The 72,089-nt window shown below is 38.0% G+C and overlaps 1 protein-coding gene across 1 annotated transcript; it reads left to right on the top strand.

Annotated features, from left to right (window-relative positions):
* Window positions 1-12,739: 12,739 nt before the first annotated feature.
* CUL3 (cullin 3) lies at window positions 12,740-67,931 on the top strand. The gene is made up of 16 exons (XM_060767881.2): window positions 12,740-13,279; window positions 35,861-36,058; window positions 43,781-43,894; window positions 47,884-48,044; window positions 49,514-49,628; window positions 50,061-50,289; window positions 51,156-51,301; window positions 52,815-52,991; window positions 55,291-55,461; window positions 56,517-56,624; window positions 61,931-62,055; window positions 62,178-62,274; window positions 63,285-63,419; window positions 65,074-65,260; window positions 67,029-67,174; window positions 67,455-67,931. The coding sequence occupies exons 1-16, from the start codon at window positions 13,214-13,216 to the stop codon at window positions 67,584-67,586; spliced, it is 2,307 nt and encodes a 768-aa protein (XP_060623864.1). The 5' UTR covers window positions 12,740-13,213; the 3' UTR covers window positions 67,587-67,931.
* The last annotated feature ends 4,158 nt before the right edge of the window (window positions 67,932-72,089 follow it).

The raw sequence follows: 72,089 nt of genomic DNA, 5'->3' as shown, positions 1-72,089 counted from the left end.
CAGTACATAAACGGCAAATGAATATAAAAATGTACCTAATAACTTTATTGTACAAAGTTGCTCTCCCATAGCATTTAACGGATTCACTGATCACTGCAACTGTATTTCACAGGAAGGAACTGACAAAAGCACCTCTGAGTATTCCTTGCCTAAGAAAATCCTGTGAAATTTCTGGAGTAACCAGAAGTTGATAGGCACCTTGAAGGTTCATACAAAAATAATGGCTGTAGTTTGCTATTGCAATAATTCTATAACATACTGAAAATGTGGCCAAGCAATTCATGTTTCAGGAAACTTTAGTGTAAGTACCATTATATGTAGATATTCAGCATTATCCTTTATCCATTACACATATGGGCGCTCACACGCACACACACACACAATCTTAGGAGAAATCCAGTGGCATGAAAATGGATTTCTGCTCCCACAACGGGACGTTCTCATTCTTTTTTCCCTTCTGCCTCTGCCCGCTCTAAGTAAACCTTAGAATATTCGCCAGCTCTCAGATACATTTTTCATTGCCTTACCTTTTAACACCCGTACAGGCTGAGGAGTTCTGCAAATTGCAGTTGTAACTCTTTAATATCTCATTTTGAGATGAGAGGAGTTCTCCCTTCCTGGTTATGTCAATGGAAAGCAAATGCTGGCTTGATCAGCAGATTATTCTGTTGCCATATTTTATCTTGCTCTCTATTTTATGGTTTGCTTCATTACTAAATTGTGTACATGTTTCTGTAACATAAATCACCTAAACAATTTTCTTTTATAGTGCAACATGTAACTGCCATCAAATTAATAAACAAACAAATAAATGGGGTTGAGTCTGAATTGAATAAACCCTGATGCTTACCAGCTCTGCGATAAGATTTTTGTGATAAGCAAACAGCACTCTTGTTAAGAGCTTAGAGAAGTTATTTTTTAAAATTACAACTTTAGTGGCAGCAGGTGCTTTTCATATATATATATATATATACACACACACACACACACACACACCAACCAGTTGTAGTCTGAATGAAATTCTCAAAAGTGCTGAATCTATTTTTGGGAGGAGAAAAAGTGTAACACCAGATGAAAATCTAGAAAATATTCACCATATCACTGAAATGGGAGCTACAGCCACCTCTGTACATCTTCCAGAATTCTATGCTCCCCAAAATTTTCTTTCCAAGCTCTGTCTTTTTTGGTGTCAAGATCTTCTCTTGGCCAGTCACAATTCATGGTCAAGACTTCCAATACTACCACTTGCTTTTTAGTCATCTATTTTGAAGACATTTAATGCTTATTGAAGACATGCTTAATGCATGTTTAATGTTTATTATTATTTTTATTTACAAATTAATAAATAATTCAGAACAAGTCTCTAATTATGATCTTTAGGTACTGTGGGGCCTCGATATCCATGAGGGTTTGGTTCCAGGTCCCTTTGTGGATAACCAGAATCTGAGGATGCTCAGATCCCATTATATTCAATGGCATATAAGAATGGAGTTTCTTATACAGAACAGTGCAGGGTGAACACAAAGGCTTGATTTAAATTGAAAGCAGAAAGCCATAGGATTCATTTGCACCATTATGGGATATGGAGCTATGAAGCAAGCATCCAGCTTCTGCCAATGATCTTTTTTTTTTATGTCAGGAGTGACTTGAGAAACTTCAAGTTGCTTCTGGTGTGAGAGAATTGGCCGTCTGCAAGGATGTTGCACAGGGGATGCCCAGATGTTTGATGTTTTACTATCCTTGTGGGAGGCTTCTCTCATGTCCCCGCATGCGGAGCTGGAGCTGACAGAGCTCAACCTGTTCTCCCCGGATTCGAAATGCTGCCTTGTTGGTCAGCAGTCCTGCCAGCACAAGGGTTTAACCCATTGTGCCATGGGGGGCTCCTGCCAAATATGATGATGTGGAAGATGATGAATGGAGAACTAGATCTGATCCCCTACTTTAAGAGGGAGCAGCCAAAATTATCTTTTAGCATCTGCAAAGCTCTTATTCTCTTGTTTGGCCAAGTCCAATGGCTTACTCAAAAGTGACTGTGTGATTTGTAACTTCCAGACAAATGTTTAATGTCTGCCTTGTAGTTTAGTGACTGTCCGCCTTGTAGGCACTGATAACAGAAGGAGATGGTGGTGAGACACAGTTGGAGACATGCATGGATGGAAATCAACATTGGTTAAAAAGGGAGATCTGTGGAGGTGTAGAGGGAGTTGTAGGAAAACTCTGCTAGTGAAAGCAGCTCAGCCTAATTGTCATGTTGTTACTTGTTGTAATAGTGGAGATATTGTTGATCCACTCAGTCTAACCATTTGATGGTAAACTGGGGAGAAATGAAGCATAATATTAAGCTGCTGGAACAGATTCTGCCAGAACCATGCTGTAAACTGGAGGCCCCAATCAAATATGATAGCCACATATATGATCCCCATAAAGGCAAAAGATGTGTCACACAAAGAGATATATTGTTTCCTTAGCAGAGGATACTCCAGAGCAGGGAATAAATGGTCTGAGAACAAATCCACCACAATCAGAATGTTAGTGTGACCAGCCGTCAACAGCATAAATCTATCCATAGACCCCATCCTCCAGGGTTCAGAAAATATAGGCAGTGTTTGCAATTTTTTGGTGGAATTTTTTGATTGGAAGTCCTACTTCCTCCCAGACTTGAGGCCAGCAAAATCCCCTAGTAAAGATGTGAAGAATACTGTAAAACCCAAAGTGTCCTGCAGGCCAATTATCATGACACAAATGAGTGATCTCTTCCTGACAGGAGCCTGCGGTTACACATAGGCAGCCAAAAGGTTCACGAACCTATCCTGGAAGGAATAGAAGATTGCATTTCAGTGTATGAAAGAAAAACTCTTGTTTTGTTTAGAGACAATGGACTGAAGATCAGAATGTTCAGTGGGAACTTGGACAATATAGGAGCATACATTGGGATGTTAGAGCTGTCAGCTTCACTGATGTTCAATGTGAATAATTGTAAATAAATGCAAATAAAATGAATCATTATTAAGCATATTAAGTACCCAGTGACCTCCTCCCAAAGGAAATTTAATCTTGAAGGCACCACACCCCTGTAATTTTCAACACCCAGAGAATTAGAGTGCACATAACAATATGTTAATTTTGCCCTGGATATAAGTGAATCGATCAAAGAGAGATTACTCCCAAACTATTTTGTGGATAACAAAAAAAAACAAAAAACCCCAAGTTCAAATAAACACAGGATTTATTTTCTTGTTCATTTCTCTGGTTAAAATAATAGGAGAAAGGGACACATCAGTTCATGAGATCCAGTTCTGATCTCTCTTGAGGTGAAATTACAGAGGAGTAAAATCTAAACAGCCTTCAGTCTTACAAAGAAGGGAAAACATTATAATAGGTGGAGTTTCACAGAGATGGCAAAGGTCTGCATAGATTTCAGGCACAACCTTAAGTCACAAATTATCTTTCTGGTATACAAACAAAGTATAAGCTGGTCGCCTATACTTTCTATAGTGTTATCACGGGAAGAAGCTGCAGAGGCATAACGGTTTGCCATTACCATCACATACTTCTTTTCCTTTATGTAATTAAAATTTCTGGCAAAATGAAATGAAAACAGACACAGTATTTTGAAATAACATTGTCCTAATAAGGATTTCACAAGGTAGCTGCTACTACCAAGCCATCTTTGCCATCCATTGATAAAGTATAGATCACAAAGGAAATCAAGACTTCATGGGAAACCATCAGTCTGGGTTGCCAGACTGAAAAGTGGATATAGCTCCTACACCTTTAATCAGGCTTACAATCCAATGAAGACATGATACATAAAAAGGGAGATGACAGTGTGGGAGTGGATTAAGTCAGGCAGTGAGAAATTACTTCTTTTCTCCATCTGAGGTCAGGGCAGTGGCAGTTGGAATGGATACCTTTTGTCTGCTTCTGGGCATAAGCATGTGAGATCTGTGTCTGCTTCCTCTTCTCTCTTTCCAAGGCGAGGACAGTGCTAGTTTGGATGGAGGAAGGAGTGGCTTTTATCTTCTTCTGAGTCTTGGCATGATGGAGCTGTGCCTGTCTCTTTACCTCTCCTCTGAGACAAGGGCAGTTGGAATGGAGGACCTTCCTTAAATTCTTAAACAAACTATATATCCAGTACAAACCTTATATTTTACCCCATGAGGAATGCTCAAGAGGGAGGATACTGTTGTGCTCATATGCTGCTTGTAGGTTTCTTTAAGGCAGCCGGTTGGTCACTATGTCAACAGAATGTTAAAATGAGATGGGCCTTAGGTTGGATATATCATGACAAACTCTTAAAGGTAAGGTAAAGGTTTCCCCTTGACATTAAGTCCAGTCATGTCCTACTCTGGGGTGTGGTGCTCATCTCAATTTCTAAGCCGAAGAGCTGGCGTTGTCCATAGACACCTCCAAGGTCATGTGACTGACTCTAAAAACTCTATACTGGAATAATCTCTCTTACTTCACAATAACACTTCTCTGAAGTGAGAAGTGTGCTGACTGTTGCCTTTTAAGATGAATTTTGGTACTGCACTTAAGAAATATGCAGTAGAAGCTCTAAATAGTTGCTCTACTTGAATGTGGGCTGCAAACTTCCTGTGTCATTTAGGTAAATCTTTGACAGGAACCTACACCTAATGAACAGTCACACCTACCAGCAGCATGGAAAACTTACTCTTCACAAAACATCTGTATTATAATTATGGTCCTATTTGTATGACCTGTATTTATACTTTCACAGTGAAGGAATTGCCCCAAGCAGTGTCATTTCTCAACCATGTTTTGGCAATTGGTTAAAAAACTTGGAACTTGACTATTACAAGAAGGGCTGGCATATGATTCCAAAACTTTCACAGGTTTTTGATTCAATGTTCCAAAATTGGTGTTTTAGAAAGTTTTTGCTGTTCAAAATGCAGTTCAATTTTACTTCTTCTTACTCTATCCCCCTTCTATCATAACCATGTTGAAGAGTAGCTAGCTACAACACCAGAGGCAACCCCTCTCTGAATAAATCTTGCCAATAAAACCTTGTGATAGGTTCACCATAGGGTTGTCATTAGTCGGAAATGACTTGAAGGCATACAACAGCAGCAGATTGAACCAATGACACACTGACATGCTGCTAGTGTTTACCTGCTTTGCTGGCATGTTTATATGACATACCACTCCTTATTTCTTTAGCTTTATTTATGCCACAGCATTTTTATTGACATAAGTCCAAGTCAAGTTATATTGTTAGCAATGCTATAAAGCAATGCAGAACAAACAAATCAGCATCTGTGTGCATCTGCCCACAATGCCCTGCCTCATGCAGAGGAAGAAGTGTTTAAAGCTACAGACAATGTGGTTGCTGTTGCCTGTTTTTGGTCTAAAATTATTTAGACACGTGTGTTCTCCCTATTTCATCAGTTTTATACTAATTTTATTTATGCAGTGCTTTCGATACAAAATAAATAAAGTTAGCAATGCTAGAATCAGAAAGGAATTTGTGTATGAGGGAAACACTTTCAGCATTATTTTACTAATCTCATTTAGTGATAAACATCAACAGTTTGAAAAAATAAAGGCCAAGATAAAAAAAATGGCGAAACTACTCAAGTGGGATGGGCAACATGTAATAAAATCAACATTGCTAGACACCTGTTCGGGGAAAATTGTGACTTGGTACAGCTGCACTATGGTCAACACTGGATTTGGGCTTAGAAGCTTGCGGTCGTATCTCTGAACACAAAGCATTCATAATTTGTAAGCTTGTTACATGGCTAAATCTGAGATATATAAATGTGATGAATAATAGACCATACATATATGTTTCAGAGTCGACACAGAATTTATCCCTTGGCATGTGTTCACCACTGATTTGGAACTCTGGAACTCCCTTCCTAAGGAGTTGTAGATGGCCCCCCTCCCTCCCTGCTTTCAAGAAACAGCTGAAGACGTACCTCTACTCAGTGGCTTATGAGTAGTAGTAGTAGTAGTAGGTAATACTACCATTATGCCTCCATGTAATAGTTACCGTGTTCGTGCTCTGCTCGCCCTGCCAGGTCAATAGCTATTTTGAGCATAATCAATTTATTTGCCCCAAGGAACTGGGAAATTGTTGTTTCTATTTGATGTTTGATGTTTTGTCTTATGTCTGTTATAACAGGCTGTGCTTTATATTTAATTTTAGTTGTTAAGCCATAATTTGTGTTTATATGTTAGGTTGTTTAAATTTTGTTAATATGGATGTATTGTTGTTGTATTCTGGCATTGAATGTTTGGCTTTTATGTTTGGAATCCACCCTAAGTCCCTCCGGGGAGATAGAGAAGAATATAAATAAAGTTGTTGTTGTTGTTGTTGTTGTTATTACTATTTCATCCATGCATATTATATACAGTATTTTTCTTTACATTTCAACTAGTTACTTTTTCAATCAAAACACAAAAACAACACCAATTAGGTTTGTTCGTTTATTGCACTATTTATCCCATGATATCAGGATAGTAAACAAAAAAAAGTCAGCTTAAACAAAGTGAAACTATTTAAAAATGTACAGAGATTGGTCTATGGGTGTCATAAACAATTTAACTATTAAAAGGATGTTTAAAGAGCATAAAACTAAGAGTTATCCAAACTTTTTTATGTTGGTGACACACTTTTTAGACATGCATCCTTTTGTGACATGGTAAGTCAGTTTTACTAGCAAACTGAAGGGCAAACTGATGCCTTCTAAGAGATATGGGCACACACATAAATTGTAATAGTGAAATGTATGGGGCCACAGCATATCTCTCAAAAACCTTCCATTTATATTTACTTTAAAATGTATGATCTGTTGCTTATTTTACACTGTTGCTTATTTTACACAGAGTTTTTGCCTTATGTTCGCATGGCACACCTACACACTGCTGACACACTAATGTTAAGTGTCTCAACACACAGTTTGGAAAGCTCTGATATAAGATGTCTTCATCTGCAATCTGGCCACTCAGTGTTGCTTGAGCTGCAGTTCTGAATCAAATTCAAGGGCAGCCCCAGATCAGGAATGAACCAGTGCATGAGCTACTATGGCAAAGTTATTTCTGTCTGAGAAAAAGATGCATGTAGAAGTGGTCCCACGCTAGGCCTTTAGTTTCTCAGTGGGAGCACAACCCCTTCCAAAGCAGCCTGTTCCTACTTCTAGTCTAGTAGCTCACATCCAGTGCATTACAACATCTAGGCTGTAATTGGCTCCTATATAGACCTAGAGCCCTTCCACACAACCATATAACTCAGATTATCAAGGCAGAATAGCCCACAATATCTGCTTTGAACTGGAATATCTGAGTCCACACTGCCATATATCCCAGTTCAAAGCAGATAATGTGGAATTGTATTAGGCTGTGTAGAAGGGGCCCTAGATGGCTCCAGAAAGAGGAAATAGAGTGTCATCACAATGTTGAAGCACTTAGCCCACTCCCCTAACTCCCAATGACTTCTCCAAAGTCGTCTCCTGTGCAGACATATATCAAATGCTGCTTAATGTGGATGGTTGACATATATCGGTATGTCAATCATCCACAGGAACTGGAGTTGTAGACACAGATCCTCTGTGAACATGAAAAACCACACATTTAAACAATGCTGCCCCCTCCCCCCAATGCCCAATACAAACTAGGCTTAGACATTCAGGGTTCATCTACACTGTAGAGTTAATGCAGTTTGACACCACTTTGCCATTTCCTAATGCTATGGATGGGAAATTATGGGAGTTGTCTTTTTAAAGTCTGTAGCCTTCTCTGCCAAACTCCAGATCCCAGGATTCCATAGCACTGAGCCAAGACTGTTCCAAGTGGGGTCAAGCTGCACTAATTCTACAGTGTAGATGCAGCCTCAGAAAGAGGGACGTTTCAAGATATCCAGCCTGTATCTCTGAGGGTGCAACTACATTGTAGAATTAGTGCCACTTGACACCACTTGAACTGCCACCACTCAATACTATAGAAACCCTAGGAGTTGCAGTTTTTTCAGGTTTTTAGCTATTTCTAATAGTTCCAGGTTTTATTCTATTTTAGTGTTTATATGCAGTGGGTTTTATTTATTTTTTGCATAGTTAATACAATTGTTTGCATAGCTGGCCCCCTGGTGGCACAGTGGGTTAAACTGATGAGCTGCTGAACTTGCTGACAGAAAGGTCAGCGGTTCGAATCCGGGTAGGGGGAGACCCCACTGTTAGGCACAGCTTCTGCCAACCTAGCAGTTCAAAAACATGCAATAGGTACTGTTTCTGTGGGAAGGTAATGGCACTCCACGCAGTCATGCTGGCCACATGATCTTGGAGGCGTCTACAGACAATGCCAGCTCAGAAACTGAGATGAGCACCACCGCCCAGAGTTGGACATGGGGGAGACCCCGCTGTTAGGCCCAGTTTCTGCCAACCTAGAAGTTTGAAAACATGCAAATGTAAACAGATCAATAGATACTGTTTCTGAGGGAAGGTAATGGCACTCTACGCAGTCATGCTGGCCACATGACCTTGGAGGCATCTACGGAGAGAAATTGAGATGAGCACCACCCCCCAGAGTTGGACATGACTAGACTTAATGTAAGGGGAACCCTTTACCTTTACCTTGCATAGCTAGCTGTTTGGAGAGAGGCAAGTGAAATATATAAAATATAATAACAATAGTTTCACAGTGCTCGTGGCTCACCGAACTACAACTCCCAGGATCCCATACCACTGAGCGTTTCATCAGGGACTGCCCTTTGACCAAAGAGACCTGGCAAAAGGTGGCTGTTGTCTTTGACTGGCCAGACTTGGTGATCCAACCTTGGGAGGCAGTGGCCTCAGGAATGGAGCCGGAAACCGGTATTTGGGGGCCACGTCGACACCAAGGAAGGAAGAAGAGGGGACAGCAGGGGGACACCCAGGAGGCTTTTTGGGATATTCCTTGGTCAACGACAAGGTTGATCAACTTGTAAGTTCTCCTGGTTTTGCATAGCTGGCCCTGGTTTTCCAGAAATAACTCAAAGAGAAATAAATCAAAACCCAGCAAATGTTACCTCTACTGTGAATTGGGTAGTAGAGAAAATAGGAGCCCTGAGTAAAACAGAATGAGGCAGGATGCCCTCTAACCAATAGAAAATGTTCTGGCCCTGGCTGGCAGGGACCACACAAGGGATCACCTGAAGAGTTGTAGGTTTTATATAGATATTAGTACAAAAGAAAAAATTGAAAAGTTTGATATATATTAACTGAAAGATATATGTGTGTGTGAATTTGCAATTGTGTTTGTAACTATAACTGTATTTGTAATTGAAACCAAAGAATGATTTAGAAAATGTAAATGTTACAAGAACTGTAAATATTACAAAACTAAGTACGTCTCATTTGATTGTGATTATCAGCAAATGTGTTTGTATAACATATTTATTATAATAAAAAGTACTTATAACCCCCCTGCTCCCCCAAATTACTTATATGTTCTCCTGAGCTATGGAAGTTTAAAAGCGGTGTCGAACTGCACTAATTCTAGATCAGACATGGACATACTTGGGTTAGAAATTGTGTGAGATGAAGTCCAAAACACCTGGAGGGCCCAGGTTTGCCCAGGCCTGATTTACACTATAGAAGCAATGCAGGTTAACATACTTTAATTACCTCGGCCCAATGCTATGTGCTCATGGGATTTGTTGTTCGATGGGGCACCCAGCCCTCTTGGGCAGAGAAGCCCAAACTCTGTTCATGCCTGTGCTAGATGCACCCTATAAACATCTATGTATGTATGTGTTGTAAGCGAATGACAATTAAAATCCTGTATTGTCGAAGGCTTTCATGGCTGGAATCACTGAGTTGTTGTAGGTTTTTCGGGCTGTATGGCCATGTGCTAGAAGCATTATCTCCTGATGTTTTGCCTGCATCTATGGCAAGCATCTTCAGAAGTTGTGAGGTCTGTTGGAAACTAGGAAAATTGGGTTTATATATCTGTGGAATAATGTCCAGTGTGGGAGAAAGAACTCATGTCTGTTGGAGCAAGTTATGTTTCAATTGGCCACCAGATTAGCATTTGATGGCCTTTTAGGTGTGGCTTGTTACTGCCTGGGGGAATCCTTCATTGAGAGGTGATTATTGTTGTTTATTTGTTCAGTCGCTTACGACTCTTCATGAACTCATGGACCAGCCCATGCCAGAGTTCCCTGTCGACCGTCACCACCCCCAGCTCCTTCAAGGTCAAGTCAGTCACTTCAAGGTTAACATCCATCCATCTTGTCCTTGGCCGGCCCCTCTTCTTTTTTTGCTTCCATTTTTCTCAGCATCATTGTTTTCTCTAAGCTTTCATGTCTTCTCATTATGTGGCCAAAGTACTTCATCTTTGCCTATAATATCCTTTCCTCCAATGAGCAGTCGGGCTTTATTTCCTGAAGTATGGACTGGTTGGATCTTCTTGCAGTTCAAGGCACACTCAGAATTTTCAGTAATAGTATGATAGCTGGTATGGAAGCTCCGAGCATTACGCACATTCCGCTACGACGATTGTGAATAAGAGAAGGGACCACGTAGTTCAGAGAGGGGGCGGAGTGAGAGCGGCACAGTGAGGTCAGGAATATACTTTGTAGTTGCATTTGGTGGAAGGATAGAAAGGAGGGGAGGGTTAGGATATGGTCTAGAGTAAGGTTTAGGGTTAGGATTAGGGGTTAGTCTTAGGGTAAGGTTTACGGTAGTAGGGTAAGGTTTAGGGTTAGGATTAGGGGTTAAGCTTAGGGTTAAGGTAAGTTTTAGGGTTAGGGTAAGGTAGGGTAAGGTTTAGGGTTAGGTTTAGGATTAGGGTAAGGTTTAGAATTAGGGGTTAGGATTGAAGGGTTAGGTTTAGGGTTAGGATTGGGGGTTAGGTTTAGGTAGGGTAAGGTTTAAGGTTAGGATTAGGGGTTAGGCTTAGGGTAAAGTTTAAGGTCAGGGTTTGGGTTAGGATTAGGGGTTCGTCTTAGGGTAAGGTTTAGGATAAGGTAGGGTAAGGTTTAGGGTTGGGTTAGGGGTTCGGCTTAGGGTAAGGTTTAGGGTCAGGGTTTGGGTTAGGATTAGGGGTTAGGTTTAGGGTTTGGGGTTAGGCTTAGGGTAAGGTTTAGGGGTTACGTTTAGGGTAAGGATTAGGGTGAGGTAGGGTAATGTTTAGGGTTAGGCTTAAGGATTAGGCTTAGGGTAAGATTTAGGGTTAGGGTTTAGTTTAGGCTTAGGGGTTAGGCTTAGGGTAAAGTAGGGTTAGGGGTTAGGCTTAGGGTTTTACCATTCAAGAACTCTTACATTCCTTCTATAATATGTGTCCGGCCTGGCTTATAGTATCTCAGTCTCTCACTCTGCCGCCCGTCTCGGTCATGTGTTCTGTTCTGCGTTGCGCAAACAGCGCTCCCAAAGGAGTGAAACGGACCCAGCTATCACTATCACCGAATTTTCCTCCAACACCACAGTTTATTTATTTATTTACTTATATACCGCTGTTCTCAGCCCGGAGGCGACTCACAGCGGTTCACAACAAATAAGAACAGCAAAAATTCAATGCAACAGTGTAAAAACAGTTAACAACCTACATATTACACAATTAATAAACAATTACTACAATAACCATTCACTGTCATCTCATCATCAGAAACATGATCCAGATTCGTCATCCATTGTTCCATTCCTATGTTCATTAACCAATGTTAATGTTCACTCCCTCTTGGTTCCGGCCCAAGATACCTAACTGACCGCCTCTTGGCCTATGAGCCCACAAGGACTTTGAGATCTTCCGGGGAGGCCCTGCTCTCGATCCCGCCTGCGTCACGGGCGCGGCTGGCGGGGACGAGAGATAGGGCCTTCTCGGTGGTGGCTCCTCGGCTATGGAACACCTTTCCCGTGGACATCAGGTTAGCTCCCTCCCTGTTGATATTCCGCAGGAAGTTAAAGACCTGGCTATTTAAGAAGGCATTTGATCAAGAAGTGCAATGACTGGTAATTTGACCATAGGAATGGAACAACGGAAATGATATCGGATTGTGGGTTTGACGATGAGACGACTTGGAATGGCTTTGTAGCAATGTTGATGTTTTGATGAGATGTTTTCTGATAATGTTGAATTGTGGATTATTTTCTTCATGTTGTACACCGCAATGAGTCGCCCTTGGGCTGAGAATTGCGGTATATAAGCGCAGTAAATAAATAAATAATCATTGCACTAATTACTCAAACACCTGCTCAAACAGCCAGGTCTTCACTTTTTTTGCGGAAAGTTCAAAAGCATCTATCTTCTTTCACTCAGCTTTCCTTAAGGGCCTGGTCTCACATGGTGATTAGCTGCCCCTGATTGTTTCTTGTCTGGAGTTCCCCTGTGTTTGAGTGTTGTTCTTCATTTCCTGTTATAATTTCAAGAGCTTCATTTTGAAGTACTCAACCCCTCCCCAACAGGGCCTGTGTTGGAACACCTGTCGCCCCAGAGCGGCCTTCGATGGAACAAACGTGCCAGAACTCCCTCCTCCCGCGAGCACTCTGGCCACGTGACCACAACCTCCCTCTCCACCCTCTCTCTCTCCTCCCCCCTCCCTTCCCGTGTCAGCAGCACCCGCCGCCGCGCGCCATCTTCCTCCAATCCCCGCCCACTCCGTCCTCCCACTTTCCTTCTGGGAGGAAGGAAGGAAGGAAGGAAGGGAGAGAAAGAAACCCCTCCCCCTCCTCCTCCTCCTTCTCAATCCTCCTCTTGGCCCCTCCCTTCCCCTCTGGTGGGAGTTTTCTCGAGAGAGAGAGAGAGAGAGAGAGAGAGAGAGAGAGAGGGAGTTCTCGCGAGAGCGGCCTTCTCCTCCTCCTCCTCCTCTCGCTGGCTCTTGCGCCGCCGCCACCGCCGCCGCCGGATCTGCTTGTGTTTCTGTCTGAGGGAGGAAGAGGAGGAGGAGGAAGGCGAGGAGGAGGAGGAGGGGAAAGGGAAGGGAGGGGAGGGGGGCGCCGCTCGGCCCTGCGCACTGAGCGATGTTTGGCCGCCATCGCGGCGGCGGAGGAGGAGAAGAAGCAGGAGCAGCGGGCAGCAGCAGCGGCGGAGGCGGCGAAGGGGGCTGAGGGGCCCGCCACTACTCCCACGCAGGAGCCACTTGGGCCTACCTCCCGCCTCGCCCTCGGAGTGAAGGTCGCCGCCGTGTGAGGAGGAGGGGAGGCCTTCCTTCTCCTCCTCCTTCGTCCCCCTTTCCCTCTCCCCTTCCTTCCTTCCTTCCCCTCAGGAAGGCCCGAAGATGTCGAACCTGAGCAAAGGCACGGGCAGCCGGAAGGATACCAAGATGCGGATCCGAGCCTTCCCGGTGAGTGAGTGAGGGAGGGAGGGAAAGAAGGAAAGAGTGAGGAGGCTCTCTCTCTTCAGGGGAGGGAGTTGGGAGAGTTGACGACGACGCGGCGGCGTTGGGCCTGGAGCCCCACAGCCGGCCTGGGCCTCGCCTAGGAGTTCCCTAGAGCCAGGCCCGGGCGCCAGAGGCTGTCAGCGCCGAGCCCACAGGAAGCGGAGGAAGAGGCCAGGCCGGGCCCACCATCGGCCCCTCGCTTCCCCGCCGAAGACATCCTCACCCCGGCCTCTCTTTCGAACGGTTTAAAAGAAAACAACAGCTACACCCGCCTCCACACAAACACACGCGAGTCTGTTACAGGCCTCGGCGTCAAACAGGACGGGCCCAAAAGTCACCTGATGTTTCTCATAACTCCCTCAAAAGAAAACAATTGGGAAAAGATTTCACACATAGGGTTTGTCCTGGGATACAAGGCCTGTCTGGAAGTGCCCATAAGCAGGAAGTTCTTCCTCCAAATGTTTTAAGTGGATTCCCTTTCCTTGCAGTTTGAATCCATGGCTCCTCTTTAGCCTTTTGATTTTAATTTCACATTATCATAACATCCTATAAGAAATAAATAAATTTACTGTATATACTCAAGTATATACTCTTGTTTTAGGCTGAAAAATGTCCCCCTCAGCTTATACTCGAGTCAAGGATATTTATTATTTTACTCTGTCATTATTATTATTATTATTATTATTGCATTTATTATTTTACTCTATTTATTATTATAGTTATTTTACTTTATTATTATTACAAAGTCCCCCTCGGCTTATACTCAAGTCAAGGTTATTTATTATTTTACTCTGTCATTATTATTATTGTTGTTGCATTTATTATTTTACTCTATTTATTATTATAGTTATTTTACTTTATTATTATTACAAAGTCCCTCTCGGCTTATACTCGAGTCAAGGTTATTTATTATTTTACTCTGTTATTGTTATTATTGCATTTATTATTTTACTCTATTATTATAGTTATTTTACCTTATTATTATTACAAAGTCCCCCTCGGCTTATACTCGAGTCAAGGTTATTTATTATTTTACTCTGTCATTATTATTATTATTGCATTTCTTATTTTACTCTATTATGACTATAGTTATCATTTTATTTTATTATTTTATTTTATAAGTGTTATAATTAAATGTAGTATTTTACTCTATGATTGTTATTATTCCATTTATTATTTCACTCTATAGTATTATTCCATTTATTATTTTACTGTCTTTATTATTATTATTATAAGGATACGTAAGCACATTTATATTGAAGGTTAGGGCAGTCTTATCTTAAATTACAATTTTATATAAATATTCAAAAACATTTAATCTACTGATGCCTCAATTAATGTAATTTTATTGGTATATTTTCATTTTGAAATGCACCAGTAGCTTCTGAATTTCTCACCCTCGGCTTATACTTGAGTCAATCAGTTTTCCCAGTTTTTGTGGTAAAATTAAGTGACTTGGCTTATATTTGGGTCAGCTTATACTCGAATATATACGGTATTTATTTACTTATATTACTTATACCCTGCTTTTCTCTACCCCAAGGGAGACTCAAGGCGGCTTACATATGGCAGTTATTCTATGTCTTAACACATACAGAAATTGAGCTAAAATAATTTGAATTGATAATACCCGAAGGGACTCAGACGTCCTACATGGGGCCAGGCCCAATGGTACACTTAAAACATAACACATTAAAATCACATCAACAAAATAATAACAGAAACTATATAGCAAAATAAATAACCAATAATGTTAGGCAATATAAAACAAAAGGTCAGGGCCAACAACCAACTGTAAGATTCAGTGTCTCATCGTGGGTGGGCGGACTGGTGCCACAACCATAGAGGACAGAGCTAGTGAGTAAGTCTATCATATAGCAGCATTAAGGGTAGAAAAAAAATATCAGCTAGGGTTGAGGTATATAAGGACAGGTTTTTGTATGTATGTCCTGACTAGGACCAGCTATCCAAGGAATTGCCTAGTCAAAGACGGAGAACATCATCCAGGTCTTTTGAGTCCTTGCGGAAAGTGGACAGAGAGGGTGCGAGCCAGATCTTACTAGAGAGGGAATTCCAGAGCTGGGGGGGGGGGGGGCACGACTGAAAACGCCCTTTCCCCACCATCTGCACCTGAGATGGAGATGGCAGCGAGAGAAGAACCTCACCAGAAGATCTTAAATATCGTGTGGGTTCGCAGAGGAAGATGCAGTCACAAAGATAGGCAGGCCCTGAACCGTTTAGGTGATGACCTGCACCTTGAATTGGGACCAAAAACGTATCGGCAGCCAGTGGAGCTGTTTAGGCGGCGGTGGGGGGGGGGGGGGTGTTACAATTAATAAATATTAAATATATTTTTAAATGACATTCAATGTTAAAATCATGCCATCCAGAAATTATAGTATAAGATCACTGCACATATTCCAATTAAATTATTACACTGCGCTATTCTTTGAAAGCCTGAGCCAAGAGCCAGGTTTTTACTCCCCTTCTGAAGGCTTGGAGGGAGAGGGCTGATCTAATGTTGATATAGAGGAAGTTCCACAACCGAGGGGCCACCACTGAGAAGGTCCTGTCTCTTGTCCCCACCAGTCGTGCTTGCGAAGAAGGTGGGACCGAGACCAGGCCTCCCCAGACTATCTTAATCTCTGAGATGGTTCATAGGGGAAGATATGTTTGGACAAGTAAACTGGGCCGGAACCATTTAGGGCTTTATGGGCTAAAGGCAGCACTTTGAATTGTGCTGGGTAGCAGACTGGCAGCCAGTGGAACTGACGTAACAGGGATTGTATGCTTCCTTTGCGCCAGTCCCATGAGCAACCTGACTGCCGGCCATTGGACCAAAGGAAGCTTCCGAACAGTCTTCAAAGGCAACCCCGCATAGAATGTGTTGCATTAATCTATACAGGATGTAACCTTGGCATGTATATAATGTGTTGTCGAAGGCTTTCATGGCTGAAATCACTGGGTTGCTTTGGCTTTTCTGGATTGTATGGCTATGTTCCAGAAGCATTCTCTCCTGATATTTCACCCACATTGATGGCAGGCATCCTCAGAGGTTGAGGGGTGTGTTGGAAACTAGGTAAGTTTCCCCCAAACATAGCGTTTCCCAAACATGAATCGAGGAACATGAAAGGAACTGCAGACTAATTCGGCCATAGCAGGGTACCTGATGAACCAGTCTGGACACAGCATATTATTTGAGAACACAGAAATGCTGGACCACTCTTAACAACCACCATGTCAGACTACACAGAGAAGCCATTGAAATACACAAGCTTGTGTACAATTTCAACAGAAAGGAAGAAACGATGAAAATGAACAAAATCTGGCTGCCAGTATTTTAAAAAACTCTAAAATCAGGACAGTAAATAAAGAACAATTCCAGACAGGTAATTCCAGACAGGAAACAATCAGGGCCAGCTAACATCTCCTTACAAATAATTCTCTCAGGCAGTAACCAGACAGGCTTTGAAGTGCAAGGCCATTAAATGGCCATTTGCAACATTCACACTTGCCTCAGCAGACACTAGTTCTTTCTTCCTCCCTGGACATTCCACAAATGTATAAATCCCACTTGCCTAGTTTTCCAACAGACCCTTCAACCTCTTGAGTATTCCTGCCATAGATGTGGGAGAAACGTCAGTAGATGTTTCTGGAACATGGCCATGCAGCCCAGAAAACTCACAGCAACCCAGTGATTCCGGCCATTAAAGCCTTTGACGTTTTACACACAATGCCATGTAATTTTATTTCCTATAGGATGCTAAGGTAATGTGAAATTAAAAACAAAAAGCTGAAGGAACCATGGGATATAGGGCCTGTCAGGAAGGGCCCTATGCTGCTGCCAAGTGTAGCAAAGTCTCCTCTAGAGGCTTTTAAGTAGAGGCTGGATGGCCATCTGCCAGGAGTGCTTTGATTGTGTTTTCCTCCTTTTAGTAGAGGGTGGACTGGATGGCCCTTGTGGTGTCTTCCAATTTGGTGAATACATATCAGAATCAGTTTGTGACTTGTTCCACAACAGCCATCAGCTTGGGTGTTTCAGTTGCCTCTTACTCAGTTTGCAAAGTTTTCAAAACAAAAAAAAAAGTAGAGAATTGTAGAGAATGAGAGCAGAGAGTAAAAACAACACACACTCAGGAGTCACAGCAATATTCTTTCCCATCTCTCCCTTCTTCCTTTCAGGCTGTGTTTTTAATCTGTCTGCCTGGGGTTAGTTGTCACTGGGGAGGCATTTTTGTGATGATTTATAGATTAAATTACCGTGTACCTTTCCTGGCTGACAGTGGTGCCAGCTGAAGGTTAGAAACAAACAGGCCAATAAGCGATATTAACTTGGTTGTATTTCTAATATAAGTTCAGTTCAGTTTTTTTTAAAAAAATTATGTATTTCTAATATGTAAATGGTTTTTAAAAAAAGCTGTTTGAATTTGATTAGCCAAATGTTAGACAATTTATATGGACCTGTATACATTCATTCAAAAAGACGCGATTGGTTGTACTTGAGGACTTTTTGTAGGCCAGAACTTTTTACTGTGTTTGATTCAGGAAACTAGTGGCAAATAATTGTCAGCTTTGCATAGAAACTAGCTATACCTGTTTACATAAATCGTCCATCATGCCAGCATTTTATCAAGCTGTAGTCAGTCAGTCACATTCCTAAAATGAAGCTTTTTCTTTAAAACTTCATGGAATAAAGTTGTTATTGCCCAATCCTATTTATTTAGCTCAATTGAAACCAATGAGGTTTGTTTTCAAGTAAGTATAATGAAGCTTTAGTAACTCGGGTCAGCTTAAAATCAAACAAAACCTATTTATTATGTTTGTTCTTTGCTTTTCAGCCAACATTTATTCTTAAAATGGTGCTTTAAAGTACTTTGCAATAGCCTTTGTTTTTCAGTAAAGGAGCCTTTTGGACATATATAATGTTTTGATCATCCTAGTTTGGTTAACACTGAAATGTCTTTCAGTCTTAAATGTTGATTTCCTAAACAATAGCTGACATGAAAATCATTATTGTCACATTTCTTAACATTTTTTCACTCTAGATTTTTATGGTAGCCTACATTTTGTAAGTGGGATCAAACACTTCATTGTAATGTAAGGATTAAACTGAATGAAACATAGTTAATAGTAAAGATAAACGTTTTCGTTCTGCTTTCTTGCAGATGAATCTCTGAAATGTTAGTGAGTGAAGAATGTTCTCACAGTTTTTTCCACATAAAAGTATTACTGTTTTTTCATGGAACTGATCCTTATTAGTTGTCATAATGTTTTTCTCTTTTGTATTACAGTACTTAGAAATAACTGAATGAGAATTTTTTCACAGACGTACTTAATAAGAAAGATACCACATAAACTGATTTTTATTACAGTGTGCTAAGTTATTAAGTTTGTTTGTTTTGTTTTTCTACCTGCACTCTCCACAAAGTTTTTTGGATCTGACTTCTGTACGCATTCCATCCATCATTGTGACAATCACAAGACAAGCTTTCCCTGTGTAATATGATGGGTATCTCATCCTTTGGCCTGAGTGGAAAGGTCTCTTTCTAGTTTGTATAACTGTTCAGAATATTATGATAGGTGGGTGGGGGGGATTGGTTCTAAGTGTCTTTGCTGGCAAGGTCTGTTCACTTTTGCAATATTTCTTCCAACAGATAACAGTATGTATGTGATCAAGTGAGACATTTGCACCAAGATTGGTAATAGTTACTCAGCCACAGAATTAACAATGTCGCAGTGACAGATACTTTCTAGATCAGGAATAGGAAGCATGAGGCCTTCCAGATACTGTTGTCCTGTAATTTCCAAATCTTCAAGATAGCATAACCGGTACTAAATGCTGGGTGCGGCAGACTTAACATCTGGAGGGCCCTGTGATTTCTATCAGTTCTAAATGTTAATTGGTTCAGTAATGAACTGAATGATTAACCAGTGGTGTACACTGATTTCTACATAAAATATATACATCACCAACAGAAAGTCACATTTATTATTCACATATAATCTGTGCTTTGTTCATGTACAATAGTGTCTTATAAGATAATATGAAACTCATAAAAAGTGAGTCTTAACATCAGTCTACTGATTTTAGAAGTGCGTTTTGAAGTCAGGTTTCTAGTATGGCATTATGCTAGTTTGAAAATCATTGCACACTTAGTTGGGCTTTCTCAGTGACTTTGTATGTTTAGATGCTAGTGCCGCACTGTAGTTCACAATCACATATAACCCTATCTCATTCTTTTTCTTTAGTGGGCGGGGAGCAAATCAATAGTTGTGTAATGAGGTTAGGGCAGATATGCATAGTTTAGGGCCATGTCACTTCTTGCAAAATCAGTTGCACAGGCAGTTGGTAGGTATTTGTGCTATGCTGAAGGTTTGGGGATCTGGCCAGTTATAATTCATAATTATTAGGACCATAGCTTTGGGCAACTTGAACTAAGGGTTTCCCAACCCAAGTTCAATGAGGTAGTAAAATTTAAAACAACTTAGAATGGCATTTTCTATATAATTTATTTTTAAAATGTTTGAAAAGGTTCCAAATGTTTATCTTGAGTGGAGCAATATTGAAATGTTACATCCAGCTGTTTGACCGTGAATCAATTGTGGATAACATTGAGTAACAAAATCAGGTACAAATAAAGTGTTGTTGTTGTTGTTGTTGTTATATATACTAGTCTGTGAGTAGAATTAACCCATCATATTAGCTCACTGGCCATCATTACTGCATTTCAAATATTGGAGGGACCCCTTAACATGTTTCGATAAGGTGAAACATATGCTGTTTCAGCAGTCAGATGAACAGACTAAAGATTCCCCCTTGCCCAAATATCAAATCCAGGAATACCTTCAAAGGGGCTCTAATGTTATCATATAAATGATTTTGCTAACACCAAGAGTGATGTAGTGCACCACCTTTGGTTTAAACTATCTCCCTTAGCCTGCTTTTTAATTTGTCTAAATTTAGAAAGAAGGCAAGCTAATTCCACACAAACTGTTTAGTGTCTTTTGTGGACTGATCTTTCTTTGATTTCCCCCGATCAGTGATGGCATTCTCTAAGGTAGCCTTTCACTGTAGGAAGTGGCCAAGACAGGAAACTGTGAGGGGAAATGTTGATTTCATTAGCCTTGTAAATGTTGTAGTGTATGTACCAGGAGCATGCAGGGAAGCACAACGGTGCCAGTATAGAAACTATTGGCTCTGTGATTCCTAGATTAAGATATACAACTTTCTTGAAGAGCAAGACTTAATTTATTCATTTGAATCACTCCCTCTTGCACTGAAAAAAAACTTTCAATATAAGATATTTTGAGTGAGCACAGAGGGCAGATGATTGGCAAGAATGCATTTTCTTAATATAGAAAATGTTCATTGTGGACTGTTTGAAAATTGCAATCACAAAAAGTTATTGTGTTTTGTGCTGACTGGGAATTCCTGTTCTTGGCATTCTGCATATTATAAATGTTTTGCTTATGAATAGACTTCACCCAGTGCAACATTCTATTACTCTTTAGTTAGACCTGTCTGTTTTATTTAAATCTTCATAAACAGCAGTAACAGTGTTTCATACATTGGCATAAATATATTTACACAGGGGTGCTGCTAATAGGTAACAGTCTGTTGCATGCTACCCACTGGAACTCAATGTAAAATCCTTATCAGCCTTTTATTTGGTGTGGTCTCTAGCCTTTTGATGTAGGTGTTCTCAGGTATCCTTGATTGTCTTCTGAGCATTTTCAGTTTGACTAACTGAAAGAGAAAAAGACCTGCACATATTAGTGTCAATATTTAAATAGAATTCCAATACAATTTTGTGAGTTTCCAACAGTCCAACTCATGTTTACTCAAAATGTTTATATTGAACTACAGGCTTTCACAGAAATTAATCACCAAGTCATATCTGTCAGTTGCATGGTGTGGCAAGGAGGGAGCAAGACCACAATGTTTAGTAGAAAGGCCCGATGCTGTCTAAAGTCTATTTTTGTTCCAGTGTTTTCATTTTGTTTCATTCCATTGTTTACAATTTCTGTCCTAGTATATGGTTGTCCTACTTTTGAAAGGCCAGTTGTAATGTAAAAGTGTACCACATTTCTGTTGAAACGATAATGTATGATCCTATATGTGTAAGCTATTATATATTTCTTAACAAAAAGGAATGCATTTGTTTACAGTTATTCTCATTTTCTCCTGATTTTCTATTGTTTTATCTTTCTTCTCTGCAGTGATAGCGCTACATCCTGGTTAGTTATGAGGGACAAGGAGACCACACATGGCATGTTTGTGTGATTCTATGGATATCTGGGGGCATATTTTGCTTAAAACATGACTGTTAAAATGTGTAGGGGCTGTATGTTAAAATGTGTAGGGGCTGTAAGCAAGGGGCTGTATGTGGCCTGTAGATTGCATTATCCCTTCCCCCTGTTTTAGATTGTAAGCTTTTTGTAGTAACAAACTGTGTTTGACTTAATTGAGTTCTTTAACGTGGCAGGCACCATAATTAATAGTGCTGTAATAGAGTTTTAATGGAATCTACAATTAATAGCTTTCAAAAATGTATCTTGTACTACTACACAAAGAACTATTGTTTTGTTTTAGGTTTGTTTTCCCAAAATCCTAAATTATATAACTTACAACCAAAACAGCAAAAACCATCTGTGGGCCGTTCCACACAGCCCTATATCCCAGAATATCAAGGCAGAAAATCACACAATATCTGCTTTGAACTGAATTATCTGAGGACCCTTACACACAGCCCTATATCCCAGAATATCGAGGCAGAAAATACATATAATCACTTTCTGGTTATGTGTAGAATATGTGTAACAAACATAAATGAATTTCATGTTTAGATTTGTGTCTCATTATGTACATTATGTAAATATGTGTAACAAATATTCCCAAATCAGGGGAAAAACCCAATCCAAAAAATTTACTGTCTCAAGCATTTCAGGTAGGGGATGTTCAACCTGTACACATTTTTCATGTTTGAGTGTACTATTAATATATTTTTGTTCGTTTACTAAGAAGGCAGGAGCAAGGTAACCTACTTAGGATTCCAAAAGACAAAAGTCTCTTACATCACATATTGTCTCTGTGCACTCTGTAACTCCAAAATATTTTACCCCAAACCTTGCTCACTTCTGCCCTTGGCTGCAGGGAGAGAAGAGAATAGGGAGTAATGGAGTATGAAGAGATACAAAACCTAATCCCAGATCTCTTTTGGAGCCTGGAATTGGAAAGTGAGTTGAAGTTTGTTCTTCTGGTTGCAAAGTGCTATGAGAAGCTTATGAGAAGATATTTCTTCAAACTTAGAACGCTGAACATTCTTTGTGTTGCATTATGCTCTCAAAGCTTATAGGGCACTTAGAAATTGCTATAGGATAACATTCTCCTTCCTCTGTATTTACATGGTCTGAAGGAAATCTGGGATACGTTATTCCTAACAGGATATGTAGGTAGTTCACTTCTATTAGCAATCGGAATTGTAACTCACTTGGCCTTAGAAAGACCCCTGGTGAAAATATAGCTAGTTGCCTATCAGCAGCATTATTGCTCCATTTTCAGTAAATTCAAGACATTTCACAGAGATTGGCAAAAATGGAATTGTGATTTTTTTTTAAAAAAAAAAACATTGAAAATCACTTATTGCTACCTTTAATAAAGTGTTATTTGAATGGTATATACATTGCAAGATCTCTATACAAACATATTTTTCCTGGCTCTTGTTTTGGAAGTATTGTGTTTTGGGTTGTTGTGGGTTTTTTTTGGTTTTTTTAAAAAAAATATCAAATCCTCACATTTGGCTTATTTCGGTTTAACTTAAGGCATTCTGTGAAAAAAAAAAGACTTTACATGTGTGTCTTTTAAACTTTGGAAAAATAGTATTCTGATTCAAAAGCTCAGATGTTGGCTTTGCTTCCTTATTTTTCCCCTTTTTGCTATGTATTATTGAAAATTTGCAGGACTATTATACATTAGGTACAGTCTTAAGTCATCAGAGTCTTCAGATCATATCTTAAAATACTATTTAGAATTTCTAATTGCTTGTTCTTTCTGGATTTAGCCGTGATAGGGATTTTGTTTTCTTGTATGTGTGAGTAAATACGATGTTCTAGAGCAGGATTGGGCTCCTACACAGGGCATGGGGGCCATTTTTCTTTCCTGTAGGCTAAAATAGCCCATTCCAGTACACCTGAAATAATGTGATGTCACTTCCAGTTGCAATTGTTCTTAGAACTATTTTGGGGTGCTTTGGGAGCATGGCCTTTTTTGGTGGTTTGGAACAGTATGGCTCAGTTTTTGCCAACCCCCTCCCCTACCAAAATAGGTGTGGAATTTTTTTAAGGCTCTAGATGAGAGGTCCTCAAACTTTTTAAACAGAGGGCCAGGTCACCGTTTCTCAAACTGTTGGAAGCCCGGATTATAATTTGAAAAAAACAAACAAACCCATGAATGAATTCCTATGCACTGTACATGTCTTATTTGTAGTACAAAAAACACTTAAAACAATACAATAATTAAAATGAAGAACAATTTTTAACAAATGTAAACTTATTAGTATCTCAATGGGAAGTGTGGGCCTGCTTTTGGCTGATGAGATAGGATTGTTGTTGTGTGCTTTCAAGTTATTTCAGACTTAGGTTAACCCTGAGTGAGAGCCAGGTAAATGAACTTGGAGGGCCGTCAAGGTCATCCATCAAGGTCTTTAAGATCATCCAAGAAGGCCCTGCTTTCGGTCCCACCACCATCGCAGTCGCGCTTGGTTGAGACAAGAGACAGGGCCTTCTCTGTGGTTTGGCTCAGTACTAAAAGTATTGCATTATGCGAATCGAATGCCCACCCTAATTTTGGCACGGTGATTTAGCCAAAAGCAATTGTTAGATTTGAGTAAATACAATAGATAAGAAGTCTACCTTAAAGAGTATCAGTGTACCAGTTTATATGAAGGAATTATAGGGACCTGTTTTGTTCCACCAGGGGTTTTAAGGAAACAAGTCGACCCTCCATTTGTTGAAATATGAAAGCTTCTCTTCATGTTTCCAGTGGTGCTATTTTTTTGTACTCTGCTTTTTTTTGGAGTTGCTTTGATTTTTGTAGTAACCCCATTTGCTTTCTTCATGCCCTTTTGGCTATATAAGGGTAGTCATTCAGAGAATGAGCTTGCTATTAGTATATGATGGTGGGAAGGAATCTGTTAGGAATGTTGTGAATTATACATTTAAATGCTTGAGCAAATTTTCTTAGAGCAGCTATGACAGAAAGATTGTCTCTGAGGTAATGATAGTTAGGTAATGTATCAGAATTTTGGTTGTATGCTAAAAAAAGTAATGACAGGTTGTATTGCCTCTGGACGTTGAAAACGCTGATGGTTTCAGCAAGTGCCTTCTGTTTTCTGATGTCTGTATGTAGAGAGGTTTAATTGCAAGTGATTTTATGAGCAAAATTACAACCGAATCAGTTAAAACATATAGAGTTGTGGGATGAGGCTAGAAGTCCAATTGTTCCAGTTATTTTGTCAGTAGTAGCAGCTAGTGAGATCTCCTGGTAAGTTAATTTACAAAAAATAATGGATTTGACTATTTTGCATTATTTGCTGAAATTTGTATGCCTAGATATACACTACTTCAACATACAGTTAGTTTCCTCATTAGAAATATCCGCCTTACAAACAACTCATAGTTACAAATGGGGGTGGGACAACAGGAAGTGAGAGAAATCAAACCCCTAGGAATGGAAATTCACTCATAAAAGAATTATCATGGGGAAAAGGTGTCTCCACTGAACCTTTATCTCCAATCCTTCTTTCCACAACAAGTCAACTTTTTCAAAATCCAGTTGTCAGACAAAAAGAGGAGTGCAATCTTCTGAACAGGGACACAGACAGCAAAACAAGAAGTTTTATCCCTTCCTTATGCTATCCATAGGGTGGATGGATGGAGATAGATAGATATGGTTGGTGATACACTTAAAAATGTATCTTTTCCAATTTACAAACAAATTCATCTTAAGAACAAACGTACAAAACTTATCTTGTTCATAACTTGGAAACTGCTTGTATAGAGGTTTGGGAAGAGTTTGATTGTCAGTTGTCAAAGCTATTATTTGTTTGTATATTTTCCATGAATATATCTAGCTAGTGGCCATTGTCATTTCTTCACGTAATGAGGCCCAATACTGGATAGTGCACTGATATAATGAGTGAATCTTGCAACAAAATGATGCAGTGTTGAATGTTCACATCTCTATTTTGTTCCTCTTTCTCTTTCTGTCCCAACCCCCCCCCCCCCCCCCCAGTAGAGTCTCTCAACATTCTGTACCCAATCAGCATAATGTTCATTGGGCTGTCATAACATTTCGTTCTCCAACCTAATTATCTAAAGAGTTTTAGTTTTTTGATGGGCCACTACTGAAAACATTAGTGTGTTCCTGAGCCATTGGCTTCCTACACTTTTGCCTAATTCATAATGACATTTAAAGATTTAAGTTTTCTTCTTGTATATACGATGCAGTAATATTTGTAATATTACTAGTTCAGGTGTCAGATAGGAAGGCATTTGGACTCTGATTTGATCAGAAATGCACCCTACCAATGACTGAACGGGAAAACGCAGCTGTGCAGCCAAATTCTTCATATTGTGTTTATTTTTTAACACATCATTGCAGTTTATTATAAGAGACCATAATTTTTATTGCATAAGCCTTGCCAATCAATGTAACTGTACTGGATGGGTAAGTTGGGAATTGCAGCCCAATATTTCTGAGGAATTTCAAATTGGGTAAGGCTCTGTTGCAAGATATAATGAACACGAGAGTTGTGCAGAGTATTTTCACACACTTTTCTAGTTGCTGCCAAGTTGCCCTCTACAAAATAGCTGTAGTGTACTGTGTATTTCACTCTTCGCTCAGGCCCATGTTCAGAAATTAGATATTAAGTGTTAGATTCCACTATAGCAAATTGGGATGTGATTATGTTATATTTTTGTCCTTTAGCAGTAAATTCTATGGTTAAGTACATGACTACATGTGTAGGGCTAAAACTAAGATCTTCTGGGGAGGCCCTGCTCAGTCCTGCCACCACCAAAGGCGCGTTTGGCGGGAACGAGAGACAGGGCCTTCTCAGTGATATTACATCAGCCTTTTCTCTCCTGTCCTTCAGAAGGATGGTGAAGACCTGGCTGTGGGACCAAGCCTTTGGGGCAGTGCAATGAGGCAAAATGGAGTTCTGAGATGGTTTTTAAGCAACTTTTAATGTGGATATAAGTGATTTTAATGTTTGTATATACTTATGGTTTTATGTCCCGACATTGAATGTTTGCTGTATATACATATGTTGTGCTCCGCCCTGAATCCCCTGCGGGGTGAGAAGGGTGGAATATAAATGTTTTAAATAAGATAAATAATAAATAGGGCTATTGGGTGAGGTTATTTTCTGCAATCCTTGATAAATTTGCTATTATATTAGATAAATTACCATTATAATTTTATGTTCACTATTAATTAAAATTCTCTGTCTTCGTAGATGCTTTGATTTGGAAGCATTTATCTTGGCTTATAAGAACCAAATTAGGACTACTCTATTGTCTAGCTAGATATTCTTCATTGTGGCCTCTTATGTAGGGCATTAATTTTAAAAACTTCAACAGAAATGAGCTAATTACAAAAGCATTATGGTTATAAAGCAATGTATTTGAATTCTAAACAGTTGTAACAAGTTCTTTGTTGTCTATTGTAATATGCAAATTACTGCACTAGAATTACCTTTTAAAGTAAATATAATTCTTAGATCTTTTTTCAAATTCTGGGGGTAGTTCAAAGTGTTAGGGTTGAGTTTTTTTTTACAAAGATACAATAAAAAAGTATTAGAAAAGTTAAAACAGACTCTTTAAAGACAAATTATTGTAATGCAAGCTTTCATTGACTAGATTCCACATTTATCTGATGCTGAATTTTAAGCCATAGAAGCATATACAGTGATAGATTCCCCTCCCCCCCCTTTTTTAAGGATTTACTGCTGTATGTTGTTGCAACAGACTATCACGGCTGCTGCTGTGGAATAGAAGAAAAAGTCTGTTTCTTGTGTGCATTGTAGGCTGCACAGCTGAAGTGATTGCTCTGAAACATGTCATGTATATCCATAGGGTAAGATGGGGAAGCAGTGCTTTCATTTACACTATGGCTCTCAAATGGTATAGAATAGTTAAAATACATTCTGACCACAACAGAATGATATGATAGGGTCGTAAAACAGGTGACACTATTTTATTGTTGCTGAATAGCAGGCAACTGATTTTGTCAGTATAAACTGTTTTCCAACTTTAAACTCTTATTTTGATCTTTCACCTAGATGAATTTTTAAACAATTGTAGTGCATCTGACTCCAGGTGAATCAGGGACTTGTGAAATTCTTAAATCTTGATAGGAGAATGTGAAAGTAACTTTGCCTGTTTATGAGTGTTTTGGGTATTATGGCTAAAGTTAGGGTCTTGTTAGCATGTAGCCTTCCTACACTCTTTCCTTGGGATCTGATCAGAGAATCATAAGAGTTTGAAGGGCCACATAGATCATTCAGTCCAGTCTTTCATTCATTGCAGGAACTGTCACTAGATCATGTCTAGCAGGTCACTACCCAGCTTCTTTTTTTGAAGACAGAGAATGAAACTCCCATCAATTCTAGAACAGCAGCTGCCAAGCTGTGTTCCGTGGAACCCTAGGGTTCCACAAAATCATTGTAAGGTTTCAGCTAAAAATCCTTAAAATCTTTTTTTAAAATCTTTTTAAAAGTCTGTGCCAGAGTATGAAGATCTTAGTGAAATCCAATGTACCTCTGCTTTAAAACAAAATTTCAATCTGTGATGGATGTATAGCTCTCAGTAGCTGGAAAGGCTAACCCCTTCATGTCCATCTATTGATGCAAATCTTGTTACCATGCTGAACTTGGTCAGTTGCCTTAACCCAGCCTCCTCGCATGGATTTATCAAGAAAGATCCTGCCAAACTAATCATTTCTTTTTTCTTTTAATTGCGTCGCTAGTTTAGTAGATGCTGGGGAAGCTGCAAGTTTTTATCTGGATTTCAGCAGAGCATTTGATCAAGTCCCCCATGATATTTTGATTAGCAAACTGATAAAATGTGGAATGAATGAAAAAACCATTGGGTAGATCCATAAGTGGCTTGAAAACCATGTTCAATGTCATTATAAATAGCTACTCTTCCCACTGGAGGGAAGTCTTCAGGATAGTTCTGTCCTGGGCTGTCATTCACATTAATGATTTAGATCAGTGGTCCTTAAAAGTGTGTTCAGCATACTTTGGGGGGGGGGGGCTCTGTGCTTCTCTCCCCCTCCCCCTCCACCCCTTCTCCAAGCTTCTCCTCTGCTTTCCTGCTCCTACCCTTCCCCTTGCCCCCAAAAGCCTTTTCCCCCCTCACCTTCCTTGCTGCCCAGATCCTTTTCCCCTGACCTTCCTTACTTCCAAAATCCCATTTCCCTCTCAGCACTCAGGGGCTGCTTTGATTGTGTTTTTCCTGCATTGCAAAATGGAATTGAACTGGATGCCCCCTGGAGTTTCTGTCGTCGTTGTTGTTGTTGTTGTTACAAAGGCTAGGTGGCCATCTCTTGGGGGTGCTTTGATAGTGCATTTCCTGCATAGCAGAAGAGGGTTAGATTATATTGCCCCTGGAGTCTTCCACTAAAATACTGTTAAGTTTATCTTGATTAAACTTGTTCTTTGTTTTAAATATTGTATTGTTCTTTTTTTGTTTTCCTTTCTCTCTCTCTCTCTCTCTCTCTCTCTCTCTCTTTGCACTACAAACAATATATGTGTCGTGTGCATAGAAATGTGTTTCTGGTTTGTTTGTTTTTTAATTAATTTGCACACACACTCTCCATCCATCTGTCACTGGCCCGGCCCGTCTGTCAAATTTTAAAACACAATGCATTAAAAAGTTTGCCCATGTCCACCACACACACACACATACATTTCTAGGGGCTCCACGAGAAACCTTTGCATCAAAAAAGGGTTCCGCGGCTGAAAAGGTTTGAGAACCCCTGATTTAATGATGGGATAGAGCAAATTCTTAGCAAGTTTGTGAATGATAAGTAACTAGAAGGGATTGCTAACATCTATCTCTATCTATCTATCTATCTATCTATATCTTTTATCTATCTTTCTATCTTCTATATTATGTAAACACATAATAAAAATGTTGTGTATGTGGCTGGAATGTCCACTTACACAAACAGTAGTGTCTCCTCCCACCACTGAGGAGACACCAATGACCCTCCCTCCAATGACATTGCAAGTTATAATGAGCGCCATGAACATGCCCAAGAGCCCTGGCAATGTCCTCCACAATACTGCCCCCCACCCAAGTGAAGGCTTTCATATCCTAAATTTTATGTTTTTCCTCCACCACAGACATCCCAATGTTTATTTTTCTCTCTCCATTGACATGAAATTGGCATGATCCCTCTTCCATAATCCTTTCCTACTCTTTCCTATGTCACACAGCAAACACAGAGGAATTGATCAGCAATTGCTCATACTGGAGGGGTTTGGGGGCCTGACTCAACATGATGGAAGTTGTAGTTCACCCTGCCTCAAAACAGAGCACTGTGACCCCCCCCCCCCCCCCACCCAACAATGAACTTGGACCACCTTTGGCACACAGAACCACCATGACCAAGGCAAAAGACTGTAGAGATTTGGGAGGAATCCATATTGATTTATAGGAGTTGTAGGTATTAGGATTTATAGTTCACCTGCAATCAAAGAGCACTCTGAACCTCAATGGACCTGCAACTAAGTTGGCACACAGAACCCTTACGCTGAACAAAAAATAGTCGGTCTTTGGGTGGATTTATAGGAGTTGTAGTTCTCCTACATCCAGAGAGTACTGTGATGGATCTGGACCAAACTTGGCACACATACTAAATATGCCCAAATTTGATTACTGGAAGGGTTTGGGAGAGATTGACCTTGAGCTTTGGGAGTTGTAGTTCACCTATAACCAGATAAACTGTGACACCCCCCCCCCCCCCCACCAATGATGGACCTGAATCAAATTTGGCATACAGAACCCCCATGACCAGTTGAACATACTGGAGGGGTTTTCTTCATTTCTGAGAGCTGTAGCTCACCTGCCTCCAGAGACACTGTGACCACCATTGACAATAGATCAGGAGCAAACTTGGCACACAGAACCCCCATGGCCAACTGAACCTATTGGAGAGGTTAGAAGGGACTGACTCACCATAGTGGGAGATGTAGTTTATCCTGCAGCCAGAGACCACACGGACCCCACCGATGATGCATCTAGAGAGCAAACTTAAGCACTGATGGAGTTTCACGGAATTAACCTGGCATTATGTGAGCTGTAGTTCACCAACAACCTTACATTTTGTAACATTTTTTAAAAAACCGACTATTTCAAATAACCCGGGAAACGCTGGGTACCCAAGCTAGTACTGAAATACAGGAACAAAATTCAGTAGGCCCTTGATAAACAAGAATATTGGATGGAAATTAATAGGATGAAATTCAACAGTCAAATGCAAAATTCTGCCTTTAGACTATAAAAAACCAAATGCACAGGTATAGGATGGGGACCTACATGTCTAAGCATTTATATATTTGAAAACGACTTTGAAATTATTGTTGGTCATTCATTGAACAGTGTGATATAGTGGCAAAGAAGATAAATGATATTTTAGTTTGTATTAATAGATCCATGTCAATGGAAGAAATAGCCCCTTTATTTTCTGTAGTACACATGTCTCATCTGGAATATTGTATTCAGTTCTGGGCACTCAATTACATAAAGGACATAGACATGTTGGAACAGGTTACAAGAAGGGAAACAAGGATGATAGAAAGGCGATCAAACATGCAGAAAAGCCGAGGGGATTGAGTATATTTAGCCCAGTGAAGTAAAAAAAACACAAGCTGAGTTATATTGTCAAAGAAACCACTACAATTCCTAAAACCTCATCCTACATCTTTCTGACAGAGTGTAAGTTTCTCTAATAAAATGATGCAGGGGCAGCATCGCCTGTTCCCTCTGTCCAGTCATCTCCCCTGGCCTGTAACAATAGTTTGGGGGCTTATGAGTCTCTGCTTCATGTCTCTCGACACATGTATATAGAGATGTAGCAAGATTCATTCTAGCTGCTCTTGAGACAGAAGGAAGAAAGGTAGCATTTTCCTCTAACATAAGGTGGTTGTCTACTCCATTGGTGTTCCAGAACAAGCTAAGGTGCATCTCTACAGTCAAAATACTATAATTGTGTTGGTGTTGACATTCTTTGACATCAGTGTCTTGCTTAGAATATTTTAGACAGGCTTGCACGGTGAGCTTCCGATTACCTTCTGGTGAACAAGACAGTCTTCCTCCTGTTGTTGCTGTTAATTTTGGTTGCTTTTTGGTTTGTTTGTTTGTTTTTTGAAACAGTTACTATACAACCTCCAATTTCCCTCGCATTGCAGTGCTTGGGAGGACTGCTGGGATGTGGGAGTCTTGTCTTGTTTCTGACGTGTCCTGGGTAGTTGTACTATAGAGTGATCAAACTTGCAAGTGCCCTGCCAGCCTTTCCCATTGTAAACACTAGGTAGACAGTGCTTGTTATGGCCAAAACAAACTCCTACCCACCAAGTTTTGCTTTGGCTAGCCAACTGGTCAGAAATGTTCAAGTCCTGTTTTTACATCAGAATTGATTCTTTGTTCCTGAATGGTCAGCAGTGACAGTAGTGTAAATGAGGTCAGAAATGTCACTACTGTGTAATTTCTCAGAAAATTGTGAACATTAGGGCATAGTTCAGTGATACATTGCACTGCCTGTATTCTTCTCTTTGTCAGCTTCATATTTGATGTTAAGTGATAGCTGGTGTTTTTAAGAAGTATTGGCAAAATGTTGGCAAAATACGTTGTCATTTTACCCTGTCCTCAAAATGTGCTTGCTGGAAAAAAAGATTAAAAAATATTGATTGAAATGTCTTTAATCATTTGGTGCAAATGATTTAAAAATCAATGGAAAGTGCCTATGAGAATACTGACAAAATCCCCTCATTCTGTTGCTTATTTCTCATAAGTGCATAGAATACTGCCTTATTTTGGACTGCTTATCCATATAGTCCAGTATGATTTGTCTGGTAGTAATTCCTTATGAGCTCAGGCAAAGCCCTATTTTATTAATTTTACTTTTATTCTGTATACAGAGTATGGCAAAGCAAAGTTATTTCTCGTGGTTTGCTACCTGATCCATTTAACTAGTGGCATTGGGGATTGAAGAAGAATATTTTTATATTAAGCACCTGCTATTCTGTTCAGCTGTGGTCCTTCCTAAGGAGGCCAGAAGTCTCAGTCCTCTGGCTTCTTGGCAATAGAATTCCATATTTTCTGACATGCCATACAAGTTCTTAACAAAACATTTGAGTGATTATAGGATTTGATAGTTAAAACAGCAGTGCATTCTGACTTCAAGGTTTGTCTTTTACCTCGTACATATGAGATAAATGCCCAAATAGGAGTTCCGGTAAGGGTTTTTTTTTCCTTATTTGTCATTTAAGTATAATATTCATAGACAAGAGTTTTCTCTATATCTTGAAGGGTCTTTTACTGATACTGAGCTTCTGTGTTCCTAGTACTGATTCCAAAATCCATTTTAGTATATAATACCTGCACTAGATCAATTGGAATGACACCAAAAGTAGAATGTTTCAAGAGCTGCTGAATGAGGGAAGATGTTGCAAAAACCAGATTAGAGTTTGGGGAAAAATTGAATTGATATCAAAGTCAGAATGGGATGGAGTGAAGGTATTGGAGTTTGCAGAAATTCACGCTAGTAGATGTGGTCATTTTAGCTTTGTGTGGAATAACTCTAGGTAGTTGGAAGCAAGAAAGAGAGAAACGTTGGATGCTCTCTCTTTAAAAATAAAAAAAATGATATTTTGCCTTCAAATTGTCTCCATTCTAAATGAAACGCTTGGGATTTTTTATTAATGAAACGGAAAGAAACTAGTATTTATACTAATAATCTTTGAACTAAATTTAGATGATGGACTATTTTAAGTTGACAGAAGCTCTGATAGTTTTATGTAGTTGGAATTACAAATGCAAATCAAATTTTAAAAGTCGTAAATTTGGGTGATATAAAATTTTCCTCCTCTAGTGTAGAGTATGGCTTGTAAGAAGCTAAATGTCATATTCTCAAAATACACAAAACCAAACAAAAAAGCAAAACAAAGATGCCATAAGAAAAAAAAATCTATATTAATGTAACATTTCCATATGTTCTTTTGTTTGACCTAGTTAAGTACTGATTGTTAACCAAGTCAGAAATAACATTTTTGGTAATATATACTCTTAGTGGAATTGTGTTTTGACTTTTGTATTAAGAGTTTTTTGTGATTGTGATTTAAAAACATTGTATGATACCTTGGATACTGTCTTAAGGTAATGGCGAATATAAATTAAATCGATGAACTTGCAGCTAAACACCACCATTCTGTAGCATTTGGTTGTGTCAAACAGCCATATGTAATCTTTGAATTTCTTTAAGAGATACCTCAACATTCTAATGACATCACAGACTGTTCTTGTGCCCCCTTGGTAACCATATTAGAATCCTGGGTTTGTATATGGGTGGTGAATACATGTTTAATGAAAGCTGTTTTTGTAAGACTGTCTAATAAAACTTTCAAAGGGTTCCTAGAAAAGCTTTGTAAAGAAAACACTTCAGAGGTAACAGTTTATTGCAGATCTTTGAGAAAGAAACCTGTAACCACTGTAGCATATAGTTTACAAAGCTGAACTATCAGAAGTCTCCCAGAAAAAAAGCAATTATACGTTCCCACATATGATATGCGGTTGTTGTGTTGTTTTGGCTTGAGTTTCCTGTTACTCACATCATTCTTTAAGCTTGGTAAGTTGGAGCAGTAGAATAATTCTGATTTAGAGGCCTCAGAAAACTGTTTTTATAGTGGTGTTTTTCCCCAAAGTCCATTGCATCATTTTGGTACTGGTGATAAGATGTTATGTATGTGACTTCTGAGGTTCTGAAAAAAAAAATGCATGGCTATGTGTTGAGTTTTTATTTAGAATGCAATGGATTTCTATATATGAGGTTTATTATAAGCAGCCATGTTACTAAACAATTGGTATGTTATGTCTCAGCTGTTACTAGACATTTGTAAGACTCTGCCTTTAATGATAATAACTTTTTTTGGTGACTACCATAAAAACCTTCGACAGTGTTGGTTAGTAGACAACCACTATATAAAAAGATGTTTAGAGTATTTGTGTTCTGACATTAACTTGCATACTTTGAAAATACATTTCAAATTTAGTTCCAAGCAGCCACCTTGTTTTATTTGGAAGTTAAGTGCTTAGCTGGTACAGTACTTTCTTCTGGGAAGAAGAAACTACTGTAGTGAGAAATAGATCGAGTTTATACAATCTCACATTTTTTGTTGGTATTTCTCAGTACTAAGGAGAGGATTTTCTTGTATGTATGCTCATGCACGGCAGGAAATACTGCCTTCACAACATCAATTCCTGGTTATTGTGCTTCTGAAATAGTGTGCTATTTCAGTGTGATATGCCAATCTTTGCTTAAATAGCGAGTTTGCTTAATGTAGCAGTGGGGAACCTTTGGCCTTCCAGATATTTTGGAATAGAGCTCTTGAGACTTCCTTATAATTAGCCATGCTTAGTGGGACCGATGGAAATTGTAAACTAAAACATCTGGGAAGCCAAAGGTTCCCCAACCTTGGTTTAAGTATTCTGTGTACTGTAATCCATCTTTTTTCATTGAGCAGATTATCTGTTGGGCCTTGGTTCATTTTTGTACTTCTATTTTTTCCTTCAAAATTATATGAGTAAAGTTGATGTTTAGACCTGCAAAAGCTTTTATCATGTCTTCAGTGTAATTCAGATATTTCCATTGATTTAGACATATTTCAGTAAACTACAAACAAATGATTCACTTGTGACTCAGAGCAGTACCTTTTTTTACACAGTAGGCTTAGTGTTGTCTTAAAACTAATCTTGAAGTCTAGATTGGTGCTTCTGTGTCTGAGTTACATATAGTGAAAGTGAATTGAATGTTATAGGTGTCCTTTGATTTTACATTACTCTGTGCTTGATAGTTCCCAGTTTAATGAGGGAATGGATTACATTGGAGACTGTTTTGATTGAATTAATATAAGAGTTCTGTCTGTGGGTTTCCACCTATGATGGCTCATTTACATATACAAATCACCTCATTATTCAGTCATGGATCTGTTAACATGTGAGCTGTGTGTCTTATTTTGACAAATGGCTGAAATCTTAAACAGATTTCTTTGCAATCTAAAGATCTGTTAGTATAAACTGTTTGAGAACTAGTAGTGACACTCATATCAGGCTTGCTTTACCTGATGATCTGGAACAGCTTCTGAAAATTAGGTAAACATGGGCTAGTACCAACATAATAGTTTTGAAAGGGACATCCTTTGGAAATTGGTAGCTCAAGTGATTTTTAATTTTGTTTTCTTTTTTCCTGTGCCCTTACAGATGACCATGGATGAAAAATATGTGAACAGCATTTGGGATCTTCTAAAAAATGCAATCCAAGAGATTCAGCGTAAGAACAACAGTGGTCTCAGCTTTGAGGAACTGTATAGGAATGCATATACTATGGTATTACATAAACACGGAGAGAAGCTATACACTGGACTTCGAGAAGTTGTTACGGAGCATCTCATAAACAAGGTATTGAAACACAATTGGGATCATTTAGAAACTGAAAGATTGTATAGAAAAAATGGTATATGGCTGCTATTAGATAATATGCAAATTTCTATTTAATATGAATTACGATGGCTTTTTAGCATGTTTCAAACAGTGGGGAGGGGAGTGCAAAATGTATTGCTGTGCTTGTAAGAACTTTCTTCTCACACACATTTAAGCTGTTACTCATGCAGACTATCAAACACCTTTAATTTGTAGTGTTTTGCAGTTTTGACAGTTTTTGTATTTGCAAGTACACAATTATCTATTTAGGTGTTCCAATTTTGTATATGATTTTTAGTTCTATTCAGATGAAACACTGAACCATCATTTGACAGTACAGGCAGAAACAGTTCGTTGTTTCAAGCTCCTGTGCTTCTTTGATTTGCAAGAGAGGTTAGTGATGCCTGTTTATGATTTTCAGGAACAATTGATTGTCATTTTATCCAAATCCAGAAAACTCTGGCTTGCCCACAAACCAAGGCCTTAGTTGTTTTACCTGCCTTGGATCCTAGAGGGAAAGGTAGAATATAAAATAAATGCTATCTTTGTTTGTGAGCAGTCCTGGATTTTATGTGTATATGAAATAGCAGAAGGCAGTATGCTTGAACCATACATGAACTGTTATTCTCACTGTTACTCCAGTCAGGACTCAAACTTGCTTTGTAATAATATAACAGGAGCCATGTTGACTCAAACCCAAGTGCTCCTCCAGATGTTTTGGACTTCAACTCCCACAATTCCTAACAGCTGATAAGCTGGCTAGGATTTCTGGGAGCTGAAGTCCAAAACACCTGGAGGAGCACAGTTTGAGAAACACTGCCTTAGGGAAACAAAATATGGCAAAATACCTTCTACGCTCCCTTCAGGGTATTGTGCATCAGAAGTTTTTCTCCCTATGTAGCCCAAAGACAACATTTTGTGCACCGTGTTGTAGAAATTGATGGGAATATCCTTTTATGATTATTATCTTGTATTATGCAAGACCTAAGCATTATACTCACTGCAAGAAGATTACCCACCTGACAGTAGTACGGTGTTTAAAGATTTGTTTTTTCTCCCCTGGGAAACACATTTTAGTATTATAAATATTCAATCAAGAATTAGTATGTCTTAGAAAATTATTGACTCCTACTACACCCAAAATTGCTTCTGACTCAACATCTCCACCTGCAATTCCACAACCCTGTCTCCCGCCCCTTTCAGAAAGTTCTGTGGCTGACTTAAGTGGTGCCCTTCATCTTTCAGTGATGTTACTTAACATCTGAAGGTTAGTGATAGAGTAAAATATCAGCCGTCTGCCGCAATCTAATAAAGTTGCAGTTCCCATATTTCTGTGTTATGCAGATGGAATAGCCTTTGACTTGCTAATGTGATACTTTGTGGCATACAGTGGTAGTAGAATTGGAGTAATAGTTCTCTGCAATAACACTATGTAACATAATTTTTGTTCTTGGGTTATTAATGTCATTTCCTAATAGGGTCTTTCATAAAAACATGGAAAAAATTTATTAAACTGCAAAAACTTTGTTTTTCGGGACATCCTGCAACACATTTTGCTATATTTTTTTCAATAAATATCTAATTGAGAGTCTCAACCATAATTTGTGGCAACCACAAAAACAAAGTTTTTGGAGTATAACAATTACTTTCAAAGTAAGTACCACACAAAGAAACAGGAAATAATACGTTCAAACCAGGAACAGGAATGTTTTCAGAATTTGTTGCATAGTGTAATATTTCATTGTTACAAGGTATCATTGCATAATTTATCTAATGCAGAATTTGTGCACCTAGAATAGGCTTTGGTTATTTTACGATGTGAATTTGGGATTTCTGTTGTGGTATCTAGTCTTACTGTTCTGAGAATGAGATTAATTTGGAATTTGGCATATTTCAACCCACCCCCATTTGTTAGTTGGAATTAGAAATACCATTTGCATTGTATTTCTTTGAATCCCATCTGCTTTTTCTCACTTGTTCCATATCATTTTACAAGACTTGAGAAGAGGGATTCTTTATATGGATAGTCACCTGCATTATTTATTCATTGTATCCTAGTGTGTTTCTGTATCCATTTTACCCAAAATGCTTGCACATTTTTATTTAGTTATGAACATTTTTAGGAACAGAGTGGCTGCACGATATCTTAGTAACGCTGGATCTAGGAATCACCTACTTGTAGTGCCTTTGCAATTTTTTTATTGATGACTTTACAAAGTGACTATAACCAGTGTTGACTAAATCCATCATCATGTTTGTTTCTTTAGCATTATCAGCTTGGTCTGTTTCAGTTTACAGAGGCTTTAAACATGGTCAATACAAAGTGTCATCTCCTAGAATTAATTTGGGAGATCAGTGCTGAGATGAATGAGTTCATTTTTCCAATGGTGATACCTTTCCCACCTGTCAGTATTGATTCAACTATACTACTGCTGCTCCTACTGTGAATGGTAGGCTTGTGTAGTAGTCATGGTTAATTTTTCTCTGCTTCTGGAAAGACATGTTTTCTAGTGCTAGATCCCAGTTGTACAGTAACAGGGATAGTAGGAACAAACAATGGAGGGCAGTCATAACTACTTCCTGTGCCAGTACTAACAGTTCCTCCCCGCTGCAAAGATATCTTGGAAAACGGTGCAATTTTTGAAGATACCTTGTAGAACTGGGGAGAATATCTCCATGATTTACTATTATCATGCCCTTCTACCATGCCATGACTGGTTGAAAAGGGAGGAGCCAAGGGAGCAGCCAACCAGGTTGACTCAGTTTTTATCAGCTCATGATGGTGATTCTCTTTGCTTGACTCCCCAACATGGCCAACTAGATAAAGGTGATTTGGCAGAAAGCTTTCCTGCGGTTGGCTATCATAAATGTCTCCATCGTCTCTCCCCTGCCCCAGGAATGTGCATCAACCAGGAAAATTCAAAATGACTGAAAGTCTATTTCTAAACATTATTATGCCATTGTATATGATGGGACTTGAGCATCCACAGATTTTGGTGTCCATGGGTAGGGGTCCTAGAACCCCAGCGGATACTGAGGATCCACCCTATGCTGGAAGCAGTGTCTTACACCTTGTACAGGCAGTTGCTGACTTACAAACATCCAACTTACAAATGACTCATAGTTAAGGATGGGGGTGAGATATCAGGAAGTGAGAGAAATCTACCCCTAGGAAGAGGAAATTCACTCTTGGAAAAAGTTATCATGCGACAATGGTGTCTCCACTAAAGCTTTCTCACCGATCCTTGTATCTCTAGCAAGCCAAATTTTTCAAAATCCAATGATCACAAGGACAAAAAGTGAGTGAAATCTTCTGAACAGTTGCACAGACAGCAAAACAAACATTACAAGGGTGTTAACCCTTCCCTATGCTATCGAATGCATATGTATATGTATGAGTGGAGTTACACTTGAAAAATGTACCTGTTCCAACTTATATACACATTCAACTTAAGAACAATCCTACAGTAACTATCTTGTTCTTAACTTCGGAACTGCCTGTATATTATATCTTATAGCTGTCCCAGGTGCAATAAAGCTAGCTAAATCAATACAGTCCTGTGCAGTTAATATTTAAGCATTTATGAAAGGAACATGCTAGGCACATTATGTTTTAATTGTATTTATATGCTTTATCTGGTTTTATTACTCTGTGTGTTTATTTGTTTATTTATATTTGTAATGCAGCATTGAATTTTGCCATATCTGTAAGTAAGGGAATTGTATACATTTTTGTATGAAGTCATTTTTCCCCAAAATTTTCAACTGCTCCAAAGGTGCTTTAAAATACTCTAAAGCAAAAGTTGTGGTAAGGGTCACTTGAGGACAGTAGTTGGTGAAGATTAGTAAACTTCTACATGCTAATCTCTGTGTAATTTTAAATGATGGTATTAAGTTTGAAATACAAAGTTGTTACTGTTTGGAATGAAATATATGTTTTACTTTGCAGCATAGATAGGAAATGGTGCTTTCAATTAACCATGTTTAATTGTTTGCTCAATGACACTTCCTCTCAGTATTCCCAACAACATTATGCAACGTGAAATTTGAAAACACCTACCTAAAAGCTTTCCATTTGCAAGTTGGCTAATATCTGTTATAAAATCCATTCATTGCTGTATCTACCAGTTGTCATTCACACTACAGTACTAAACAGTGAACTCAAAATTTAAATAAGGAAATTTCAGTGTGCATGTTTTAGATAGTAGAAAGTCATCCTTTTTAAGTTTAGTAATATCCAATCAAATGTGTACGGTATATACATTTTTCTAAATTAATTGGTATCAAGTGTGTTGTGAGCAAGATGTTTTTTGAAAGCTATAGTGTATAATATATTTCAGCGCTTGTCTTTTGTGAAAGATCTTTGCCTTAGATGGCAAAAAAAATAGGATTGATATTTGGCAAATGTGAGGTTCACCCCAGATTTTTTCTGTTTATTTTGTTTTTGTGTCAGTAGTGACTTGAGAAACTGCAAGTTGCTTCTGGTGAGAATTGGCTGTCTGCAAGGATGTTGCCCAGGGGACAGCCGGATGTTTTGATGTTTTACCATCCTTGAGGGAAGCTTCTCTCATATCCCCGCATGGGGAGCTGGAGCTGACAGAGACAGCTCATCCGCACTCTCCCTGGATTTGAACCTCTGACCTGTCAGTTTTCAGTCTTGCCGGCACCAGGGTTTAACCCATTGTGCCACCGGGGTACCCCAGATAGCCAGCCTATATTCCTTTGGTTATTTTCATTGTAAGAGCTCCTGAAGACTTACTCTGGAATAATGCTTTCGCTATAAGGACTCCATTAAATAATTAATGGGGGAGGGGCAGATACTTTTACTCATCAGCTTTGAGCTCTTTGGGGGTAAAGTGGGATATAAATGTAATTAATAAATGTGTAGATAGTACAATGTAATTTAAGTACTGTATTTCTTCTAAGACATACTTTTTCCCATTCAAACATCTCTAAAAAGGGAGTATGTCTCATACAGGCAGTCCCCGAGTACAAATATCTGACTTACAAAGAACTGGAGTGAGATAACGGGAAGTGCAAGAAATCTGCCCTTTAGAAGGGAAATTCACTCCTAAAAGAGTTATAGGGAAAGCATTTTTTTTCCTGTTGACCGTACTGAAATTAATGCGCATCTTACAGTCTATGGCATCTTACAATTGAAGAAATGTAATACTGTATTTGTTTTGGTGGCAGTGGTGCTTAAACATTTTGAAATTGGAAGGCTGCAGAAATTTTGCTGAAATCCATTGTACTCCATTGCTAATTTCCCTATTTGTTGTTGTGTCTTCATTTCATTTCTGCCATATGATAAGCCAAAGATGAACTTCTCACGGGGTTTTCTTGGCAGAATTTGTTCAGAAGGAGTTTACCCTTGCCCATATACTATGTCAAATGTACCTTGAGCTTGAAGTGTTATATGTGTAAAGCTGTTAAGCTAGAATATTTGAACATGTTTTCATAAGGGAAAAGTTGCAGCAGAGATTTTCAGTATTGTACAGTGACTGATGATCTTTAAAATATCTTCAGCCTCAAATTGAAGAGTGAGCATATTAATCTCCTCAGACTCAGGAGTATTTGTGTCATGGCCACTTATTTCTGAATGTTGTGTCAACACTAATGAAAAATAAAGATACTAGATGTGCAAGCAAGCAAGTGCATACTGGCCTCCCTCCCCACACACATATACCAATTATAAGAATAAAAACAAATTCCTGGCTAAACTATTTGTATGACTGCATCCAAAATACACCCCCTCCCAATTTCATAGAAATTCAGTCTGTCCTGCCCAAAGAATTCAGTTTGTTAAATGCAGATCTCCTGAGGAGTACCCAAACTTATTTATGAATGTTGTGCTATGGTTCAATCATGCAAACATGAACAGTATGTTTTTCTTTCTCTGTGCCTTTCTGTCACTTTGTTCCTGATCTTATTTATGAATGCTGTGCTATGCTTCAATCATGCAAACATGAACAATGTGCCTGTCTGTCGCAACCTCTCTATTTGCTAATCAGAGAAAAAATGTGGGAGTTGACACAGAAATTGAAAATAAAAGTTAGAAGAATATACCACCTTTCTTCCTTCGTCTTCCAGTTATAAACAAATTTCACAATGTTAAGTAAGGATTGTTGGATGCCAGTATACAAGGTGTAGGAAGGTGCCCTATATTGAATGAGAGTACAGGCAGTCCCCGAGTTGCAAGCATCTGACTTACAAACAAATTCAACTTAAGAACAAATCTACAGAAACTATCTTGTTCATAACTTGGGGACTGTATATCTGGCTGGGGATGTTTATATTGATTAAAAGCAGCTCGTCATTTTTTCAGAGGGGAGACTTTTCTGGTTCTGTCTGCTACCCTGTTCCACCTTTATTACAATACAGGCAAAAGACACAGTCACTAATGGGAGCAGAAAATGCATGTGTCACAGAGTGCAGTAACAATACTAACTTTCATACCTGGAGGACTTAGCTTTAGTAGTCCATGCACTGATAATTGCCAGTTATTGACTACTGTAACGTGCTCTTTGTGGAGTTACGCTTGAAGATCTTTGGAAGATATAGTTAGTTCAAAATGCAGTAACAAAGTTGCTGACTAGCACACCATATAGAGCTCTGGTCTTAATAGGGTTGCACTGGCTTAATAGGATGGCAATTCACTGTCGATGTGAATTGAAGGTGCTGGTAATAACATTAAAAGCTTGAAACAGTTTGGAACCTTGATACTTGAAAGAGCATATGAAAAAAAAGTACTAAGTAGAGAAAGTTTTGAGCTGATAGAGGCAGAATGTTGGATTTGAGAAAGAAGAGAGAACAACCCATGGTTTTGGGAGGCTTAAAGAATAAAAATGATCATATTTTTTTCTATACCGTTCAATAAACCTGTTGTTTTAAACCTGTCTCTGGCTTCTATCAAGCCTGAAGAAACAACACAGCCACAAGTGCTTATTTTGGTTGTTGTCCTGAGATTCAGTAATCCAATTCTGCTAGGGAATAACTGGGGGAACAAGGGCAGGGTGAGTGGCAAGATTACCAGTTTGGGGGGCAGTCTAGATAAAGGGATCTGTCACAGAGTGATAGATCCCTTTATCTAGACTTTTCTACACTAGCTGTAACCCCCCCCCCCCCCGGTAAGTCCAATTTTTGCAAGCCTTGATGTATTTCCAGTGCCACGTCAAAACATTTATTTATTTATTAAAAACCTTTATATTCCTCCCTTCTCACCCTGCAGGGGATTCAGAGTGGAGCACAACATATATATGGCAAATATTCAATGGTGGGACATAAAACCATAAATATATACAAACATTAAAATTACTTATATCCATGGCCTTTTGTTCAAGACTTTTTAAAGTTTACTTTAAACCTATCTTAACCAAATACTGTGCATGCCTCTACATCTTTTTTTAATATTTTTTTTGAGAAAAATCCCCCCCCCCACCCAGAAACAAAGTAAGTTAAAGTTTACTAATCCATGTCTATGTCAGTGATTCCACCATTTTCGTCTTTCACGTGATGATCTTTTGAGTGATGCGTTAATTTTAGCTTAAACTGCGATTAATGAACAAGTATAATAAAATTTTAGGTGTAATGCAACATTAGCACAGCAGACGCATGAAAGAGGAACTGAAAAAGTGATGGACTCTTCAGTAAGTTATATAAAAGAAGATAAGTTGATATATTAAATACTCTCTTCTGTTGCAGGTGCGAGAAGATGTGCTAAATTCATTAAATAACAACTTTCTCCAAACATTAAACCAAGCATGGAATGATCATCAGACAGCAATGGTGATGATTAGAGACATTCTGATGTATATGGTGGGTAATCCCTAATGTTCTTATTATTCCATAACTAGAAATGTAGTCTTAAGAGAAAGGAAAAAAAACCTAGATTCATAGGAATAAAAAATGGGGTGTAATGCATCAAAATTGATGAATCTGTTGCCATTTGCTTTTAAAAAAACTGAACCCAAGTTTATCAATATTTTGATGACACGTTTACTTTTATAAAAAAAATTGTTAAAATATTTATCAGATATGTATTTTCTCTTTGTAAGTAGTGTTTTGCACTGGATGTGGTATTATCTAGAGCAGGGGTCCTCAAACTTTTTAAGCTGAGGACTGGTTTACAGTTCCCTAGACTGGGAACTGTCTATTTAGAAAACTATTCAGTTTTCTAAATAGTTTGGATAGCTTAGATTTTTTTCCTCATCTGAAAAAAGGAGGGTTGACACCATTAAAATATTTAGGTGGCCATAAAGAAGATAACATATTGCATAAGAATCTATCAGAAGATAACATATTGCATAAGAATCTATAGTTTGAAAAGGATGAATGAATTTCTATGCAAACTGCACGTATCTTATTTGCAGTGCAAAAAACATGAAAGATCAATACTGTTTCTAAAATGAAAAGCAATTTTAACCAACATAAACTGGCCAATGTTTCAATGGGAGGTGTGAGCCTGCTTTTGACTGATGAGATAGTAAAGTTAATTAGGATTGTTGTTGTGTGCCTTCAAATCTAAAATTTAGGGCGGAAGCTGGGTAAATTACCGTGGAGGGCCACCTCTGGCCCGGGGCCTTAGGAGCCATAATCTAGACTAACTGTTTTTTAATTCACCAAGTTACATGTTCTTTTGCCATGTAAAGGAATAATAATGGTAGAGTGGGCAACTTCCTAACTGTAGGAGACACATTGGAATTTCCCCCAACTTGGCTACTTTGAGACTTTGCTGTACTGTGCTGCAAGAACTATGATACAAAAGCAACAGACATTTCTTTCTTTATATCTGCTGATACAATGCCAAAAAGATGTATCTTTTTTTGAACAAAGACACTCTGCATGCATCATCCTTCAAGAAAAATGCAACTTTCTTGCAGTACTTTATCATATCTCTAGATTTCAGGGAGACGGGGAGGGGGGTAGTGGGCTACATATTGTCAGTGCTGATAATACTAACAAACGAGTACACAGGAATTAAAAGACTCACAGAAAACATTGATTAAGTTCGAGTTATTAGCTTTTTAAATTCCAAGTTTCATACATGTTGAAAGAATTTACATAAACAAGTCCATTGATTAGCATACTATACTTTGAACACTAGCTACAGAATAATTTTGATTGTATCATTCTTTGAGATTGTGACATTTGCTAAATAAGATGAAATTCACAAGGAAATGATACTTTTATTGACTTCCATTTTATATAAGATGTTTTTTGTTGTAGATCAATTGTTTTGGAGGGATCTTCGTACAAGCAGAGGCCACTCCATTCATTACCATGTGAGAATGGAGACAAAAGACAGTAACATTGCTAAATAGTTTTCTAAATAGTTTGGATAGCTTAGATTTTTTTTCCTCGTTTGAAAAAAGGAGGGTTGACACCATTAAAATATTTAGGTGGCCATAAAGAAGATATCATATTGCATAAGAATCTATCACATTAAAAAAGAATGGCTGGATTGGATTAGACATTGTGCTTCACTGTTTCAGAAATTCTGTTGCAGTACTAGTTTGTAAATAAGCATGTTTGAGAATATGTATCTTAGATTGCTGTGTCACGTGGTAGAGACAGTGTGACCAGTGGTAGGGCTTGAAAGGAACAGTGTTGAAATGACACCTACAAACTTTAGGGAATCATACAAAACCATTAATCTTTGGAGGTTTGCTGGCCAAATCCACAAATATGTTTCATATTGTCACACAGTTCTTTTGTTCCTTGGATAATATTTCATGAAAAGCACCCATTCTAGATGTGTCCTAAATCACTTTCTGATATTCTTCTTACAAGAGTAGGTATAACTTCTACTGAATACTAGTGTTAGGGAAGGAAAAAGGTTGCTGTAGAACTCGAGATAGTGAAATTGTAAGACACAGACACTGCCAATTGTATCAAGTTAGTAATGTTCTAGTATAAGTATACTTTTCTCAATTTTACCTGATTACACTGTTGGGAAATAACTATTATGAGAATTCTACTTTAATATCATTTTTGATTCTATATTCAAACTCTTTGTGTATAAATGAAATCTCATTCAGTGAACACATGTAATAAGCGGCTCATGCCAGCATTCTTTTAAAGATTCCCAATGATTCTTTGGTTTATGTCCTATTCTATCGTTCTTTCTTAGTATATTTCAAGTCATTTATTTTGTAGACATCTACTTACTTTTCAGCATAGTCTTCTACAGATGAGCATATAAGTTATAGCTCAGAAGAAAAAATATTGGTTTATATGCAGTCTGAAATCTACTTGTTATATGAAAAACAATAAAACTGATCATTGTATCTAATAGCACCTTAGAGACTGAATGAACAAAGTTGGAAGCATTAGGCTTGGGACTACTTCATCAAGTGGATAGAATGAAATGTCTAGGAACAAAACTTTATAGTAGACTGCGTGAATACCCATAGAAATGCAAAACGTGTGGGTATAGTGATGGAGTGACAAGTTTAGCCTGACTGTTCATACACACTGTCTTATAAAGGTCTGTTTATTGACACTTCACTTATTTGAGGAAGTTGACTTAGTCTATGAAACCATTAATATTACATCTATGGAAAGTACAACATTTTATATCAGTTTGACCATAACTTCAGCAGGACAAAAGACATTAAAATGTGTTCCTTTGAGGAGAAGATGAATTTTTAAAGTTATGGCTAGAGACAATTAGGTTTAGTCTTTTTAGATGAGGGATGAGCAGTTTCTGAGGTTCTGAAGACCATTTTCTTCCTAACCCAGATCGCTTCTCACCCAAAATGTTAAAGTACACCCCCAGAAGCTTCTGGAGGGTCACATTGAAATGTTATTCCCATGAATCCTTTTTAGATTAAAAAAATCATTATAAGAAACTAGAAGTAACCGTGGGGGGTACATTGGGGGCCAGTGGCTTGCATGTTTCCCATGAGACCTATTTTTCTCGCCACTGCTGTGGATGGATTATTAATATCTGCTTAGACATCTTGGATGAATGTCTTAAATCAACGATTCCCGACCTTTGGTCCTTCATTTGTTTTAGAATTCAGTTCCTAGAATTCCTGATACTTGATTAAGTTGGCTAGGGCTTTTGGAAGTTCCCAACCCCTGGCGGACTAAAGATGAATGCTCAAAACATGGCTACTACAGGGTGAGGCAGCATAACATGCCATTCAGTCGGTTGAAGACTTAGCGGAGCGCTAGTGGTCTCGTTTGAGAGGCGGGGGTATAAAGTTTTGTCCTGACACAGTTCAGTCGCCATCATGTGTTGGAACAGTGAGGAGCGTGCTTTTGCCTTTGAGGCCTACTTTTTGAGTGGATTTGGAGTGGCCGGCCCACTCTCCAGATTTGGCCTCTTGTGATTTTTTTCTGTGGGGTTTTTTTGAAATCCCGTGTTTATGTGAACCATCCAAGGACCCTACAAGATTTGAAGACGAACATCCAGGAAGAAATTACCAACGTAACGCCTGCTATGCTGGCAAGAGTCATGACAAACGCCAGAAATCAGTTTACTCAGTGTATGGGGAATGGGGGACGTCACCTTCCTAATTTGATCTTCAAAACTACATAAAACAAAACTTTAGGTATGCGCCTACATAATTTTTTAAAAAATCTGATTCATACAATGGGTTTTATTAAGTTATGAAAAAAGGAAGTTATTCTGCCTCACCCTGTACTTCACACGTTTTAAGTCTGTAATTTGTATTATCCTTGATCATGCCGGCTGGACTCTAAAACATTTGGAGGGCACTACTTTTGATATTTCTATCTTAAACTGTATAGATAGCTTGGATATTATCATTGTAACTATGTTTCTACATTTATTTTAGGACCGTGTATATGTACAACAAAATAATGTGGAAAATGTCTACAATCTGGGATTAATAATCTTTCGTGATCAAGTCGTGCGTTATGGGTGTATTAGGGATCATCTCAGACAGACCCTATTAGATATGATTGCAAGGGAACGGAAAGGAGAAGTTGTAGATAGGTAAGTAATATTAACATGTCTCTATAGGCAACCTATTTTGCAGTATCTCTCCAAAACTTGTACTTCATATTTGGATATTTCTTGAATAAAATTCTGTACTATTGCTTGGCTGTTACATTGATTTTCAATTAAATAGGGGTTTTTTCCCCACTGTTCACTCATACTATTATACCATTTTCACTTCAGCTTTCTCTTTGGTTAGTCAGATGGAACTAGTTGAGTCTGTGGACCTCTCTCTGTGTGTACACCTACACACTTGCACATTGAGCAAGAACAGTTCCTTAAAGAAGTGGTGACTGATATGAAATTACCAGAAGATAAAGGCAATAGTTTCTGCGCAGGCCAATGTATTTCACGTTGATATCTCTGCTATCTGCCTGCAGGGCAGAATCATCTAATAAATATTCTAAATTGGAATAGAACATATTACAAACCTTAAATAATATGAAGGCATTAAATAATATTCAGATCTCATTATTATTAACTAATCTGTGGTATCAGTACTATTACACTAAATACCTGAACTCAAATTCTGATTATCATCTCAATCACTTCCAGTTCATATTTGAGCAATAAGTATTTTGTTTTAATGCATTCTAACTGTCTTCTTTTTGCTATGTTGCACGTTTTTATTGATGCTATATAGTTTTGAAGCTACACTTGTAGCTGGCATCAATGTGGATTCAAAATAGGTCTTCACAGTCACTTACGGACCTATCACCTAGACTCTATCCTTGGAAAACAATTATACTCGGTCACCAGGGATCCCCTATGATGATAATGAAAAAAATACGTATTAATATGTATTAAAAATAGCGACTTACTTTGCTTAAAGTGTAATTTTCTAGTTGCAATATTTTGTCTAAGGTTGTTTTCTGCTGCAGTCCATGGTTCCTGTTTCCTGATGTAACTTGGTCTAGAACATCTCAATAACAGTACAGAATTCTGTTTATTTGTGTTGCTTTGGTTTCTTACTTTCTGTCTGTCTTTCTTTTTGTGTGGATGGGAATGGGTCAGTTTATTACTAATAATGCCATTCCCATTGATCTTAAATCTTGAGATGGGATGGGGGGACAAATTGTTAATACCAACTAAAGTAGACTCATTGAACAATTGAAACTTGATAAGTTAGCATGTATGCAAATTCCGTTTTGTTTTTTCTCTCTTGTTTTAATGTTGTTTACACCAGGGGTTCTCAAACAAAATTCCTTGGAACTCTTGGATTCCATAAGTCTGCTAGGGGATCTGTGAGAAATTATGATTGAGTTGTAGATACAATATTTTTATGAAGGATCCCCTGAGACCTGGAAATTATTTCAAGAGTTCCTTCAAGGTAAAAAGGTTAAGAAAGACTGGTTTAGACTAACAGTTGGATTTAGGCCCACGGGAGTATTCCTTATTTTAAAAGGCTTCCAGTTCTGTTTCTGGTAAAATAAAAATTAATCTGACAACTGTTAATATTTTAACAGAGGAGCAATAAGGAATGCTTGCCAGATGCTAATGATTCTCGGCCTTGAAGGAAGATCAGTCTACGAAGAAGATTTCGAAGCTCCATTTTTAGAGATGTCAGCAGAATTCTTTCAGGTACATTATACTTTTCAAAAGTATACATTATATTTCTACATTCTTAATTTGGTTTTGGAACTGTTTGAATAATTATGTTGTAAGATCAATTCATTATTTTCCTGAAGTAAAGTTTAAAATTTATTCCAAAGGTGAAGCAAGAATAAAATACATTGTGTATATCTTAAAATAGTTATACTGTGCTTTCAAGTTGTGTTCCTTTCTCCTTTTCCTTAAAGTAGCATCTCTTTTCCTTGTCCAAATTAAGTTTATTAAGTTTACAAATCTCTCAAGCCTAATTGTATAAAAATCAAAGGGCTGCTGCTGTGAGTACTAATTATTGAATCCATGACACATGCCATTACGAATTAGATTTTTAAAAAATAATATGAATATATAGAGAGTCTATTTTGCTGCAATGTTCATATTGTACTATGTTGTATCCCATTACAGATGGAAAGCCAGAAATTTTTAGCAGAAAATAGTGCTTCCGTTTATATAAAGAAAGTAGAAGCTAGAATTAATGAAGAAATAGAACGTGTGATGCACTGTCTTGATAAATCAACTGAAGAGCCAATTGTAAAAGTTGTTGAGAGGGAGCTTATTTCCAAGCATATGAAGACTATAGTGGAGATGGAAAACTCTGGTCTAGTACATATGCTGAAAAACGGAAAAACAGAAGGTAAGGTAGTGTGATAGCGCCTGCAATTCTAGTGATGTTTCATGTGAATACTTGAGAGATCACTGAACACTTTTGGTTGTATTCAGAGACAATAAGCATGAAATACCTGCACTGTTTTCATTTTGCCAAAAGTCACAGAGACACTGTGTCTCCTGGACCACATCCACAGCTTTTATATGAGGTGGCAACTACTTGAGATAGTTGCAACATCTTCCTTGTTGATATTTTCTAATGGAACCATGTTGCTATAAACATTTCAATCAACAGGTCATGATTAGCATTTCAGTAATTCTGTCATTCTCTACAAAAATTACCTTTTCAGACCTCTTCAGTGAAATTTAATTTACTGTTTCGATAAGATGACTGCTATGATTTCCTGCTCCTTTAATCCAAATCAGGCTTCTCCAGAATCATTTTGTGAGACACTTAGTCTCATGGATTATTATTGCATTACATATTAAATTAGTTAAACTGAATTTTAATTTAATTTATTCACTTTAGCACCTCCAACAAGTTTCAGATCTCTCTAATATAGCAGAACTGTTATCAAGCTAGTTTAAAGTATTCAACTGAATCTTGCTTTTGCTAGTTTCATTTCGATACAGCAAATATTCTGCAGTGAAAAACTGCATTTTAAGATATAACATTTCATGTTTCTTATTAAAATGACAAGAAAATACTGTCAGAGATAATATTCTGCATAGCTTTTTTGTTTGCTATCTCAAGATGGGAAAAATACAAAAGAAACCCCATAATGAGCTGGGGAAGAAGAAGAAAATAGGAAAGAATTGAAAGCCATTCTTTGTTCACATTCCATGTGTTGTGCTGTCAGTGAATGATGCCACACTTTTTTTTCTCAATTGCAGATCTGGCTTGCATGTACAAGTTATTTAGTCGTGTGCCGAATGGCCTAAAGACAATGTGTGAGTGTATGAGCTCCTACTTGCGGGAGCAAGGTAAAGCCCTTGTGTCTGAAGAAGGAGAAGGAAAAAATCCAGTTGACTATATTCAGGTAGTGAAAATCATAGAAGTGCTATTTTTCCACATATCATTTTGAAACATCATTATGCTGAGAGTTATTCAGATGTTTTAGGGGGTGGGTGGAAAGGGATCCGCACCCAAAGGGAAGGGTTGAAAATCTTTTGTTCCCTGAAAGAGTTAAAGATTTGTTTCAGTTTTACCTTTTTCCCATTGTGTCATTTAGTGGAATTGAACAAACTAAGTTTTAATCCTCTAGTGCAGTGGTTCTCTGCCTATGGGTCCCCAGATGTTTTGGCCTTCAACTCCCAGAAATCTTAACAGCTGGTAGACTGGCTGGGATTTCTGAGAGTTCTAGGCCAAAACACCTGAGGGCTGGCCCACAGGGTGAGAACCACTGCTCTAGTGGAAGAGGACAGAAAGTTGGGGAATGGCTGCTTCTTCATGTCAAAGCATGTACTGGAAAAGAAAACCATCTTCCTTTCAAACACTAGATGGTTTCCTGTCTCTGCAGTAGACAAGCTAATTCTGTTAGAGCTCCAAGTTGCAAGATTCCATTTTAAAGTCCCAGTTCCATATTGCATAGACGCATAGATTCGGGTATCTCCACTGGACCTGTGTAAAAAAGAAAGTGCAAACTTTACTCACATATAAATGTAGTAAAATAAATTTGTATTTCAAGACAAGATAGTTCTATAGTCATGTTTCCCTGTTCATTCCAGCAAGCAGCTAGATTTTCCATGGAGCTGTGGAGCACATCTTCTGTTCCTTTGCCCATTTTCTATCCCAATTTCTCGGGAGGAAGATCTTTGTGGAACATAGGAAATTGCTCAATCAACAGTGAATGCCCTCACAAACAGTGTTAGAATAAACATCTGTGCCTTATCCAGGTGTGCCTTTATGGGGCAAAATGTCTTCATACATACTCAGTCAGTTTTGTAGAACTGTTGCTCTTGTTTTCCTATCCTGGGTTTTTGACATCCTGTGCTAACTTCAGTTAAGCACACAAGTAGAAATTCCATACATACTAAATAAATTAGTGTTCTTAAGTCAGAGAAGACAGCTATGTCCTCTCTCTTTAGCACTGTAATTTCCTCTTTGTCTTCCCCCGTAAGGAGAAACTATGCTTTAAAATGAGAACAGATTTCTCATTCATTTTGCTCCTAATAATTCTGTTTTGTAGGAGACATGAGCAAGATAAGATTTCCAGTTAACTTTTTAAATGCATTATATGCTGCAATAGATAGGAGTTTTTGGATATGGAGGAGGGGGCTTTCTCTGGAAATAAAGATTATGATAGGTCTTTCTCAGCTCAGGAAGAAAGACCTTTCTCATGCCATCCATTTCTTTAGAAGGACGTATTTTTGTATTAATAACAGACTATCTGTTTTCTTTAAAATAATTATTAATTTTCTTGTAAGCACATGTTTAGAAATCTTGGTTTGAATAAGCATAAAATGGTCAGCTGACTAACCTCAATAGTGGATATGGTTTTAATTGAACATATATTAGAAATTTGAAAATGAAAATGTCTTTATTTTTTGAAGGGCTTGCTGGACTTGAAGAGTAGGTTTGACCGCTTCCTTCAAGAATCTTTTAATAATGACAGACTCTTTAAACAAACTATTGCGGGTGACTTTGAGTATTTCCTCAACCTCAATTCTAGATCTCCAGAGTATCTCTCATTATTTATTGACGACAAGCTTAAAAAAGGAGTCAAGGGAGTAAGTATACTTTTCAGTTATCACCATGTGGATGTTTAGTAAAACAGCATTTAAACCTGTATTTGTGTATGCTGCATAACTTGTAAAACACAACTGAATGAACTAATTCTGTCAGAAAATGACTTTGCAGCTACAAAACCCATATAATTATATATTATAAAAAGGCAGATACATTGTTGGAAGATAACAAACTATGGCCGCCCTGAGTCCCCCCCCCCCCCCCCTCGGGGGTGAGAAGGCCGGGTTACAAATGCAGGAAATAAATAAATCTATGAGCATGTTTTTTGCTGTCTTTACAGACTTCTGATGCATAGTAATTTTTCAAGAAAATATAAAGATCTGTATGCTACATATTGAACCAGCTAATGACTATAAGTGTCCAAGCATTCACTTATGGTCAGACTTGGGATTGTATGGAGGGAAAAAAACTTTCATTGTGTCTTTATCAGACACTAAACCAAAGATAGTTAGTTTTTTCTGAGAAGAGAATAGATCTGCCTAGCCACTGGTGAAAAGGCCAAAAAATGCAGTGTTTCAAGACTGCATAGTTCCTGCACACTTTATCCCATACAATTTGTCTTTCTCCATACCTCCCCTGCATTTGACTCTACATCATGCAAGGATTTTATGAGTTCAGTGGGCTGAAGATTCCCCATTTAAGCAGGTTGGGGTAGTATAATAGCCTTTTCGGTTTGCAGTATACAGATTTGTCTTGTCCTTTATTGTTACAAAATAACATCTACACAAATACTTTACCTTGTTTCTTCATGTACAGACTCTGGATATGAATTAAGAAGTATCCGAAGTTTTTCCCCTAGTTTTCAAAAGACTATAAATTAAGGGCATGATATTTCATATTTGTGGAATCCTTTTTGTGCACATTTCATAGTGAAATCCTGCAACTATTAAAATAGTTTCCCCAGAATCAACTCATTGTGTCCACACTTTAGATCAGAAAGGATGAGAAGGCTTTCATGCCTCTAATCCTTTATCACACTCAGCCAGTGCAACATATTGAAAACCTAAGTTCACAAAGTTGGAAGGAATGTTTCATTTTGAAACCTCATCTCCTTGTCTGCAACTTGAGATATTTTGGCGACAGAGAGTATAGACCGCTGTCATTGCCAGTCCAGAATCCTTTGCTTGTTGAGCCTAATATTGTTATTTCAGACTGATGTGGAGAACACAAATCCTGGGAATGAGATACTTGGGCATTTGAGAAGACCTAATTTGTTTTGAGTTGACTCCAAATAATAGATTTAGAAATTATATTTCTTTAATTTTTGAATGTGATGTTGGGCATTTATGACATTAAAATGTCTTGCATTAAGCTGAAAGTGTTAGTGGCAGTGCAAAAGCTACTTAGTCTGCATGTTTAATCTGGTGATTCAATGCAATGTATCTTGGTAATGTAATAAGATTACATGAATTGTGGTCATAATATAAGGTAAAAAATAAATAATCAAAAAGTTCACATTCACTCTTTTAGCATTTCTCCTTGCATAGAATGCCATGGGAATTTGATTAAAGATTTTTTTAAAAAAAAATACATTTCTTGTGATTTTGGTTGGACATCTAATAATTGCAAACATTTGTTTCTCTTATATAACAGACACTTTTCCCAGTTGGTTCTAACTTTCTGAAAGTGCTTGTTTCTTATTGCTCAAACCTAAACTCAGAGCTGAACTATAAAATTGGGCAAATAGTATTTAGCCACTTATATCTCTTCTATTACCTAGAACAAGTGCTTGGTGCTCTGCTGTTACTTTATATATAAAGACATTCTGTGTTCTTGCACTGTGAATTGCTGTTGTAACATAAGAAGTATTATGTAACTTTAGTGATAAATGCAGAATGTTGGATGGAGGGAATTTGCACCTGGATGGTGATTGGTAGAGAGAGTGAGGATGAGAAATGCTGGAAGGAAAGTAAGGGACCCTATAGGGAATACATACCAATCATTATATCAGAATAGAATTATCATCTGTCACCCATAACATTTATCTGCTTTAATACACACTTCTTCCATAATATTTTCCATTCTTGCTTTAAATATTGAACCTTTAACTAGAACTAAAAATATATTTCAGTACATCTGTCCTGCTCTAATTGAGATCTTAGTTTTTAAAGAATTTCTTTGGAGAACAATAGTGCCTGAAGCTGTAAGACATAAATGCAGAGAGAGATTCCCAAAAGTTTGGAGATACCTGGTATATATAGAAGGGACTGTGGTGCTGTCCGTGTTTAATCATGGGATTTTGTATTCACCTGACAGATCATTTTGGTTTTGTCCTTACAGTTAACTGAGCAAGAGGTAGAGACTATATTGGACAAGGCAATGGTTCTGTTTAGGTTTATGCAAGAAAAAGATGTATTTGAACGATACTATAAACAGCACTTGGCAAGGAGGCTTCTGACCAACAAAAGTGTTTCAGATGACTCAGAGAAAAATATGATTTCTAAGTTAAAGGTAAGGACAGTCCTCTTTTACTTAATAATTTTACTTTTTGTTTCTGGTTACAAACAAACATTGAGTTGGTATAACTATAGCTACAGTAGATAATTGCAATTATATTCGGACTTGTTGGTATATTCTAGTTATGTGTTAGATTTAAAAATACTCAATGGTTATGTTTCTAAATACTAAAAATGATTATTTTTCATTCTCAATTGAATTGTTTAATTTGGTCAATCAACAACATTTTAAAATCGAAAACTGTAGCACCTCGAACAAATAGCTTTTCTGTCAGACTTATTACCCTGAAATTGGGATGGAAAGCTTGCAGAAGAGGAGTAGTGGTATAAGTCAGATTATTCCTTCCTGCCTAGACCTGTCTAGAAAGCCCTGGTAAAATGGAAATATACCTTCCTCTGCTATAGGACGCCATTTTCCCTCTTGTCCTCTGGACACAGTATTTGGTTTCTGTTTGTTATTAGAAGGAAGACTGTGGCTGTAAGAAGTGGATTAATGTGGCTCAGTATCTTGACAGATCCCACAAAGGAACTGTCTGGCAGGAAAGGCTCCCATGCTATTTTTCAAGGAATGAACCCTTCTCACTCATAGCATGTGCTTGTTTGGATAATATTGCTAGAAAGAAATGATTTCAAGCTGTACAGACTGATAAAACTAATTAAGAGAATATATTTTTATATTTTTATCTTGTTGGAAACATTTGACAGGTGGATTGCTGTGTTCTAGTTTCATGTGGTATTTTAAAAGGATTTCAGTGGGTGGTTCTTCTACTGTCCTTGTATCTATTTGTTAATTTTCCGTTTGTTGATTACAGATTAGTGCAAATGTTGATGCATATTAGTGCAAATGTTGGTTAGCATAACCCCAATATTTGAGATGTTCATTGTTGTCATACTGACACTTGGCAAAAGAATGTATTACTTTTTTCATAACTTGAAATTAAAGGCAGGGGGCAGTACATAAATATCCTCTCTATAGCTGAATAGCCGACCTGAGGATGCTACATACAATGTAAGGTTGCATGACATAAATAATGGCATTCCTTTTTACAGACTGAATGTGGATGTCAGTTCACATCAAAACTGGAAGGAATGTTCAGGGACATGAGCATCTCAAATACAACAATGGATGAATTTAGGCAACATCTACAGACAACAGGGGTAAGAAATGAATTGTTGGTTTGTTCTCTCACTTGCATCTGAATGCTGATTTCTCACCTTTCTGTTCTGTCTTCTAAGCACAATCATTCCAAAACAGAACTTAATTCTTAATAAACCATTGAATTTCAGGTTTTTTTTATAATTATGTGTCACCTTTTTGCATGGTAGCATTCTTAGCAGGTTGAGAAGTAAAATACAGAACAATAGCATTGAGTAATATTTTTAGATGAAAATTAACTCTGCGTATTAGAGTAAAGAACCCACAGCAATTGTGGTATTAAACAAATAAACTTTCTCCAAAGAAATTGGACAGACTGTGTAGTTCCTAGAGGGTACCAATGTTTTCAGGTAAGTTTCCTTGAGGATCGAATTCTAAAACCGGGGAAGCTATAACCCTGCTGGATAGCTTTCTTACTTCAGCTGATGATAGCACACAGAGAACACGAAGATTTTGACTGTAGGCTAGGTTTAAGGGGTAGCATATGATTCTTCAGGTACCTTTCAGAGCTTTGAAACTTAAAACAAGTACTTTGAATTTGCCTAAGAATAAAGTTAAAATCAGTACAGTTCCTTTTGAACTGAGTTAATATATTCACAATGGTAGCCTTGGTGCCTTGGTTTGTACGAGTTGAAATTTTCAAAGGCCATCATGTATTAAACGTAGCTGATTCAATATAATACTGTTTTATCTTTCACTTTGATACACTCATAATGTACAGAATTGTATAGTCATGCTGCTCCACCTAGAAGTTAAGGGGTAAAGTGTGATCTTCTAACATGCTTATAATATTTGCTACAAATTGTTTGTATTAGTAACAAGAAATATATCAAGTTCGTTAATTATATTTTAGAACACTCTGCCATCTAAATTTTCTGAGCATTTTACAAAAATATAAAATCATCTGTAAAGAAAATACAGGAGAAGATTACAAGTGCTCAAATAGGTCTTTTAAACGCCACAGGGGAAAGAAATGGTGTTCTGGCGCTAGAAAAACGGTTCTGAAAGTATCAGGTGAACCCCCTGGGAAAGTCTATCCACAAGCAAGAGGTTCCCATTGAAAAGGCCCTCTCCATTGTAGCCATCCCTCTTTCATTTAACAAAAACACCTAGAGGAATGCCTTGGATTCCGATCTTATAATCTGAACAGACACTGCTTTGGACTTTTACATTTAAAACAGTACTTCTAATTGGGCCTGGTATCAGATATTGGTAGCCAGCGCAGATGGCACATAACAATGGTGAAATGATTGTATCGGGCAGTCTAGTCTCACTTGACAGCCTGTCTGCCTTGTAGGCTAACTTGAAAGTTTTCAAGATTGTTTTCAAAGAAAACTTTGTACATAGTACCTTGTCATAATCCAAAGGGAATGTGAATAACTGTCACCAGCCTGTATCAAGGCTGTAATTAAACATACTTCATTCCAATTACAACTCTCCAGAGAATCCTGTGTTCTTATTACCTTGTCTTCTTGACTTGGAAGTAAGTAACTTTCTGCACCTGGTGCTGCTTTATGATGTAGCCATTTTCAGCTTCCTTCTGTTCAATCAGAGACCCTTTGGAGGGGTGTGTGTTAAATCATTGCAGCAGGGATAGATCAGGAGAAAAAATATTTGTGTACAGGTAGTATTTTAAAAAGTGTATCATATGGTAACATATTTGAATCCAGTACAGAAATATTCAGATTACAATCCTAAATTGCATGATAATAAAGAGTGAAATTGCCACGGGAAAAGGGGAAATCTGGCTTTGGTGGGTGATAGCATCAAGGAGGCAGATCAACACAAGAATAATAAAAATCACCCAAAAGCAAGGGAAGACGTGAGGAACAGCTGAGAGAGGAACAGAAAAATAAATAGATATATATGTTTCTTTTACAGAGGTTTTTTTTCTTATATAGCTAATCAGAGCAGTCAGATTATGAGAGTAACGGTTCATTGTTAGCAGGGTAAACAAATTATTAGTTCAGAACAATATGTTGATAGTAGAAGCTACGGAATTAACGAAATGAGCAGAAATTGCAACATTAATTGACTGCATATCACAAGAAGGCAAGAAACAGAACATGCAGAATGCTTACGAAGTGCAGGTTTCCTTCAACAATCATACTGGGAGAATTCTACAGCAGAGAAATTGCACAACCATGTTTGTTCCTGGTGATAGCAGGAATAGCACAATATCCCACTCTGAGTCAATCCAGCTTTAAGATCAAAGAGAACTGGGTGGAAAACAGCTAAGTCAAGACCTACAGCAGTGTGAGAACATAGGAACAGGGGCCAAATATGAGAGTCTGAAAATTTGATAGTGAGTTGTGGTTGAATGTATAAAAGCAATATAGATATGATATATGGAATAAGCTTCAAGGGAGAAGAGAGTGAGGAAGGTTAGAGGCTGTATTGCTGAGCATTTGGAAAGAAAATGTCCAGCATGACTTCTACAGCACTGTTAAACCACCCTAAGTCCCCGTTGGGGAGATAGGGCGAGATACAAATAAAGCATTATTATTATTATTATTATTATTATTATTATTATTATTATTATTATTATTGTGGCATGTTGCAGAAAAAAGGATCTGAAAAATTGGCAGTGTCAGAAATGGGGTTTTGGTAAGGTTTTAGTTCAGACAGTTGGAGGGAATCGAGGTAAAAAATATCATGGAGGATGTTCACATTTTGAAAACTCGGATCGTGGCAACAGAAGCAGGGAAGTGGCAAGAAAGCAAATTGGGATAAAATTAATTAAGGACAGATTAGAGCTATAAAGGTAGAAGAAACCATCAAAAGTCTGAAAAATACTGAGAATGAGAAAGCCTGGAAGAATAAAAAAAAAACCTAAATTCTCAAACCAAATACCATGTACTGATTAACACCCACTACTGGGGCATCCATAGTTCTAAGGCCTGTGACTTCTAAGACCAGAAGAAAATTGACTGACTATAAATAGGGCTTTCTCCCTGAATTCCAGGCATGATTTTGTACTTTTTACCCTATTGTGAATAGAAAAAGAAGACATATAATATTAGTAAGAAAAATATCTTTGACAGTGTTCCTGTGTTTTCATTGCACGGTGCAAAAAGCATCTTCTGCTTTCACAATTTCTCTTGTTCGCTTCTGGGCTCTCCAGAAGAACTGAATACTTGTAGCTTTCCTTTGTATTAACTGTACCTCTGAGGCCTTGGTTGGAGGAAAGAGGAACTTCAAATGGAGATATATTGTATACCATATTGGCTTTACATTTTATGAGGAAATTCCGTTTAGTGTCGAATCAACTTGTAAACTGCTTATGAGGCAGTACATTCTTATCCAACTCATATTGCAATGTGTTATACATGGATTAAGATTGAGTAAGAAGTAGAATGACTCAGAACTAAATCTAACTGCTTCACCAGCAGATGGCATACACCCACTTTTTGTAAAGGGAAATAATAAAATAATTAAGCAGCTTGCAGTATTTTGTGGAGTTGCAGTGATATTCCTTGTAGTGTATATTCTTAATTTTTAATTATTAAGTCATTAGAACAACAGGTCAGGAGTCTGTACATCTTGGCCTTATTGAATGAAATTTGACAAATCTCAGATTTTTACCTCTTGTACCCATTGTTGCCTGCCTTCAAAAAATTACTTACTTGTGGTGACCCTATTGTAATGTTTTCTTTGTAAGATCTATTGAGAGCAGATTTGTTCTTGCCTTGAACCACTACCCCATTCTGACCTGACCCATAGATAACATTAGTTTGGATGGCAGAATAAATGAGATCAGTATATGAGGACAACTGAAGTGCATATATTAATTGGAGGGAATCATCATAAGGGACGACTTGAACACACTTCCCCCAGCATCTTGGGCTTGATGATGCATCTGCCTTCGCAATGTATTTCTACAGAAACAAGATGCTGTTAGAATCTTCTGTCTCATCTAGATGGGCTATGAGTAAATGAAGATTTTGTAATGTGTTTCTTCTTCATATTGCTCTATAGCAAAACATAAAGAGTGCCATCTGTTTGTTGGGAAACATTGATAAAACATCTGATAGTATTGTTTGTGGCAAATTGTCTCAGTGTAGGATTACAACTAGAATCTTTTTTTGCAATTTTTATATAAAACGTAGTCTGCTTGAATTTGTACAGGCAGAATAAGATTATAAATAATGCTACTGAATCTGACTAAAGGTTCATCTGGGCTAGTATTCTATTTCCAGATTTAGCCACTAGATCAGAGCTTTCAAAATTGTTTCACAACACATTACTGTGTCAACTACAGTGTGTAGATGTGTTGCACAAAGGTAATGAGAAACCTCTTGAGTCTATATGAAATAAGCAATAAATCCTATATTTTAAAGAATATAAATGAAAGATTTTCATGAGATATTTTGAATGCCATGCATTTTTTCTTACAGTTTATGTATGTGTCTGTATCTCTTATACGGGGTTGGTTTAATCTCCAGGTTACTAGTAAAATTGAATTAGTGTGTTGCAAAATGATGCATATCTAAAAAGTGTGTCACCAATATGAAATGTTTGGAAAGCTCTGTACTAGATGCTTCCATTGAGGCCCACAAGTAGAACATCTAAAAATATCAGTCCTTCTTTGTTTCTCCAGCATATAAAATTCAAAGACAAATAATAGCAACATCTGTACATATATATTCCATATAACTGTATTTCCTAGTGTGTTTTGATAGAGTTAAGCTTGAGCCCATAATACTGTCGCCAGCATTTGTGGTCTTCTCTGAAACTAAATTAATGTGTAAAAAAAAGCAAGTAAATGCTAAAGACAATTAAAATTATTCAGGAGCATTTAAATATGCATGTTAAGACAATTTCAAAAGTGTCAGTGGATGCAGAACATAACTACAGTACCTTTATGGAAAAGCACCAACATTGGCTTAAAATTGTTGTTGCATAGTCTGACACCCCTAGGTTTAGAAATTTTTGATAGGAAGGGGATATAATGCACATAAGAGAAATAATTTTTCTCAGTTTAGTAATCCCACCTACCCATCCATCATTAGCTGTAGTATAAAGAAATACCACCAGCGTTAGATATGTTAAAGTTTGCATCTTTACTTTTTTCTTTAGTTTCAGGATAGCTAGAGATGATCAGGTTAATTCTTAGGGCCACTTCGTAGAATCATATAACCAAGGGTCATCCTGCCCAACCCTGAGCCATACAGAAAACATCTTATTTTGTAATGGATACATTGTAGTGTCTATAATTTAAATCGTAAGCTGTGTATTTCCTGGAATGTGGAAGATGGGAGGATGAATAATTCAATTGTACAATTTATGTTTGTCTTCCTTTTTGCAGGTCTCATTAGGTGGTGTTGATTTGACCGTGCGGGTGCTCACAACGGGCTACTGGCCCACTCAGTCAGCCACACCAAAGTGCAACATTCCCCCAGCCCCCAGACATGCTTTTGAAATATTTAGAAGGTGAGAAACGGTTATATTTTGTGTGTGAGAATAAAGTCTGCTGCAAGATGTACATTTAAATGATCACATGCTGGTTAAAAGGTTTGCTGTCAAAAGGTCATTAAATGTCTTGCATTTTGTAGATTTTATTTAGCCAAACACAGTGGACGGCAACTGACACTCCAGCATCACATGGGCTCTGCAGATCTCAATGCCACCTTTTACGGTCCTGTTAAAAAGGTAAGAGCTTTACCTATCAGTGTGGGGGAAAATAATTCAACATGTATGTTATTATGAATCTGCCTAATTCATATTTCTCTAACCAGTCAATGTTCTGAATGCAGCTTCTCTCTTGGTATTTACATTTCTATTAATTGTGCAGTCATGGTCTTCAATTTTAACAGTTCTCACAAACATAGAGAGAAGTGGCCTGAAAATGTATATTGGAGGGTCACCATATTAAAGAAATTACATTAGTCAGAACTCTATATGGATTGCATATATCAAGGGAAGTGTGCAAGTTGCTTCAAAGATTAAAATAAAATAAAACTGAAGCAAAACAAACCCAGTACTAGAAAAGTATAGGACACCAAAATATTGTATTTATTCATCTTTAGCTTTAAATTCTGAACTTTTGAATTATGCCTTCATTTATTGTAAACACCAAAACACAATTTATCTGCAAGTATATTTCTATCTTTCCTGTTAACAATCTTACCTATCATGTTTTATGTTTATTTAATATTTTAGAAGGAAATGGATTTACTAAGGTATGCAGCTGTAATACAGGGGTTTCAAATCTTATTGTCTATTATTTCACCTCTTGTTATGATTTGGGATTTGTGTCAAGTTCTAATTTCTCTCTCTTACACTGCACAATCGCATTGAAGATTGAAATACTACAGTCTATATACAGTGGTCCAGGAGCTTTGTTTTCTATATCTCTACTATCTCAGTTTGTCTTCTTCATACATTCAGATGGGGATTAGAAGACTGATATCTTATATACAACTGTGATAGGCTATTTAAAAGCAAACAGGTTTAAAAGCTGTTTTGCTTTTAAAGCAAAATTGAAACTCTGAAGGAAGAAAATGAAGATAAATATCTCTAAATGAAGATCATTGTTTTGAATTTTCTAGTAGATGAGTCATGTAAGAACTCAAAATGTTAGAATATATACATAGAAAGCTTAATTGAGGAGCAAAACATAATGTTCCCAGAATAATTTTGCCTTTTAAAAATTAAAACAGGAAGATGGCTCAGAAGTTGGTGTAGGAGGCGCCCAAGTAACGGGCTCTAACACACGGAAGCACATATTGCAAGTTTCCACTTTCCAGATGACGATACTAATGCTCTTTAACAACAGAGAAAAATATACTTTTGAGGTATGAGCTGTGACTTTTTGTGCTACCTGTAAAATTGTAGATATCTCTCCAATATGTATTCATTCTCCTACAGAGTACAAGAAAGCCACGTTATTCTTCCTTTTGTGAGCAATGTATACAGGAAATTTCTCCACAGGCTGTGTAAAGCAAGTCTGGTAATGCTTACCATGAATCGGAATTAGCTTTCTGTGCATGCAGCAAACATTCCCATTTTTAAAATAGTCTAGAATACTGTTTTAGGATTTCTTTATGCTGCAGATATTTTGGCTCATGGAAGGGAAGATTTATGTACAGTGAGCCTTCCACATTCTCTGGAATTAGGAGCATAGAAGCCCCACAAAAGTGTTAAATCTCACAAATAGAAACTTCCTCTACCAGAAATTGACCAAAGAATCAAACTAGAGGATCTAGAGATTTCTAGAGAGAACTTTTAATCAAACCCACAAAAGTCAAACCTACAAATGTGGAGGGCTGACTGTAGTCAGTGTATATACTGCTTGGCATATCTAAGCTTTTGATGTTAAAACTACATGAAATTATCTTAGCTGAAATTGGAATGCTTCAAACAAAAGTTTATTTGCAGTAGTTCATGTTAAGGAAAAATGCTCTCATGGTGCCTACTATACCTTTTCCCTAACAATATTCATTTTTCCTTGCTATATAAAATGAATGCTAAATTGGGATTATGAAATCATGTATATGACACAGTAAAGTGTAAAATATGTCTTTTAAATGGCATCACATATAATAAAATGGCTTTGGAATTAGATAGATAGATAGATAGATAGATAGATAGATAGATAGCACGCGCAGCCTGGATGTTAATCTATGGGTAGGTAAACTAGTTGAGCCCTTGGTTAAAGCACTGAGCTGCTGAACTTGCTCACAGAAAGGTTGGTGGTTGCTAGAAGCCTCTCTGAGAAGCTGTTTTCTTCTGCTTATGAGACTTCTTTTGAGAAGTTTCTTCCCTTTTTTACCCAGCTGGAGTTTGGTAGGACCTAGATCAAAAACTTAACTTCAGCTCAGCTTTTAAACACTTTCTTCAGTAAGCTATCCTGCATTTCATGGACTTGCAGAGCAGTAGTTGATATGCCTCGCTATATTAAATAAGAATAAATGCTTAAACAGGCTTGCTGAGTTCCTGTGTTACCCATATATTATGTCTGTGTGCCGAACTTCACATACTCCGACCCACCTTAACAGTGGGGTGTGTGAAATGGCACAGATCTGTTCTGGCTTTTTTTAGGGGGGGGGGGTGGAGGGTCAAATTTCAGGTCTACCCCCTTTCCTCCAGTTCTGGGTTTTGGGAATATTTTTACAGAAATGGAACTCAGGATTCTGAATTTCGAATCTGAAGGGACCTCCTTCTAATTTCCTGGAATCTTCCCAAAAACAGAAAGGGGGGGGGGGGGGTCACCTGAAATTCAAAATGAAAACAGAACCAATTCACACACTCCTAAGATAGTATTAGGAAAACAAGGCTGTTATGGATCTGTAACTCTAGATTATAAGTCCAATACAGGACGCCAGCCAAAATCAAGACTTGGTTTAATTTCATTGTAACTATGAGGTAATGGCTTTGAAGCTGTTGAGAGGTCTGTTTCCCCCAAAATGTCCTTTGCACTGTAAATATCTATTGTTCCATTTCATATAGGAAATACAGCAGGAGACAGATATCCCTGAAAGAGAACTTGTACGAGCACTACAGTCCCTTGCATGCGGAAAGCCAACACAACGGGTTCTCACAAAAGAGCCGAAATCAAAAGAAATAGAAAACGGACATATATTTACAGTGAATGATCAATTCACGTCAAAACTCCACAGAGTGAAGATCCAAACAGGTATGTCCATTTTCATTCTAATGTAGCATGTCTAGATCCCCTCCCCTTCTGATTACCACCTTCTTGTTTGCCTTTTTTCATCACCACATAATTCCTCTCTTCTAGCATCTTCTCTACTGGTTTCAAATATACCATGTTTTTCCTTTAAAAAATAAACCAACAAACCTTACTTGGTCCATTTGCCTGTTCCCTGTAGCTGTACTGTCTTCCTCTCTCTCTCTTCACATCCAAACTTCTAGAATATGCAGTTTACTCCAGCTGTCATATTATTATTTTATTATTTATTATTTGCACTTGTTAACCGCCACTCTCAGCCCGGAGGCGACTCGTGGCGGTGTACATAACACAAAAAGACAACAATTTACAATATCATAAGACCTTAACACAACATATAAAAATCCGCTTCGTCTAGTTTAGGGTCATAGCCAGTCTCGTAGTCATAGTCCATTCCGGTGGTCATTCCAAAAAACATAGCACTAGCTAAAGGCCTTTTCAAAGAGCCAGGTTTTCAGGCCCTTGCGAAAGGCCATGAGGGAAGGCGCCTGTCTGATTTCGGCAGGGAGGGAGTTCCATAGCCGGGGGGCCACCACCGAGAAGGCCCGCTCTCTCGTCCCCGCCAGGCGTGCCTGTGAGGCCGGCGGGACCGAGAGAAGGGCCTCCCCAGATGATCTCAAGGTCCTCGTGGGCTCGTAGGCCGAGATGCGGTTCGCAAGGTATTTTGGGCCGGAACCGTTTAGGGCTTTGTAGGATAACACCAGCACCTTAAATTGGGCCCGGTAGCAAATCGGCAGCCAGTGGAGCTGGGACAGCAAGGGCGTTGTATGCTCCCTGCGTCCCGCTCCGGTTAACAACATGGCTGCCGCGCGCTGGACTAGCTGGAGCTTCCGGGCCGTCTTCAAGGGCAGCCCCACGTAGAGAGCGTTGCAGTAGTCAAGGCGGGATGTGACCAAAGCGTGTACCACCGTGGCCAAGTCAGACTTCCCAAGAAAGGTTTCTCTCCTTTCAGCCTCAGCCTGATTTTTGTTCCTAGCTGTCCCCAAAGCCTCTGTTGCTGAAATTATTGATGACCAAAGATCCTGATCTCTCTGAAGCCTTTGATAAAACCCTGCTTGATTCCCTTTATACTGAGGGACTTGGGTAGTTTTCTTGTTTTCTGACTGATTTTTCTGCGTTTCCTTTGCGGAAAGCTTCCTTTCCCCTCTCTATTGGTGCCTCTCTGGGTTCTTCATTGGCCTTAAAGAGAAAGAGATAGCTTTTAGCTTTCTTTCTACTGTGTGTCCCTGAATAATCTCATCAAGTCCTGTAGTTTTCAGACACATTTATAACCTAATGACCCACATTTCTTTCATTCTGCTTTAGGACAGTCTCCTGTACTGGATTTCACATTTATAACTGCCTTTGATGCTGTTACCAGATGCTTTGTCATTTCAAGATGGAATGTGTCTAAAGATAGTTTTTCTTGCCTCCATTTTAGTTCTTTACCGTCACTCCCACTCCCCAGCGATGCTGTTCTTACTCATTAGCAATGCTAATTGTCTGCCTGTTGCATTATATCACTGTTTTTTGATTTTCAATAAAGTAAGATGCAGGTATGGGTGGATAGATGAGAGATGTGACTAAATATACACAGTTCTCACTTTGTAAATACTTCTTAACATTGCAGAAGAAAGACGTTGTGGTGGTATTTCTGAGTAGCTGAAAGATAACTTTCTTTTCAATTAATTCTTTAAGAGACTTGATTTTTGGGATCTTTTTCTTGTTCTTTCAGTTGCTGCCAAACAAGGAGAATCGGACCCAGAAAGAAAAGAAACAAGACAGAAAGTAGATGATGACAGAAAACATGAGATAGAGGCTGCTATAGTGCGGATAATGAAATCTAGGAAGAAGATGCAGCATAATGTGCTAGTAGCAGAGGTAATCTCACTGATCAAGTGGAATTAGAGAATGAAATACATTTTCAATTGGGATTGTTTCTGCAAAAGCAATTGGCAAATTACAGTGCCTTTTAATAGTCGTTTCTTCTTTCCCAAAAACCTTGGATGCAGTAAAGATGGCTGGCATTGATAGCTGGTGCTTGTTAAAGATCATAGAGGCCTATGTGAAAATACAGATAGTTGAAAGGGCCACTGCATTCTTTTTCATTGCTCCAAAGCCAGCATTCAGTCTAATGTGCGTATTCTTCATTTTGTTCCAGGTAACTCAGCAATTGAAGGCACGATTCCTCCCAAGTCCCGTTGTTATTAAAAAACGTATTGAAGGACTTATTGAACGAGAATATTTGGCACGAACACCTGAGGACCGCAAAGTATACACTTACGTAGCATAAAATGTGTTTCGCAAATATGATTTATTCTTGGACTATACTCTTCGCATGAACTGGGAAGTTCTTTTAAATCATTTAATATTAAGATGACCATCTCTTCTATTAAATTACAATACATGTTCTAGACCATTCAGATCAAGCCTTTACACCTTCGGAGAGTTTCTCAACATCAAAATGATTGAGCTTCAAGCTTCTCAGCGTTTATCCCTGTAGAGATCATCCTTACAGTTCCTCGGGAAAATGTGAATGTGCCGCGTTTTTGTTTTCAATACTGTATGAAAACAGGAAAAAAATAAAAACAAATTTAGAAAATACAGCTCATTACAAAATAAAATTGTTGGAATTTCATTTCCCCGAATCTTCAGTGTTGATGTAAATGTGTTTTCTGTAGTGTTGCTTAGCACTTTGCACATTGTATACGTTTGGGTTACAACAAAAACACAGCTGGTAAGACCGAATTTCCAAAAATATTGCTCTGCTTTGAACATTACTTAATGATCCATGTTTGATTTAATCTTTGGTAAATTTATAAAGACCTGAGAACACAATTTTAGCATGCTTTACTTCTCCACCTGCATTTATTCATATTAATAATATGATCAGGAATCTTGTTTTGGGCACAGTTATGGGCTGTATTATTTGGCCTTCCCTTTTGTCATTTGATTTCTAAATTAAGTTACACATTGATTAGGTTTGCTCTGGTTCCTTTATAGGAGAAATGGGGAAAATAGTGTGTATAAACTGTATGATATTTTTTGCTGTTGTACTCACTGCTCATAGTGGATTGTACAGAGCGATGTTTTTATTTCACGCAATGTAGACAAAACAAATTTAAAATAAATGGATTTAGTGTACACAGAGCACTAATTCAAATGTATTAGAGCACAGGGATGGCAATTTATTAAACTAAATACTGCCCCTTGGAGAAGCACATTAGCTTCACTCTATTTGTGAGGTAGAGTGGGGTTTATGGCTTTTTGATTTCCCACTTTTCAGGAGGTTCAAGTGAAGCCATTGTGCACTATTAATTTACTGTTTTAAAATGCAATCTGAAAATGCAATAAATATTGTTACTTTGATCTTAAAGAAATCTCCAGTTCTTAAAGCAAATATTTTATTTTCTGCATCAGAGCAATTAGCATGATGCTTGCTTGCTCGAGTGATCTCAAGCCAAGGATGTTTCTTTACAGAAGATGGGATTGTGGTAGTCTTATGCTGTATAGTCTAAACCAAAAATTGTATTTTATGTAGCTCAAGTACTGTTTTTACACCAAAGAATTTACCATAGGTTTTTGTCTTCATTTGAGAACCACGGATGCCAGCTGTGACTTCCCTACAGATTACGTAAGTAGGCTCTGAAGTGCCACTTTTAAATTTGGCTTGGGTTGGCAAATGGTAGCTTTAAAGAATGCATATAACACATTCTAATATTTGTTTTTTCTTGCTTTTGTTTTGGTGGCACCACCATTTGACTAACTTTGTTAGATGAAAACATTGAGTTTTGTTTCAGTGGGCTATATAAAATCCTCATGTGCCTGATCTGTGTTGATCCGTTGTAAGGGATCTTTTTCTGATCCTATTTTGTTCAATGAATACTTCGTGTTGTTGTTTGCCTAGATGACCTGTACACCTAGTGAAAGGGAAATATCTTTTCAGGAACCAAAAGAGATTTCTGAAATCTTTTTAAAGGCAAATGTAACTACAGCCAGCCCCTCTACATTCAGAGGTTCGGCACAAGACTCTGCAACAGGGGAAAAAACATTTTTAAAACCTAAGAGAATAACTCTCTAAGACTCACTAGGTCTTCCAGGACACTTCTATGGTCAACTTCCATGCTGGAATATTTAAAGATTTCTAAAGAGAATACTTCTCTAAGGTCCTCTAGTGCAAGGAGAAGGGAAAAATGGGGCTGGCTGAATGATACGGTACAAGGAGTGGTCTCAGCAATGGCCCTACTAGGGGACCGGGGTTACTAGGGGACCGGGGCCAAATACAGCTTCCATCATAATCCCTTACTGAGCAAAGAGAGAAAAGAGGGAAACAGATAACCTTGCCTCACTCACTGCCACTTTCATCCCCTGCAGGTTAAAAAAATGTATATGTTTGGCCATCAAAATGTAAATCCTAAATCCAGGATGTGTTTTAGAAGAACCCGAAACAGTTTGTTTGTTTGTTTATTTAGTATATTTGTATACCGCCCCTCTCAGCCTTTCAGCGACTCGAGAGAGTTTACAAGGCAAAAGTTGTTTCATTTCACATGTGAATGCTGTTAGCTTTGAACAAAGGGGTTGCAGAAATGTATAGAACTGCTCTTTGTGGTGTAGGAACCCTATCCCTATTTTTTCCATGTTATTATTGCCACTAGTACCAAATTTTCAGTTGAAGATACAATACCCAGAAACACATCTGCTTCATTAGCAGAAATATATCTGTAACTTGAATTGAATAACTATACATCAATCTTGTACCGCTCATGTGAAACACTTCACAATGCTTTACTGACATTGTTAGTAAACTTTACAGTACAATATTACAAGTCAACATAGTTTTTGTTTGTATTCAATTAAAAAAAAAAAGATAAAAGCTGCCCCTAAGGTAGAAGTTGAGATCTGTTGGTAAGACTAGGACATGCAAAGAAGAAAGTTTGTGGGGAAAAGATTTGACTTCAGGCATCAACCTTTATACTTTCACAACACTTTCCCACCCAAAATGTACAACAAAATTGAAATCTCTGCATTTTTACATATGAAAAATTCCTACTGAACTCAGTAGTACTGACTTCCAAGTAAACATGCAAGTCACCTGCATGTTTTTCTCATTATATCTTTTCTTTTTCATTAGTTTATCTATTCCTTCATAGGGCAGAATCTGTTGTTAGCACAATGAAAACTGGTACATTGAATCAGTGAGTTATATAAAATGCCCCATTCATTCATTGAATCTACTATAGCTAAGATTAACAATTGGTTTAGCCCAAAATTGTTTGCATGTGATTTATCTTCAGAGACAGATGTATTTACTAAGGTTACTAAGATTATTTTAATCAGCTTCTAGTTTCTCCAATTTGAAAACGTTGGTGGTTTGCTTGTGTCTGGGCTATATAACTCCAAACTGTGGATTAATGGTGAAGCTCCACAAAATGGAATCTCCTTTAGTGGAAAAATACACAATCGTGCATCTTATTAACTATCTTGCACTATATTTCTCTGGCATCTAGCTATCCAGATAGCATCAGTTTGTGTGCAGCAGTGCATACTGATATTGATGTAGCCCAGACATAGTTCAAGGACAAGATACTTTGGAACTGCTGAAAATTTGCTAACAGTATTAATCAAATCAGTGTTTCTTAACCTGTTTGATATGGGGAACCAATTTTTCCTCCACAGTGTTCCAGTTATCAACACCATGTTTTGCTCATTAACTATGACTTCCCTTCCGTCCTCCCTCCCTCCCTCCCTCCCTCCCTTCCTGGAGTCTGGCAGCCTAGAGCTCATATACTGGCACTGGTCCACAAACTACCACTTTGAGTAGCACTAAGTAATAAAGATTGAAGTCCATTAGCATATGTTTTCTTCTTTTTCTGGTATTCTTCACATGCTATCATGTGCTTGATTAATTTTTTTCTTAACATTTTCTAAAGAAGGAGGAGATTATGATGCATAACAGCGCTCTGAATGCAAACAAATAGTACAGGTCCATGTTATTTAACTGTAAATACATGAATTATGTCTTGCGGGCTTCTTTTTATGTGTGAAAATTAGCTGTTTGGAAAACAATGCTACGTCCTGACTGCCCTGTTTTTCAGTTTCCACTTGTTGCTAGGAAGGAGCACTGTATTGTTGATGAACAGCCAAGAACATGCCACTTAGGGGACTTTCACTGCTATGCCACACTAAAGCAAGTCTTTAAATGATATACTAGTGCTTTACAGTTAAAGATACTGATGGTGTGGGAATGCTAGAACTGGAATAAGTCTGTGTGCTGGTACAAGTTGGCAGATTGTTCTTTCTGCAAGAGCTAGGTCCTATTCACTTGCTTTTAAGGGTTCCTTAAAACAAAAACACTGGGAGAGGATTGTTTGGTGGAGGTTGTAAGAAGAGATACTTTCTCAAATTTAGCACCTCCCCCCCCCCCCTCAAAGTTATTTGCCCTGCTAGGCTCAATCCACTTTCTGCCTACTTCAGTCCACTGCTTAAGAGTCATGGGATATCTAATCATGGATTTTTCACACCTCATCTGATGATTAGCTCTGAATTAATCAATATTGTAGTCTAAAAGGTTTTTTTTCTTAGTGAGGGATGAGATATTTAGTGAAAGCTTCCCTGTTTGCTCTGATGCTTCTTTATTGTCTTGGCATCAAATGTGTGCCATACTGTCCTGTTGGTTGCATCCCTCACTCCCATCCTCTGTGCCACAATTAGATCAGGAAACATTGTCCACAATTTGGTTTCATGATGAAGCCAGACATCATTTACCTTCAAGACTCATTGTGGAACAACATCATGG

The sequence above is a fragment of the Anolis sagrei genome, chromosome 3 (genome assembly GCF_037176765.1).
Source record: "Anolis sagrei isolate rAnoSag1 chromosome 3, rAnoSag1.mat, whole genome shotgun sequence".
Classification (NCBI taxonomy): Eukaryota; Metazoa; Chordata; class Lepidosauria; order Squamata; family Dactyloidae; genus Anolis; species Anolis sagrei.
The sequence above is the reverse complement of the archived record's forward strand: the minus strand, read 5'-3'. Positions and strand labels throughout refer to the sequence as shown.

Bases quoted from the DNA above. Each gene is read 5' to 3' on its own strand.
- CUL3 (XM_060767881.2), top strand. From the start codon at position 13,214: ATGTCGAACCTGAGCAAAGGCACGGGCAGCCGGAAGGATACCAAGATG. The intron at 56,625-61,930 runs GTAAGAAATGAA...TCCTTTTTGCAG, and splicing joins AACATCTACAGACAACAGGG to GTCTCATTAGGTGGTGTTGA. The intron at 67,175-67,454 runs GTAATCTCACTG...ATTTTGTTCCAG, and splicing joins ATAATGTGCTAGTAGCAGAG to GTAACTCAGCAATTGAAGGC.